General features: G+C 32.0%; 6 protein-coding genes across 11 annotated transcripts; 4 read left to right on the forward strand and 2 right to left on the reverse strand.

Moving 5' to 3' along the window:
- Positions 1-11,150: 11,150 nt before the first annotated feature.
- LOC11444230 (transcription elongation factor SPT4 homolog 2) lies at positions 11,151-16,698 on the forward strand. Its single transcript, XM_003602338.4, has 5 exons — positions 11,151-11,549; positions 11,886-11,977; positions 12,068-12,123; positions 15,664-15,725; positions 16,356-16,698. Exons 1-5 carry the CDS (start codon positions 11,460-11,462, stop codon positions 16,404-16,406), a joined length of 351 nt encoding a protein of 116 aa, XP_003602386.1. The 5' UTR covers positions 11,151-11,459; the 3' UTR covers positions 16,407-16,698.
- A 2,615-nt stretch (positions 16,699-19,313) lies between these two features.
- LOC11437345 (two-component response regulator-like APRR9) lies at positions 19,314-23,431 on the forward strand. 3 transcript variants are annotated; one of them, XM_013606002.3, is made up of 8 exons: positions 19,376-19,695; positions 20,640-20,801; positions 20,898-21,028; positions 21,142-21,472; positions 21,559-21,684; positions 21,808-21,931; positions 22,139-22,847; positions 22,950-23,431. In XM_013606002.3, exons 1-8 carry the CDS (start codon positions 19,452-19,454, stop codon positions 23,055-23,057), a joined length of 1,935 nt encoding a protein of 644 aa, XP_013461456.1. In that variant the 5' UTR covers positions 19,376-19,451; the 3' UTR covers positions 23,058-23,431. The 3 variants fall into 3 exon arrangements, with proteins under 3 accessions (XP_013461454.1, XP_003602387.1, XP_013461456.1); XM_013606000.3 differs by having other exon boundaries at positions 19,314-19,695; positions 21,145-21,472; positions 21,559-21,931; XM_003602339.4 differs by having other exon boundaries at positions 19,315-19,695; positions 21,559-21,931.
- Positions 23,432-29,159: 5,728 nt separating this feature from the next.
- On the forward strand, positions 29,160-30,030 carry LOC11444231 (NDR1/HIN1-like protein 26). Its single transcript, XM_003602340.4, has one exon. The coding sequence runs from the start codon at positions 29,219-29,221 to the stop codon at positions 29,852-29,854; it is 636 nt and encodes a 211-aa protein (XP_003602388.1). The 5' UTR covers positions 29,160-29,218; the 3' UTR covers positions 29,855-30,030.
- Positions 30,031-34,578: 4,548 nt separating this feature from the next.
- Positions 34,579-40,101, reverse strand: LOC11440451 (uncharacterized). Of its 3 annotated transcripts, XR_005645288.1 has the most exons (3): positions 38,913-40,101; positions 35,593-35,755; positions 34,579-34,909 (listed from the first exon to the last, which is right to left on the reverse strand). XR_005645288.1 is itself a non-coding variant. In XM_003602342.4 (2 exons), the coding sequence occupies exons 1-2, from the start codon at positions 39,765-39,767 to the stop codon at positions 34,826-34,828; spliced, it is 939 nt and encodes a 312-aa protein (XP_003602390.2). In that variant the 5' UTR covers positions 39,768-40,100; the 3' UTR covers positions 34,691-34,825. The 3 variants fall into 3 exon arrangements, 2 of the variants coding, with proteins under 2 accessions (XP_003602390.2, XP_039687623.1); XM_003602342.4 differs by lacking the exon at positions 35,593-35,755 and having other exon boundaries at positions 34,691-34,909; positions 38,913-40,100; XM_039831689.1 differs by lacking the exons at positions 34,579-34,909; positions 35,593-35,755 and adding an exon at positions 36,333-36,353 and having other exon boundaries at positions 38,913-40,096.
- A 698-nt stretch (positions 40,102-40,799) lies between these two features.
- On the forward strand, positions 40,800-45,078 carry LOC112420393 (uncharacterized). Of its 2 annotated transcripts, none has more exons than XR_003010425.2 (2): positions 40,800-43,531; positions 44,178-45,078. XR_003010425.2 is itself a non-coding variant. In XM_024779456.2 (2 exons), exons 1-2 carry the CDS (start codon positions 43,507-43,509, stop codon positions 44,600-44,602), a joined length of 864 nt encoding a protein of 287 aa, XP_024635224.1. In that variant the 5' UTR covers positions 40,800-43,506; the 3' UTR covers positions 44,603-45,078. The 2 variants fall into 2 exon arrangements, 1 of the variants encoding a protein (XP_024635224.1); XM_024779456.2 differs by having other exon boundaries at positions 40,800-43,945.
- A 4,265-nt stretch (positions 45,079-49,343) lies between these two features.
- On the reverse strand, positions 49,344-50,906 carry LOC11440452 (protein TRANSPARENT TESTA GLABRA 1). The gene has a single exon (XM_003602344.4). The coding sequence runs from the start codon at positions 50,662-50,664 to the stop codon at positions 49,636-49,638; it is 1,029 nt and encodes a 342-aa protein (XP_003602392.1). The 5' UTR covers positions 50,665-50,906; the 3' UTR covers positions 49,344-49,635.
- Between the last annotated feature and the right edge of the window lie 21,183 nt (positions 50,907-72,089).

The following is a 72,089-nucleotide window of genomic DNA, read 5'->3' on the forward strand; positions in this document are numbered from 1 at the left end:
TAATGTAAAAATTCTATGGACTGAAAATCAAATTTAAAATTTATTGTTTTGTTATTGAATCATTTTTGTATTGATACGTCTTATTTTTTATTTTTAATTGGAACTTCAAATTTTACTTTTACTAAAAATCAAAGAAAAAAATTAGAATGCATCATCTTTGTACTCTAAAAGATATTTGATTCACGTCATTTGAACAGATTCTTTCAATAATATATTAACATGTGTCGATATTTTTTTTTTTGGTCTTAGATGAAGTGGTAAACCACTGAAATTAAACTCACACACAATTGTGAGGTCCCGGGTTCGAGCCCGGATCATGACGTCCGACCTTGCAATTTCGGCATTTGCCAGTTGAGCTAGGACTTCTAGACTGTGTCGATATTATTTTGTTGAACCAATCATATTGCATCAATTATAAAAATAATTGTAATTATAATGTATATCATATAAATATTTATCTTGCATAGAATCAATAGTCATTTTATCTATATTAAAAATAATTTACACTTAAAAAGGAATTATTTTATGGTGTGTAAATGTAATTAACTTGCACTAACTTTTTTGATTTGTTTAAAATTAAACCTCACAAATGAACATATTTCTTTTGTCAGGAAAAAAAAAAAAAAGTTAACATATTTCTTTTCCTCCCTCTTTTCTATATGTTTCAATCATGTCATGAAACCAATTAGATCATAACACGTGTCAATGAGATTTCTAAGCCAATTGAATTCTAATATGTGACATTTTTTCATCATCATATTATTTAATGACGGTTTGGGATTCAAAAGTAATTTGTTGGTTTCCCCCCTATATATAGTTGATGAAACTTGCATCATTTTCATCTTCTCACTTCTTTCATGCAATTTCTGATAACATGTTTGAAATCAATTCAGTAAAAGAATCATGGTTCTAATGAATTGTATGTATTTGGTTCGTTTGTGATGTAAACGATAACTCAGTTATCTATTCAATGAATACGGTTCTAATGTATGAATATATATCTTAATCGCGAAAAAAAAAACATGTTTCATATTGATATCATGACTATTTACTTCAATGTGGTCGTTTTAGTTATATTCATTTTATTTATTTTTGTTTTAATATATATTATTGTATATTCAAACTTAAAAACATGAATAGTAATTTGATCAACTCTTCTCACATCCTTCTCTTTTATTTTTATTATTGTGGAATACACATAAGTTCACGATTCTGATTCCATTTTAACAAAGCACTATAACTAATAATTGTTAAAGAAATCAATACATGAATAATATATCATGTACATGTTCTATTTCCGGTGTTTTTAAAAATGAATCAACTTTCGTGTTTGACTTCTCTTGCTTGAAAGAGAAATATTATATTGTCAAATAAAACATATAATTAAATTAAAGAAATGATTAAATATCAATGAAAATTCATGAATGAATATAAATGAGAAAAAAACTGTTCAAATAAGGCTTATAAAGTCTTCAAGAACATGTATATTAGAAAATTTCTTTTAATTAGTATTTAATTTAATATCAACAAGAGCAACCCTATGATTCCATGTAAATTGTCTCCCATGTTAATTTCCTCTAGGATAAAAAATTGTTATAGTTAAAAAAACCAAACATATGGTTCATTAAAAAAAATTAACTTAATACCTATCAAAGACTTATTTCGTAAAAAAGACCCGTTTGTTACAACATTTTTTGTAAAAACAAAATGTTTACATGTTAGGTTTTATTTGTTAGGTTTGAAAAAAGAAAATCTAAAAATAAAGAGTGATGATACATGTACCACCCCATGTGGCAATACACCCTTTACACCCATACAAAATTTTGACACGTGGCAATCTGGACCCCACACAAATAGAAGATAAAGTGTGGTTGTGAGATGAACTTACCAAAATATCCCTAATACATAGGGTGTACAATGGAATGTAGGAATAAAGGGTGTTCATGTAACATTTTCTAAAAAGAAATGACTTAAAATGTGTATATACAAAGGTAAGGGGTGTCTAATAATATGGAACAAGTGTAAAAGTTACTCTTATTATTTTTAGCAAACATGTCGTATAAGTTAAGAGTAAAAATTGACTCCTAAAATTCTATTGGATTTGAATAATTATATTTTCAATAATAATCACAACTTTTAGATCAATTCAAACATTTGATTTTATCTTAATCACATTCAAAGTCACAAAGATGATTGATTTTGATGAGCTGATACTATAAAATTTCTACACTAACATTCAAAATAAACATGTTTACATTATATGCCCCAAAATATAAAGTTGTTTTGAGTAATTTATCTTAAAACTCATTTGAGTATTATGTTGTATTCACTATAGCAAACAAATAAAAAATAACTTATGTTTGTAAACTAAAAGGTATTTAAGTTTTTTCAATAATATCTATAAATCAAACGAGGAAAGTGTTTAAAATGGTTTTTTTTTAAACTCTATATTCAGTTCAAGGACCGATTAATTCAATGAGATCAATCTCACGAGCATATACTATCAGACTAACAAAAGTGTCTGGAAGGATATTTATAAAGGAATATACTGGAACATGTCATTATTAGAAAAGTTAAAAAAAATTAGCAAAATAAGAACGTAAACAATCCTTAACTGATAATTACATAATGAATGTCATTAAATTTCTATTTGATGAACATTAATAATCATTTCAAAGTCAAATAAATTTCCGCAGAGAAAAAACCTTCACATATATATATATATATATATATATATATATATATATGGTGAACTTTCAAAATTATAATAAACATTTCAATTGCATTGCAACTTTAATAATTAATTATACGTCATAAATTATAAGTTATATGCCATAAAATTTTCATTCACAATCATTGTTCATGTGGTAGCACATTAAAAAAAATGAATGTCATTAAATTTCTACTTGATAAACATTAATAATCATTTAAGAGTCAAATAAATTTCCGCATTGAAAAAATTTCACATATATATGGTGAACATTCAAAATTATAATGAAGATTTCAATTGTATTTCAAATTTTTTTTTTGAGGGATTAAAATTGAATATTTCAATTTTAATTGTTAATTATATGTCATAAATTATAAGTTATATGCCACACAATCATTTTTCCCCTGGTAGCACATTAAAAAAAGGTTATAAAATGACATTTGTTTGTGAAAGAACTTTAAATTGATTGTTAAAGAAAAACTTCAAGAGCATTAAGCACTCAAATATATATAAAAAGTTAACGTGTCTAATATGGAACAAGTGTAAAGTTGACTCTTATTATTTTTAGCAAACTTTAATAAAACATTGCATTTTCCTTAAAAGAAAAATATTGCATCGGGATTTCTTTTAGATCATTTTCTAGATGTCCATATTATATTGATCCAAACATACGACTCAAATAACAGATATTTTTCAATCAAGTAAAAAACAAGGGGGGTTTTCGATCACGAAAACGTGACGTATAAGCTAAGAGTAAAAATAGAGTCCTATTAATTCTATTGGATTTGATTAATTATATTCTCATTAACAATCACAACTTTTAGATCAATTCAAACATTTGATTTTATCTTAACCATATTCAAAGTCACAAACATGATTAATTATGATGAGCTGATACTATAAAACTTTATACACTAACATTCAAAATAAACATTGTTACATTAAAATGATCTACACATATGATTCACATTGATATAAGTTCTTTCACGTCATTATGAATAGGCACATCATAACAAATTAGCCTAAAATGTGATGAGGATGAAACTTTAGAAAAAAGTACAAATAGGGGACAAATAATGGTGGTAAAAATAGATGGACTAAAAAACCATTTTCTTTTAAAACAAATAGGGAGATTAAAAGTGGATTTAAGCCTTATTTTATTTTATTTTATTTTTAGTGCCTACAAAGTGTGTATGCTTTGTCTGTGGCTGTTTAGATAATAGAGTGAGTTATTGATAATTTTATGGGTTAATTGAAGGAGTTAGAAATTTTTGTTTAAATGTTTTGCAAAAAAATTAGAGTAAATAAAAAAATGCCACATTATTTTTGAATTTGTAATAATCATATATGTTTTCAACTCAACATAACACATGTAATTTTCCATAAATCCCATCAAAAACAAAAAATGAAGGAATTTGAAGTAATATAGATTGTATAAAAAATATATAATGAAAGAAAATGACATCCAATAACTAAATTTTAAGATAAAAAATTAAACAAATGACATTCAAAAATAAAAAAAAGTTTATCATAACGTTGGGACTTGCGAGTGAGCCTGCACTGAGTTAGATCATCGTATTAGGCCAATACCAACCATATAAGTGAGATTGACACCACATCTCTACACAGAATCTAAAGACCTTGGTTATATGAGTCATCACACTTATTTTCTATTCAAAATCTACTATTCAATTCAATGTAGAACGTAAACTCACACTTGACTCATTAACATCGCTTTAAGGTGTTTTCTCTCTATAAAATCAAAAAATAAAAATATTAATAGCATCTAAACTAGGCACAAGATATGCAAATAAGAGATAAAAAAACAAATATAACATGTACCAACATTTTTTTTTAAATGATAACACATAGCTGTTATAATTTAATAAGGAAGCAAAAATTAGTAGAATCGATGTCTATATTCAAGATAGGAAACAACATTTAAAGGTCAAAGGCAAAGCAAAACCTTTTCGTTTTTCTCTATAAGGAATGATGTGGTGGTGTATAAAAAACATTGATTAAGTTCATATTATTTGTTTCTATAAAAAAGGTTCATATTATTTATAGAAGCAAAAAAATAAAAAACAATGGTGATAAGAAAGGTCAAAGAAAAAGGTTTTTATTTATATATAAGGAATGATTGAATTAATAGTACATAAAAAAACATTATTTAAGTTCATATTATTTGTGAAAAAAAATAAAAATATTTGTGATAAGTATAAAATAAATTACTCATATGTTTTTTATTTACTCATGTGTTTTTAAAAACAACTTTATACTTTTTTTTTTTATTTTCACATGATGTAATTTTTTTATAATTATAATATATATTATAAATTATTTTTGCAGCAAATTTTGGATCTATACGTTAATGTGGTGATTCTATAGATATTGATTCTAATTTCACCATTCTTCTTACAATTCTGATATTGAATTAAAGATTTCAAAATTCTTTTCAATTTTATTTATTTTTGGGTTTTCAACAATACTCACTATTTGTAAAAAAAAAAAAAAAAACTTACTACTCTAATTTTTTCAGTGTCTCCAAAACCAATTATCTTATTCGATTAGTACACATGTTTGTGTACATTTTCCGTTATTGGTGTCAAACAAGCACATAATAAGAAATAGTATGAAAAACATTGGGAAGAAGAATATAACAAATAGTACGATAAAATATTGAGAGGAAGAGATAAATAGAGAAAAAAAATCAATGAAGTGCAGAATCCGGACCTTGCATATATTATGCATTGTCAATACCAACTGAACTTTGCTCACGAGGACATTAACTAAAAAGTTTATATACATAGTAAAATTTTCCAAATCCTCTATAAATAATCCAAACAAAATGATATATATAGATATATAAATCAACAAACCCTGTTGTTTGTCAGATCATTTTCTATCTCATTTTCATTTATTTTAGATTAAATTATTTAAATCACTTTCGTGTTTTTTTTATTATATATTTTCAAAAATTAATTTTTTTACTCAAAGTTAAAATTATTAATCTTCTAAACAGACTTTACAAATATTAATTAGTCGATAATTCATAACAACCTATTTTGAGAGAAAGTTTTGTTCCACTTATTTATTTCGTCTTTGTGTTGGGTTCTTTCTTTTTTTTAAGCAAATATTAGTTGGTTGTAAATTTATAGACGGAAGGGAAAAATGTTAGTTTATGGGGTCAATTTATGGTCAATTTTGCCCTTAAATCACCCCTTCAAAAAAAATATTCTTTCCCTTTTAGTTAAATAAGACCTTTCCTTATATTTTAATTTTTCTTTCGTTTGTTTTTGTGATTTCATCATCATAGCATGACTCAGTTTGTTTTGATTTTCTGTTTATATAAATCAATTCTTACTACTTTTTGAAACACTGTTGAATATTAATTTATTACATGATTGATTTTATTTCTCATGATGATCTTATAAATAATAGCATGAAATAATTATTTTCTCACTCAAGGGTGGTTAAGACCATCTACAATAGGATCTTTCTTCTATTTAGAATCGTATTTTTATAGACACCCTCGCTCTCCTATTATTTGTGTGTTACACATGATCACTTCGTTGTAAATTCCGTCATTGTCAATCAAAGTACATTTTTGTTTCTTTACTATGATTTCGACCATATGCAAAGTTGTTACTTATACCGTGTAATTTCCAATCATTTTTTTTTATCTTTTCGAATTTTAGTTATTTTTTTGAATTATTAACAGGATTGAAAAAATATACTTTTTTTTTTTAAATTTATAATTGAACTGATTTAATATTTCAAATATTAGATAATTATGAATGAATAAATACACTACTGTTACATATTTATTACTAAGGCCCATCTGATATATTTTTGAAGGGTTGAGTTTGAGAGATATTTTATTTTTTTTAGTCAAATGGGGTTCAATTATGAACCAGTTGTATCACGCTCTAAACGTATGAATAAAAGGAAACAATAACAAAAGAAGATGAGGAAAAGAAAAGAAACAAACTCAGAGAAAGTCCTTAAGTTAATCTGGTAAAATACCTCTAGAGTTTGAGAGATTAAATCTTATTAAATATTAATTATATAACAACAAGTGACATTTACATACGAGACTCATTTAAGCAATCAAACGGAGAGGACCGTTATGGATGCTCTAACAATTGATTAACTTATCAATGAAAAATATCGGTTGAAAGTAATACAAAATAAATGCTTGCTGAAATTATCAACTTTCAAATATTATTGTTATTTTTTTTTTGAAGGGAAATATTATTGTTATTATTATTATCATTATTAATAAATATTGATTTTTAATGTTTTTTTAGATATACTAATTAAATGTATCAATTAAGTTTACTAACTAACTTTATATTTGATATTTTATCGAGTTATTATGAAATTGGTAGGAGTTTACACCACTGTTTAACAATGACTAATCTTGGTTCGAAAACCTGCAGGACACATAAGGTGAGTTCTCTCATCTCATCTAAATATTTTCAATACGCATGAGACAGAAATTGAACTACTATCCACATGCTTAAGAGGCTCTAATCTATTATCACTTTGACAAAAAAAAATTCTAGGGTCATAGTATACATGTTACTTCTATGTGTTCGTAGAAGAGATGAAATTGGATCTGCCAATGAGAGTGGAGAAATTAAATTATGTATTACTGATAAACTTTCTGGTGTATTCGTGAGAGTATAGGAAACATAATGAATTGATGGCGATTTTATGAATTTGTTGAAGAAGTTTGCTACCAAAATATTAGACTTATTAAAATATGTACATCTATTTAAAATGCCCAATAAATATGTATTTTGTCAACTCATCAAAATACATCTACATTTTCTATTGCAAGATCCCATGAAATAACAAAAATGAAGGAATTTTAAATGATAAAGGTTGAATTTTTTTTCTTCTTCATGAAAGCAAATGACGTTCAAAAACTAAAATTTAAGATAAAAATTAAACAAATGACACTCAAAAACTAACGAAACAACTCATCACATTAGGCAAAGATCTTACATTGGATTATATTATCACATTAGACTAAGAACAATCACATAAGTGAGATTCACATCACATATTCTTTCAAAGTCTGAAAGCATTATGTATGTGAGTCATCTCACTTAAATGTTTCTCATATCTACTATTGCATACAATATAAAATTTTAACTCACACGTGACACATTAACATCTCTCCATTAAGTGTCAGGATCTTTGTGTTCACTCTCGCTCCCTCAAAATGTCTAACGGAGATGTGATACCACAGCTGAGCTTTCTGTGGAAACTTAAACTGATGTAGATCGACAATTTGGGGAAAGAGGAAACCACACAAGTGATAATAATACCACCACAACTTCATCCAAAATTTTAAGACTTAAAGTATATGATTTTTGTTAGTATATATAATATATTCGACGACATTCTAGCCCGTGCTTGGCACGGGTGTCCATGCTAGTTGGACATAAAATAGAAACATAATTCAAATAAATATAATAGAGTTAAAATTGAAAACATCTTTGTATTTCTAACATTATAATGTTTATTTTAGCACAAAATGCATGACTCAGAGTCTTATTTAATACATGAATATATTTGTTGTTCATGGATGTATTGGTGGTGTTGTTTGTTTGTAATTGAAATACAAGACCACAAAAGCCATATTTAATACATGAAGAATGTAATTGAATATGTATTATTTATAAAATATATTGGTTGTTCATGCATTTGGCGATTAAAATGCATTATTCAAAAGTCATGTTTTGTTCACGAGCATAAGATCAAATCAATTGTGTGTGATTTATCTAATATTTAATTTGTTTTAAAATTTAAAGTTAATTTTATATTAATTTTAACATTTTCATTTAATTAACAAAACATGCGCATTAATTAAAGTTCGGTAGATTTCTAAAATGATTATCTTTAAAAAGCGATACAAGCAAGTTGTTTATCAACTCACAATATTAATTAAAAAATTACACAACAATATTAAGTGTGTGTTTGGTTTGGCGACGACGAGAATTATGAACGATATTCTTTTTATTGTGCTAAAGTTTGAAAATTATGAACAGTGTTTTTTTTTTTTATGAAATTTTAATTTTAATTAAAAGTAGAAATATAAATGTCCGTTGTTTTCAAGTTATAACAAACCAAACTAACCATGTCTTCGTGAGTTTAACTCAGTTGGTAGGGACAATGCATAGTATATGCAAGGTCTGCGGTTCAAACCGCGACAACCATAACAAAAAATCAAACTAACCATGATTATCTATTTCAATGACATCGACAATATAACAAAAAAAATATAATATAAATTCTTTTTTTTAACGACACCAACAACAATCATTATTATAGAAAACATTGTTTAAGGATATAATTTCAATAATGAAAAAGTATAATACTGATTTTTAAAATTTTTAAGTTATTTTTTCACTTATATTATGATTAAAAAATGTAGCATGCATCTAATCCTACTAACTATATATATAAAAATCGAAGTCCATCAAAATAAATAAATAAATTACATAGTTATTAGCGGAAATTAGTTACACTTGTGATGATCGTTGTCCGTAATTAGTTTTTTTTTTAAAAAATAAATTAAACTTTGAAAAATGCAATTATGCACATTAAATTAAGAAGATAACGAGTTTTAATAAGGATTATTATGAAATTTTGGCGGACTTTGATTTTTATACATTGTTATTGTTGTTAGAAGAAGTAGATGTTAGTAGATTTGTATCACTAATTACTTCGCCCGTGTATAAAAATAATTATTAGTAGAAGTATATGTTAGTAGATTTGTATCAGTAACGACTTCGTCCGTGTATAATAATAATTTTTAAAGTTAACAGTGACAACTTGTTTCGTGTATAATAAATCTTTTAAAGTTAACACATGAAATTAAGAAGATAGTGAATTTTAATAAGGACAGTTATGAAATTTTGAAGGACTTCGATTATATATATATATATTGTTAGTAGAAGTAGATGTTAGTAAATTTGTATCGGTCCCCCTAAAAAAAGTAGATATTAGCGACGACTTCGCCCATGTATAATAATAATTTTTAAAGTTAACAATGACAACTTATTTCGTGTATAATAAATATTTTACAATATAATCCCTACAAAAATATTTTATAATATATATAAGTGATGACATGTCACATGGTTAATAATTATTTTGAAATTTATATGAGCGACAACTTGTTTATTATGTACTAATTTTTTTAAAAAAATTAATTACAGACAATGGTCGTGTATAACTAATTTCCACTGATAACTATAGATTAATTTATTTATTTTGCTGGACTTCGTTTTTTAGATATTGTTAGAAGAAGTAGATGTTAGTAGATTTGTATCAGTGACAATTTCGCCTTAATAATAATTATTAAAGTTTTTTTTAAGTTAACAATAACAACTTGTTTCATGTATAATAAATATTTTATAATATATATATATATATATATATATATATATATATCTATCTATCAGTGATGACATGTGACATGGTTAATAATTATCTTAAAATTCATATCGGCTAAAACTTGTCTCTTTGTGTTATAATTATTTTGAATTTATACTCAATGATAACAAATGCTGCGTATAATTCTATTATTTTTTTAAGTTAGTTTTTCACTTACGTTATGGTTTGAAAAAAAAGGAGAATAATGTTTTTTTGAAGGAAGAAGAATAATGTTTAATAATATATATCAATGTATCTCTTGTCTCGTGTATAATAATTATTTTATAATATATATCAGTGATGAGATGACAAATCATATGTTCAATACTTATGTCCTCGTGAGCTTAACTTGGTTGGTTTGGATAATGCATAATATATCCAAAGGTCCGGGGTTCAAACTCCGACCACTACCAAAATATGTTCAATACTTATTTTAAAATTTATATCAGTATGTCTTGTTTATAATAATTTTTTAAAAATTTTGCGAAGTGACAACTTGTCTCGTTTACAACAATTATTTTAAAATTCTGAAGTGATGAGTTGACCCTTGTATAATATATTTTATCAATCTTTTTTAAAACTTGTCTCTTAACTATTTATACCTCGTCTATTACTGCCTCACTTCAAATCTATACACATCACTCTTTTTCTACGACTCTCTTTGATATGTTGTACGTATCAAACGATCAATGTTTTACCGTTATTTTTATGTAACAATGAAATATATTTATCTTATGTTTTTATGAATATAAAAAATAAATAAATTTTAATATTCATTAATTAATGTAACAACACGTTTTTATATCTTGTAAAAAAACACGTCGTTATATATATATATATATATATATATATATTTAAAAAAATAAAACCAAACTGATACTAAACCATATTCTCAATTCTCTCACTCTCAGAATCAGCTGCTCATCCCTCTATCTCTTCTTATTTGCTTTTTTGTATAACTAATGAATATATTTTGTATAACTAATCGGATTTATTTAGTTGGCATCAAATGGAAATGACTTTATGAAGAGCAAATGAACTAAACTATTAGTTATTTGTAGTTATATGACATCATCTTAGTTAATTGTGGTAATTTGGTTGAATAAAGTAAGTTAAAGACAGATTTTACCCTTACTTTGGTGATTTGTCAATTAACCAGGCTGGGGCATTAATAGGATTTCCACAACATCTTCTCTTCTTATATTAATTAAGAGAGATTATTGGAATTTCGCTTCTTATTATAATTTTTGTTTTTTTTCTTATCTAACAATCAGTTCAAACAGTGTGTTGAAAAACAATGGCAAGTGCACCTGCTCAAATCCCTACAAGCTTTGGACATGAATTGAGGGCTTGTCTTCGTTGCCGCCTTGTCAAAACCTACGATCAGGTCTTACTGTCCTTCCTTTTCTCTCACTAGTCTTAGTATATGTTTGGTTCTCCTCTCAGGGTGCCCAATTTATTCTAGAGGTCTATAATTGATTCTGACATTTTTGGTTGCGGTCAAGTAGAATCAATTCTACTTGAAGCTATAATTTGTAGCGTTTGATCATAGAATTGATTTTTATACAAATTTTTTGTTCAATTACTTTTACCTTCAACTCGCTTTTAACAATCAATTTTACAGAATCAATACACTCAAATTCAATTTTAGTCACCGCATAGCCAAACATACACTGATTTTGTTTTACATAAATAAAAATAATCCCTGTTTTCTGATTTGCAGTTTAGGGAGTCAGGATGTGAGAACTGCCCATTTTTACAGATGGAAGAAGATCAAGAGCGTGCTGTTGAATGCACCACCCCCAATTTTAATGGGTATGTCCGTGTCATATCTATTTACATCAAAACCCTAATCACCTTTGAAGCTTCTGAATGTCATGTTTTCTTCTTCATTTTGATTTTCAGGATCATTTCTGTAATGGATCCAACTCGAAGCTGGGCCGCCCGTTGGTTGCGCATTGGTATGTCCATTTATCTATTGTAATGCTTATTATAATATGTCTTGCCCATTGCCTTTTAGTTCTCTTTCCCTTTACAGTATTATGATGATAGCATTACTTTGCAATATACAACTAGTCATACACCCGTGCAAATGGATGGGTGATACTCTACGATTACTAACATAGTAACAATAAAAAACTGAACAATTATTTAAAATTACATGAATAAGTCTAAACAAATTCATGAGATAACATCAAATAGCGATATAAATTTAAGTTTCTCACAGTTAATACCAAATTAGAATTCATTATTTTACATTATAGAAAAATTGCAACAACAATAGGTAAAGAAAACGATATTGTAAAACACAATATGGTCTTTAGTTTTTTGATACTACTATATGGTCTTTAGTTAGTATAGTAGTTTTTGCAAGACATTTACAAAACATATTGGATGTGGTTAATCTCGACAATACATATTGATATTAAGAATAGCATGATCAAACTTTTTATGTAGAGATCAGAATACACACTTTTTCTAGGTTTAACTTAGTACATAGAGATCAACATACACACCTTTTCTAGATCGATGCAGACATAACCTTCATTACAAAAAGCTAAAGCAAATGTTGTGCTACCAATTCCATGTTTTCCATTCATAGTAGTTATTTAACAAAATTAATTTTATATTTTTTTAAATCAATTGTTTGGGTTGCTTATGAGATACCAAAAACCTCATAAATTAACACCACAAGAGTAGAGAACATACTATTAACCTAAACATTAAATAATACTTAATTTTTGTCAATAACAATTACAAATTTCATTATTAAATTTCGTATTCTTCCTCCTTCCAGGCCCTTACTCGATCTTTTAGCCAAAATGTAGAAACTACAAAACATTACCATAACTCCAACACATGTAATCCATAACTTTGATTGTGGTTGAGTTGCAATTTGATATCCATAGTAGATGCACTACTTTAGAAGCAGATACGAATGGGAGACAGCATTATGTGGAATGCCGTTGTACGAATTGGCAATCACAAAGTCATTATTCAAAAACATTCTACATATCGTTGTCTCTCATTCACGTCTACTATGGATACCAAATTGCAACTCAACCACAACCAAATTTATGGATTACATGTGTTGAGTTGTGGTAATGCCTTGCAGTTTCAACCTTTTGGTTAAAGGGTTCAAGTAAGGTCCTAGAAAGAGGAATGCAAGATTTAATTATGAAATTTATTTGTAACTAACAAAAATTAAGTTACGTGGAATGTTTAAGTGAGTAGAATGTTCTTTAACTCCTTTTAAACACCATGAGTGTAAACAACATACTATTCACCTAAACATTGAATAATACTTATATATGGTAATAAGTTTCATAATTAAATTTTGCACTCTTCCTCCTTCTTGGACCTTACTTGACCATTTAACTAAAAGGTAGAAACTACAAAACATTAACTTTGATTGTGGTTGAGTTGCAATTTGATATCCTTATAAGAAGCATATATGAGAAACAACATTATGTCGAATGCCGTTGAACGAATTGGTAATCACAAAGTGATTATTCAAAAGCATTCCACTTACTGCTGTCTCGCATTCACATCTTCTTGTTATGGTGCATATACTATGAGTATCAAATTGCAACTCAACCACAACCAAATCAATGTATTACATGTGTTGAGTTATGGTAATGCTTTGCAGTTTCAACCTTTTGGTTAAAGGGTTCAAGTAAGGTCCTAGAAAGAGGAATACAAAATTTAATTATGAAATTTATTCTAGCTGACGAAGATTAAAGTACTGTTTAATGTTTAGGTGAATAGTACGTTATATACTCTCGTGGTGTTAATTTATGAGATTTCTGATACTCATAAGCAATTCATTCAAGATCGTATTCAAAGCTTGGTCACGCTAGTTATACTTTTTAATTTTCTTTTAAAGTCTGGTCTGCCACCCACTACACTAGACACACGTGGTGGCTTTGTCACTATAAGGCTCTGATCTGTCACCCTCTGAAGTTTCGTCGCCGAAGAAGTTCCCACTCGCCATAACAATCCGTCAGACTTTTCGGCACGTATTGGCCACTTGCCGTCGTAAATCGTTTTGATCAAGAAGCTGTCGGTTCAGGTCATCTCGTGGGCGCCTCTTCAACCTGTTTTCGAGGTCGTTTGTCTGATGCAGAGTCTTTATCAATTCTATCCAGCAAACCCTTGCTCTTCACTCATTGTCTGAAGCTACCGTCTCTGTTTTTCTATTCGTGCACCCTTGCAGTCTTAAGATCCTCTGGTTTTTAAGTCCAGTAATTTTCCATATTATTCTCATCGTTCTTGATGGCAGAAATCTCTAGTACTTATTATGGTATTAGAGCTATCCTAGATCATTAGTATATAGACTGACACCCCTCACCTTACAAGCCAGTTTTGTAAGCTCTGCCCAAATTCTAACATGAAATCACATTCAAAGATTTTGCCAATAATGTCTAATAAGGAAGGAGTATATAAACATTTAGTGGTTGTATCTGACAAACTCCTTAAACATGTCTATACATTCAAAGGAAAAAAAAAGCATAAACAATATAAAAGCATATCATTTGAAAGCTTCATGCTTGGCTGTTTACATTTTCCCTCCATTTCCTGTTGTAAGACATTTTCAAAAACACCCTGTGAGTGCACATTTTGAGTATCAAATTAAATCCAAATCAAATGAACTTACATACAATCTCACAATTAGCACTAAAATGAGAAGAAAAAGACTAAAGAGTTAGTCATTCGCCGTCAATCTCACAATTTCATCATTTCAGGAAAGTTGAGATGAGAATGTGGAGACAGCGATTTGTTCATATGTTAAGACAAGGATAGAGTACATGCCATCTAAGCCCGGCTACAATAAAGCTCACACAATGTCTACAGCTGCAGAAAATCACAAAGTCACAATTGAAATCTATATAGAAATAAAGAGTCACAGTCAAAATCATAAACCTTAGTTGCTGTTAAGATTTTCCATTTACAGTCAAGAACCCCATTTTCTTAGTCTGTTTTGAAGAAGAGGCTACGTTTTAGATGTAGGTTATACAATGTTTTGATTATGGAAGATGGGCACTGAGCAGAGGAGTGAGAGATGGGCGGAGAGCAAAGAGATGGATAGAAGAGGAATGTGATATAAATTGTACCAGTTAAATTTGAATTTTGAAAAAAAAAAACGAGCAAGTGAGAAGCTTTTCCTTTTTTGTTATAAAGAATGGTGCCAGAGAAAGAGATTGGGGTTGATTCAAAACATGTAAATTAGTACCTCTGAATTAAAAACTGGTGATGTAATTTAGTGAGTGGCACCTGGAGAGAATTTTCATTTGTGTGAGCTAAATGTGTATATTATTATAGAGATAGAGAAATTGTTGTGGTGTTTTTTTCATTTGAAGTTTATCTTCTTTGTTTATTTTTTTCTTTCAACTGTGAAGTGCCGTTTAATTTTTCTTTTTTAGAATCTCTATCTAGATTGAAGTTTGAAATCTTGCACACAACTGAGATGTGGAAATTAAAGTTTTTCTTATATGTTGCAGGAAAATTTGTTCCTGGTGTTTACACTCTTGCTGTCTCAGAGGCTCTTCCAGACGATATGCAGGTTTGTATTTTTCTATTTGTGTAATATAGATTCAGCATACATTACTATTATTTTTGATAAGGGACTTTGTTTTTGTTATTACATAGTTGTCTCTTTTCAAGTATAAGATTGTGCACCTCTTTTTTTATGCCACTCTCTCAAAAACCATAATTTAACTTTAAGTATTTTTTTTTGGGGATTTCCCCCTAGGCTGTGCTTTTATCCATTAATTTACCTGGTCGGATATAAAATAGTTGGCAGTTTATTCTTTGTCTTTTGCAAAGGTGTTAAAAATTTAGGGAAGCTCTAAACACACAGGATGTGTTATGTGAAACACCGTTGCCTTCTGAGTTGAGATTTTCATTAAATGCTCAAGTGGTTATAATGTTTGGCCATGGCAACTAAGATTAGGTTATTTTTGCAATCAGTTGTTTGTTCTATTATGAAGTATGAAGAAGTCAGTGTTGCTCAACTTGTATAACAAAATAAAAGTTTTGCTCACATTTGTGCAAAGCTGCCTGATACACAAAAAACATTTTTTTTTGCCTTTCTCTTGTATCAGCCTATCGAACAGTTTACACTGAATTACTGTTGTATGTTGAACTTTGTTTATTTATTTATTTATTTATTTTCTTATATGCCCATTTTCAGGCTATTTGTGAGGATAAGCATGTGCCATATACACTTCCCAAACGTTCGTGAAACAAGTAAATATAGGCCTTGTGACATCTCTAACATGGTTGGAATCGAGTACGTATTGATGTGGACTTTAGTGCTAGTTATGTTTGAATGCATTATTGAAATGCGTTGTTAAAATTATCTAAACAGAAGTTAGTTAGTGTGTACGTGAGAAGAGCTCATGAAACTAAATGTAATATAGGCTTCCTTTTGACTGATATGTTGTTGGCCAAAGTAATTTATCAAACTACTATCATGCAAGCGAATTACCAATTTGCGTTCTTTTGGTCATGCTGGAAATTTTCACTTTGGTTTATACTCCATCCGTCCCTATATGTAAGCACCCTTTGCCTCTAATAAAAGGGTTTTTAGATATAGGGACGGAGGGAGTACATGATAGCACCGACAAGTTTTTTTATTTTTATTTTACATCAATTACGATACTAGCAGTGAGTTTGAACTCATAATCATAATATTTCTTATGTATTAATGTATCCGTTCCTATATGTAAGCATCCTTTGCCTCTAATAAAAGGGTTATTAGATATAGGGACAGAGGGAGTACATGATAGCACCGGCAAGTTTTTTTATTTTTATTTTACATCAATTACGAGAGTTTGAACTCATAATCATAATATTTCTTATGTATTAATGTCAATGGTGCAAGTGGTGTCACCGTTCTCGTCCCAGTTTCTTGTTCGAAATTTTTAATCAATAATTTGTTTCTATCATATTGAAATGGTTTGAGAAAATAAAACAGAACAATAGGTGTGAAACATGGCATCATATCAATTGAAAAAATGTTGTCACATACATGACAAAAAAAAGTAATTATGATGTGTACAAATCTATTTTACAAGGGATTATTAGCATTAACACGAAGTTCGGGTCTATGTAATCCATTTGTATACTGAGAGATCGCCTCCCTTAGGGCCGGTTTGGATTTAGCTTATTTTGTGTTTATGAAAAATGATTTATGTAAATAATTAAGTTTTTATTTTAATTTATAAGCTCTTACTAACGAGAATTTTATCTTCATAAACTGTTTTTTTTTTTCACAAAATACCTTAACAAACTTGTAAATAATATATAAAAGCTTATTTTTGTATAAGCTGTTTTGTATAAGCTCAAAATAAGCTTATCCAAACAGGCTCCTCGCTGCTTAACTAAAGCATTTTATATATATGCTAGTCAACTACTCATTTGAGTTTTTTTCCACCTGTATCGAGCATCTTTTTTATGGTATCCATAAATTGATGCTGTCACAAAAATATGTATGAGTCTCTGAACAGATTAACCTGATGAAACTTCATACAAGATGTACCAATTGTGCTCATTTGAGTACTCAATTTATTTCAATTTGAATCTGAATTAAATCAAATGGCCGGTTCTCAATTTGAACTTATTTGATCACCGAATCTTCTTTTAAGCTTTTGTAGTCAATTATACGTTTCAATCATCTCAGACAATTCTTGCAAACTCCACATTACTATTATAATTGAAAGGAGTGGCACTTGTATATAAAAAAGCCTTTACTAACTGTTGATGAACTTCTTATTTGAGATCCTTTACCATCATTTGATACATTGTTTTTTAAACCTCAACAAATCAACTAACTTTTCCCTTTGATAGTATCCATTTCCATTTCCATTTCCATCTCTCAACTAACATAACATAAAAACTTGCTTTCGTTTGAAAAGTATCCATTTCCATCTCTTGGGTTTCCTCAGCATGTTTCTCATTGTTTTTCAATTGTTTTTTTTTTTCCTTTCACACATGCTTCTATAATTTTGGCAACAATCTTAAATATTTAACTTCGTTTGGGACAAAAGCATAAGAAAATTTTGAGTTAAGTTCGATTTCCAATAACATTATTTATTGGGAAAAAATAAATTACAACTTTTTAAAAGATAAATAGACACAATTTCTAAAATGAAATTTTCACTTCAAATTTCTTATCATGAGTTTTTTTGTTGGATGATCTGATGACTAAAAAATAAATGAGTCTAACATTCAAATTCTGACCCTTCCATACATACATAGGTAATGTTAATCGGTGCCTCCGACACACTGGTTAAGAAGTGAAATGTAGTAAGTATTGCATTGGAACTTGCGTTGTCAAGTTTTCAAAAACATAAAAAATGTTATTTTTATCTTAAAACTTACTTTTTTCGGTTTCCTTAACCCGGACACTGGTTAACATGACTTTACGTATATTATGCATTGTCTTTATCAAGTATGTGATATATGACGAGAATTAATAACACATGTTATCACTTCTTTTACTATTTTGCAAGTCAAATTTTGATAGATGATATATATTGACCTATAAAAGAGCGAGTAGCCAACATCTGCCCGCAGCATGTGATTTGTGAAGACATAGATAGAGTTCGACGACTTCAAAGCCACAAAACAAGACATCCTCAACTAAATTGCCACGTGTATCACTATTGTCCATGGGATTCTTGGACAGCCTCAAAGCACTCAAAAATATCTTCATTTTTTTGGATTAAAAAAATTAATATCTTTCTCCAAATGGGTCCATGTGCATTCCGAATTGTCCCTCATACAAAAATATCCCCTTGATATTTTCCATTTGGACACAACTTGGAATTCAAGAGAAAGTTATAACCAAACAATTAAAGCACAAAAATAGTTTGAATAAATTGAATAAATGAGTGATTGAAATGATATCCACCACTAATACAGCAGCACCAACCACGGGTTTATTTCTTTATAGATCTAGTTGATGACGTGGACCATGTGGGCCAGTGTCTGCATGGTTTCTAGATATTTTGTGCTAAAAGAATATATTTTATAACCGTTGGATTAGAACCTTGTTACCTTTGGTGTCACAATCTGTACCATTAGATCAAACTCTATTACCTTAAAAAATCTTGTACAATATCCATATATATACAATATATTGCTTTTTTTCTTTCTTCTTACTTTCTTTTATTTTTCACCTTCCAAATTGGATATTTTTGTTGTGTGCTAAGGTTTTGTTTTCTTGAACAAAGATTCTGATGCTATACGCTGATTCTTGTCTTTGGATCCAATAAACAACAACATGGGTGAGGTTGTAATGAGTGGTGAGAAAATAGTGAGAGTGGAAGAAGAAGAAGAGAAGGTGAGGGAAGAAGAAGGGAGCGGAGGAACTGAGAGTAGAGGTGCTGGTGGTGGTGGTGAAATGAAAGGGCTTATGAGGTGGGAGAAATTCTTGCCAAAAATGGTTTTGAGGGTGCTTTTGGTTGAAGCTGATGATTGTACAAGACAGATTATAACAGCACTTCTTAGAAAATGCAACTATAAAGGTACTATTTCTATTATTATTATTATTATTTTATTGTACAAGCTGATGTTTTTGTAATATTGTTTTGTGTTTAATTGGTTATTTAATTTTCTGTAAGTATTCTCAATTTTCAATTTTTCTTGTGTGCAAATTCATATTTTTTTAGTGTAAACTTTGATTTAATTAATTGTGAATATTGGGTTATATTGAGGCTGAGTTGTTGTTAATTAAGAGTATATATTTGACACATGACAAAAACAGGGGGAAAAAGCTTACTAGTAATTATAAATTTAGAAGTTTTTGGACTGCAAATTTTGGAAAGGATCAAGGCTCAAGGGTGTACTGATAGATTTGTAGATTTTGCTGATTTAATAAATAAAGATAAAAATTAAGGGGATGGAAAACAAAATTTGTGTGCACTAATTAATTGAAGACATTTTGTTTTTAATATGGTTTGATAAATTTTAACTCATGAGAAAAAATGTAAAAAATCATGTAGATTTTTTTACAGAGAAGTGACATGGATTTTTTTTTTGGCTTTTGCACCGGTTTCCGACCCACTGGTGAGCGACTAATCCGGCTCATGCGTAGAGGCATGGGCACTTGCCAAGCGTTGTTCCCCCCGGGAATCGAACCCGGTATTCCCCGGATACGTCCTTGGAAGGAGCTCCTTGCCATTGGAGCCCAAGCAACTTGGTTTAAAGTGACATGGATTTTGTTAGCTGAAAATCTTAGGAATTTATGGCACCTTGAAATAGAGTCTTATAGCAGTATGGAAATTACTAGGCTAAGCCATAAACTTGGTACAATTATTCAATTTATTTTCAATTTTTATCTGCCATTATGATTTTATATTATTGAGTTTTTTTATCTTGGTTGTGTTGTAATTTGAAAAACAAAATTAGTGTACTTGAAAGTAAATCTAAGCTCTAGAACTTCAAAATAACTTTGATCTGTTTTGAGCAGTTGCTGCTGTTGCTGATGGCTTGAAGGCATGGGAAATACTCAAAGGAAGACCGCGCAGTATTGATCTAATACTTACAGAAGTCGATTTGCCAGCCATATCCGGCTATGCACTTCTCACATTAATTATGGAGCATGATATTTGCAAAAGCATCCCTGTCATAAGTATGATATTAAAGATAAATTTTCTTTCTGCTTGTCAATTTTTTTCCTTATTAATACTTATATTAATTGTTTTGTATTTTTTTCATGCTTTTCCAGTGATGTCGTCGCAAGATTCAGTTAGCACAGTATACAAATGCATGTTGAGAGGTGCAGCTGACTATCTTGTTAAGCCAATTCGAATAAATGAACTAAGGAATTTGTGGCAACATGTTTGGAGAAGACAAACAGTAGGACTTCTGCTCTCTCAATTTTCAGTTCGTTTTCAGTTTTTCCCTAAAATACTAAGAATTTATTAACAAAATTGGTTGAACTTATGTTTATTATTTGTTTACTCTATCAGCAGTCAGCCGCAACCGCTGGCATAAATGGCCCTCAAGATGAAAGTGATACACAACAGAAGTTTGAAGCCACTGCTGAAAACAACGCTGCTAGTAATCGTTCTGGTGGTGATGCTGCTTGCATTCAAAGGAATAAGGACTTAATTGAGAAAGGAAGTGACGCACAGAGCTCTTGTACAAGGCCAAACATGGAAGCTGAGAGTGGCCTGGTTGATAACATGCATGAATTTTCTCAGCTGAAATGTGCGGAAGCATATCCAAGTGAAATAAAGACACGAGAACTTGACATTCATTTAGGCCAGGCTGTGATCGCGCAGGACAGTCACGCCGGAGGTAAATTTCTTTCTTTCACAGCAATATCATTTTGTTCGACTCACAAGGAAGAACTATCTAAAATTTGAACAAACTTTTATTTTTAGGATTAAGCGTGGCTAACTGCAATAATGGAGTGGCAAGCACAAATAACTGTAAAAATGGAGAGACAGGTGCAAATAATTGCAAGGACGGAGATGATCAAGAGCATTTTAGGAATGCTAGCATCAGTGGTGAGGTTCATGACAATCACTATGTTCAAATTTACTCTACTACTAAGGAAGCTATTGACTTGATTGGAGCATTTCGTACTGATCCGAATTGCAGTCTCAAAAATTCATCAATTGATTGCACAGGCAAGTTTGACCATTCTCCACAGTTGGATCTTTCTCTCAGAAGCTCTCATCCCAGCAACTTTGAGAAGGATCTCACCGAAGAAAGGCACACCCTTATGCATTCTAATGCTTCAGCTTTCAAGCGGTAATTGCTAAATCCCTTTTTATTCTAATTTTTTCCTTTCCGTGTAGTTAAAAATTGTTGTAATCTTAGTGATGAGTCTGAAGAACTTCAGAACATTATAAGGATGAAGATAGAAAGTGTATGAATTTTGTACTTGTGGTCTCTATGACTTCTCCACTCTGTTGAATTCTGCATGCTTATCACTGAAACGGTGTTCCATTCATGCAGGTATACTAATAGGCAATTGCAAGCATCACCTGCCGTAGTAATTAACTTCTCTGATCAACCAAGAGAACAAAAAACAAATAATGAGAACCATAACTCAGATAGTTCAATACCAAGTATGCAAAAAGAATCTGAACTTGCAACTTCACATTCCCAGCAAAGGCATTCTCTCCCAATTCCTGTGAAAGGTGTAAGGTTCAATGATCTTTGTATGGCCTATGGTTCAACACTTCCACCAGGGTTTCGTACACAATCAGGTCCACCATCAATGCCCGGTTCAGTTGTGTTTCTCGAACAAAACTTTCAAGCAGATGCATTTTATCAGTCAAATGTTAAACAAAATAATTCAGAGCAGCTTTACGAACCTCGCGGTCCAAATGGAAACAGTACTCCAAACCAAATTATGTATACACAGGAACACAAGTCAGAACATCCAGAGGATCAAAGACTTATCTCCCCTACAACTGATCAAAGTGTATCCAGTAGTTTTTGTAATAATGGAAATGCCAGCAATTTTAACAGCATTGGTTATGGAAGTAATTGTGGAAGTAGTGGCAATGTTGAACAAGTTGCCACTTTCAGAACAGCAGCAGTTTCAGAGGGAAAGAATGAAGAACTCACAAACAGTGGATATTCACATCGAGCTATGCTACGAGAAGCAGCTCTAAACAAGTTCCGTTTGAAACGAAAAGAGAGATGTTATGAGAAGAAGGTATATCAATATCAACATCAATATGAGCTTGTAATTATACAAGTAAGATCAATGATCATCATTGTTTTCATATTATGCTAACTTATTTATACTTTTTAACAGGTTCGATATGAGAGCAGAAAGAAACTAGCAGAGCAGCGTCCTCGAGTTAAAGGACAATTTGTTCGCCAACCGAATCCTGATTCTCTTTCTGGAGAAAAAGATTGCTAAGAATACTGATTATTACATTAGCAGATATGTGACTTAGTGGAGAGGATAGTGTGCTTTGTTAGCATTAGTTGCTTCAAAATTTTGTTTCCTTGACTTCTTAAGTACCAAAACCACTTGATCTGTATATGCTGTGTAAAACCATTTTTCTTTTTTTGCCTTTCCTCTAGATCCTGATATATATTTAATAATAACCTGATATACAGTTGTAATTTTATATAGTTTTATAGAGATTGTCGTGTCTCATTATTTAATTTTTTTTTTAAGGATTTGTGTACTTATTAGGTCTCGCTGATTTATCATGTAATGTTGGAGCTTCTTGTACAATATCATATTAGTATGACTCTGTTTGTGTTTACAGCAACCGGTTAATTGTATTTTGTTTATTGGTGATAAAATATTATACAACATCAATTATCCAACAAGTTTCTTACAAAATGGTTCAAGTGTTCAACACAATATATTCTCATTCAAAGTTTTGTACAACTCTTATACCAATTTTTGTTTTGTTTTGTATAACAAGTTCCAAATTATGCGAAACAAGTTTCAAATTCTCCAATATCTCAAGTCTCAAATACTTGTTAGGCTTGTTGATCTATGTGCCCCTGGTAGTCGATCTGTGCTCATAACTATTAAAATCGAGACTAGATATTCTAATTTACTATCTGAGTGCCATACCCGTTTGTTCATCAATCTATCCGATATTTTGATTATAGAACGCTGGTGCTACATTTCAAAACAACTAGATATTCAAAGAACCGGATAGATTGATGAACAAACAAGTTGGGAAGTCTTGGTAAATTCACAATCATACTCTTTTGGAACATAATTTGGTGCATCGGAAGTTATTTTCCGATCCCCCTGAAGTTACAGAGGCATTTTCAAAATTTTGGGGGCCTGTGAGGAGTGTGGGGGCGCATAGAATAACTTTCTTATTTATAAGGGCTGCATCAAATTCAGAATGAGCTTAATTGGATGGTGTAGTTGTTTTATATACAGAGAAGAATGCACTACTTGATCACAAGAAACAATTATGAAAAAGAGTTATACTCTTTCATAAACGAATTCGAACAAAGTGAATAGAGGTTGGTCTAGTAAGTAAGAAGTAAATTCATGTTCAACAGAAACAGAGTTCAACTTCCTCTAATCTTTGAAACTTTATATCATGCCCCAATGAAAACTTTGAGTGAGACTATTCACCTAAATTTTTATTGGCACATGACTAAATACATTCAATCATGTAACAACACACTCTTCAACTTGAATTTCAAATTCAGGAAGAAAAAAATATATTTTGGAACAAATCCTTCCTCTTTTTCTTGATGTTTTAGGACTTCAATTATTTTTAAAAATATGTGCATGTCTTTTTAAGGCTTTGCCAATTTATTTTGAAGTTCCCCTAAAAAAAGAAGTCATTTTAAAGTTCATGATGAAGATGTCACACTAGTATTATTTAAAGAGTAAATTCAATTTGATCTTATCAGTATCACTCTTAACTTAGTTTAAAGATGTATCTTTTCAAATTAAAGATATTTTTTTTGATGTAAAAAGATATTTGCGTTGATCAATATTCTGGAAGTCTTTGGAATGTTCTATTGCTTGATTGATTCTTTGATATACATTAATATAATAGTATGGAAAATATGAGAAGTTTTTTTTTTTTTTTTTTACTTCTAAAATAAACCAAAATCCTCACCTGCAGAAAGTAATTTTCATATATTTTTTTCTTAAAAAAATTTAGAATATGTAACTTTGTGAATTTAAAACAATTATTGAGCCACCCCATTTTTAAATAGAGTGCTAGCATAAGAAAAGCCAGGAGATAAAAATCAATTCCTTTTTCATAAAATAAAAAAAATCTCCTTCACTTGCTAATATCTTGAATGATCTTATCCCCTGAAATTTTGAAATGCGCAGTTCAAAATTATGGACTCAATCTCACGTTCAAAGAATTGCTGCACTTTAAGTTTGTGGATAAAATTAAAGAAGAAATTAGAAAGAATACGTACTTTAGAAAATGGACAAATGCAAGGAGCCAAATATTACATACACTCAATCAGGGGACCCCTTGGAAAAAACAGTGCCAAAAGTTGTTTGAAGTGTAAGTAAGTGCTTTTCAATTTCATTGCTTGTACTTCTTAACAATCATATTTCAAGTTTGTTTACTTTGCTTGTGTTTTCACAATACACTTAATCTATTTTATTGATCTCTATAGTATGTTTGATTACTAGGAACCTTAACCCAGGGATGGCCCTGAGGGTGGACGGAAATGGCAGCAATCTAAGGCACCATTTGTTTAGGGCATTATAATTATTATTTTTACTTAGTAGTTAATACTATATAAATATATTTGTTTTGATTATAAATAAATATTTTGTAACAAAAAATGTAATAACAAAAATATTGGAATGATTAAAAATATTATTTCGCCCTAGTCATAAAAAAAGTCTTAGGACCGATCCTGCTTCAACCAAATGTACATATAGACAAAACCGACATAACAAGAATTTCAGAAGTTTTATATTATCTCCCAATTAAACTAAACAATATATGTCGTTTACCCCTTTTATATATTTTGAGCAAATTGAGAGTCTTAAGATAACAAAGGTGAGAAGAGGAGAAACCACAAAGTTATGGGGTCTTCAACTCTCTCTTAATTGAATTGAAGGGGTTGGTACTCAATAATAACTGACAAAAAAAGGAACTTTTAATGTCAAACGTCTCTACCACAAGTGCTATTTGAAGTTAACTACTCACTAGAAGGGTCCAAAATTAAAGCAATTAAATGGTCCACCATCACCATGTATGCATGATGAACATCCCATGCTAATCTCTTCTTAATTATTTATTTATTTTGCTATTAAACTATTTTAAGACTTTGATGATTAATCATATCGATTAAACCATGGAAACTGACTCTGGCCCCGCAGCTGAAAAATCATGTTGAAAGTGGACAATTATCTCAACTCAAAAAGCGAAATTAAAACACATTTAAGGACAAGAAATCATCAAATAACAATAATTTCGTTTGTTTCCAAAAAGTCATTTCATTTTTATTTTTATTTTTTTGACTCACCAAAAAGCCATTTCATATATTCTACATGTTCCCTCCTTTTCATGTTCACTCAATTAATTTGAGCTAAGAAAATTATAGAGTTAAAAAGTAAGAGTTTAAATAGCAATGAATGAGAAAATTATAACATACCATCTAATCGTTTTTTAGTGGTAGCCCGAATTTGAATCATGAATCTTACATATATTATACATTATCCCTATTAACAGGGCTAAGCTTAAGAGGACACATAACATCTAATCTAATCTAATATATACTAATTTTTATTCATCCAAAAAATAAATAAAATGACAATATGAGATTGGGCATGCATGCATGCCACTAGGCCATTTCCAATTCCAATCATGAAGAAAGGCTATTTACGCTACCTCCTCTAACTCTCTTTTAAAAAGCGTTACTTTTGCTTTTTTTTCTTCCCTAATCACCCTTTCTTATTATAGCTTAAAGAGTTATCACCCCCATGTCCCCATCCTCTTCCTTCAATAATCGTGGCAGTATCATAATGTATGTATATACTACTATATAGTATCATTTTAAATTTAGCAAAATCGTTATCTTAAGGTATCACAAGACATCCGATACATATTGTGACATTGTTTTGTTTTTATGGGGAGTCCTAGGGTAGGGCCCACTTATTATGGGAGAACCTTCTTCACTTCTTGTGTACCATGCCATGTGTTTTATTACTATGATGACAAATTATAAATACCACTAGTGACATGCACTTCTTGCGGCTGATTAATTTGGCTTGTTCCTTAGTCTTAATGCAAACATTTTAATTGATAGTGTTACACTAAGTAACACCAAATTTATTGAATACTTGAAAGTTATTAAATACATGAAAGCATGCATGCATGTATATTGTGGTTCAATTCGATTTGCACACACTTATGTTTTGTTTGGTTATTCTCCATTCGAATTTTTCTTAAAATACTCAAACAAAGTTGTCTGAAGTAGATTTTGTTTTTCATTTTGAGAAAGCCTTAGCGCACCCATTTGTGCACCAAAAAGAAAAAGTTGTATTGGGGACAGTTATGGCCCCAACTTTGGTTGCTTGTGTTACATGGAAGTCTCAATCAACCTAATTAACCAAACATTTGAAAACGACCAAAGCTATTTACAACCTAAAGAAAAGAAAGGATGTACTGTGAAAACAACAAGATATACATACATGTAACATTTTATTAACATTAACATAGCTAACTTATATCCTAGATTTTCTACAGTTCATCTCTGGGAACTTTTTGTTGTTGTTAGCTTTTGAAATGTATGAACGTGCCATTTTATTTTTCAGGTGAAGAGTTAGAAAGCTTTGTCCCACTAAAACTTTGCTCCGTAATTACTTGCAAAAGGAGATAACATTTTGTGTTATTAAAGTGGAGAATGGTGTAGGGTCAACTAGTTTAGATGCACCATCCTTAAAAAAAAAACTAGTTTAGATGCACCTAATTAGCGTAGATTGAATTAGATGTATAAAATATAGGTCATTATGTGTCTCATTGTGCACGGATCTTTAAAGGTCCTTTTCTTTTTCTTTTATGAACTTTATAATTTTCATAATATAGTTTTATACACCAAATTTACACTTTTCTTGATGGAAATAGAAATTAAGTATAAAAAATGTATTTAAATACAATTTCACGTTGTTCTTATCATCTAAAAAATAGTATAAGAATTTTGCAAAGTAAATTAAATGACAAAATTGAACTTTTGGCCTTTTATTTTCATTTGTTATTTTTTTTTGTTAAGCTAATCATTTATGTTTGTAAATATTTACACCCTTGAACCTAACTGATACAATTGCTAAATTCAATCAATACAATTTCTAAGCCTATACTGCAACATGAACAAATAATAATCCTAATCATAAATATCAAACGCTTTGGATTACCAAAATATGCATATGGCAATGAGTCCATGACAATCTCCCATTTTGATCTTCTCCAAGGTTTTCCTTTGTGTGTGGAGAGAAAACTATCTCTATTACACTCTAGGTTTAGTGTGTAGACTCCACTACAAAGTGGCTCCAAATTGGGGTCTCTTCCTTTGTGAAACTCATAGTCTACCTATTTGTGTTTGTGCCCAAATGATGTTTACGTTAAATAGTCCCACAACGAACAAAAGATGGTATGAACATGTGTTTATAAGTGGGAGCAATCTTCACCTTACAAACCAGTTTTGTAGGGTTGTGTCAGGCCTATCCACGATTTCTAAGACGGAGCGTATCGATCGGGTCACCCACCATTTATATACACGCACCGACACTCATCACCTTACAAACCAGTTTTTGTAAGGAGGCGTTAGGCCCCAATTTCAACATGGTTTCAGAGCATCCGTTAAGATCCATTGAGCCACATGTTATAAAGTTTTCGCTATCGGACCGCCCACCATTTATGTCGGCAAAGTTTGACCACACAAGACTTTCTCGATAACTAAACTCATAGTAGATTTTAAAAAATAAATAGCAAAATAAAGTGGGAGTAAATCAAACTACTATATAAACATTTACAAGTAAAAGTAACAAATCTATTTATAATTATCTCACACGGAAGTACTCCAGATTACTAAGGTTTTCTTTCCCTAGAAATCGAAAAGTTAATACAAAAAAAAAGTAACTAAAATATTTCAAATAAATAAATATAAAAAGTGAAAAAATAAATTAACATAAAACACAAGAAAATGAAAATTTTCCAGATTATATCCAAATAACTTTATTATTCTTGCGAAAAGTAGGAGAAAATGTATACATGATTCATTGAGGAGTCTGAATTTTTGCAACATTTCAATGAGTTTACTACATAAATAAATTACTTATGAGACGTGTACGTTGCGACATGCTAGAATTTCCCTCCACATCAAGCAATTTTCCAGTTTACCACTTTAATCTCTCAGAGTTATTTCATTTCATATACTAATCACCACAGCTTTAGAACTGCTAGTTAAAAGCATTATATAGGACATAATAATTGTTGCTTTTTGCTCTCTTTATAAACCCACCCCACCCTCTCTTCCTTAACGTTGTAAACATCCTTCCTTTCAAGTTTGTAACTCTCTCTCTCTCTCTCACTCCTCTCTTCCTTGTTTTACAAAATGTCTCAAATCACAATAAAATCTCCAAAACACTGTGCCACAAAACAAGTAAGAATAGAGAGAAACTACAAGAAAATCTTCTTTGCTTTCTCAACATTTTTCACCACAATCCTATTGCTCATACTTCTCATCTATTTCATCCTTAAACCCTCCAAACCTCAATTCTCCCTCCAAGAACTTGACATCTATCAACTAAACCTCTCAGGACCAATCCTCAACTCCTCAATCCAACTCACTCTTCTCTCCAAAAATCCAAACCAAAAAGTTAGCATTTACTACGACGAGTTTCAAGTTTATGCAACTTACAAGAATCAACAAATAACTAGTGATTCATTTGTGCCACCTTTTTACCAAGGAACACAAGAGAGTAATTTTTTATCATCTTCTTTGATTGGAAATGGTTTACCTGTTGCTCCTTCCATTGGTTATGAATTGAGTCGTGATCAAGTTTCTGGAAGATTGGGCTTGAGTCTTAAAGCTAATGGAAAACTTCGTTGGAAAATTGGTACTTGGGTTTCTGGTCGTTACAGGTTTAATGTTAATTGTGATTCTATCGTGGCTTTTGGAATTGGACCCACTTTGAATGTGCCTCCTCTAAATTCAAAACTGGGTGCTTTGTGTTCTACCACAATTTAAACATAGATTAAGCATGATAATATTGCTAAGTACTCTTCATATATCTCATAGAGTTATATAAGTTCTTTAAAGTTTTTTTTTTTTTTTTTTATTGGTTGGTTTTTGTATTTTGTGGCCACTATATGTGATTTTGTAAATAAAATATATGAATGATAATATATAGGACCAAAAGTTACAACTTTGGGAGTGAAAATGAAAAAAGAAAAGAATGCTTATTAGATATTTTTTTATAATGATAAAGAAAGAATATTTTTATAGATGGTTGGTTAATCTTATCACTTTGGTTTTTAGTGTCATCTTGTGTGTCTAAATTGGTTTGGTTTTGTGTATGATAAACGGGGTAAAAAGAAAAGAAGGTGATGGATGGATTTCATGGTCTCGTACCTTTTATGAGTGGATGAATGAGTAGATTTTGGGTCACATTTGTTTCTTTGTTGGTGCATACAAAGGAAAAAAACTATTTTGGTCGAAAAATATGTAGATAGATTCTAAGAAGAGGAAATAAATTAAAGGGAGGAAAGTTTGTTGCTTTGTTTGGAGAATCTGCAGAATTTACATGTCAATTTCTCAACTTTAAGAATTATATATGGTATACTTTAATTAAACTTTTACTTTTTATGAGAAATAATCTCCAAGATATATGATATAATTGTCCATGCATGTCTCAATTGAATATACTATGGGATGCTAACAGTGGGAACTGGCAAGTGTGTAGTTAACACTTCCCATTTTGATTTTCAGAAATTTGACCAAAATAGAAGTTTTATTGCCTATGCATGTACTTTATTTAATCTGATGGTTAAAAATAACTTTCCCATGGTGGGAAGATTTTCAAGTGTCTCATGTGAAATGCCACCTCATATTTTTGATAAAAATATTATTTATATCATCATTTTTGGTTGCTTGGATATCATGAAGCTGCTGGTTGAAGAACTTGTACTTGAACTCTCTTAAGATTGACCCATAATTAGTTGATAGTACTTACTATATTAAGTACAAATTAGTTAGTTGAAAAGGTTTTGATGGTTGTTATAATCTAGTACATCCCCCAATAGAGCTACTATATATGGAAAAGATGGATATTGCACGTTATAACACGACACCCAACATATCAAATGTCTCTGCGGTCTTTTACGCGTCAAACTACATATGCATTATTTTTAATGACTTGAATCCAAACAATTTAACTCATCCAACTTTGACGATTAATTTAAGACTACATGTCTCCGCTAACATATATCCTATATTACTCCTCTTACATAAAATGAAAATGAAAATGGAACATTATTATAAAGTCAAGTTACTTTTTAAAGATTAAAAGAGAAAGGTCAAAAATCACTACCTACTGGTCCCTACATTAGGAACTGATATATAGTAGAACATTGGTAAGCAATCCCATTGTCACTCACCATCACAACCAAGTCTCAATGGGATCTGTAAGTAAAGCAAAGTAAACCGTTTCAATTTCATTAATCAGGCCTAATCACGGTTTTATTGTTACTATTATACCCTATTATACCAATATATACAAATGCTGGCCTTCAAAGTTCAAACAGAGAAAGCCCTGTTCCCAATTTCCATTGAGAAGAAACAGACTTTATTGTGGCAGATATTTGTCCCACATATCTTTGTTAAACAAAGTCACTCTTTCGAAAACCAACCACAATAGAAAATCTTAACAAAAAGTAACTTTAACTCGTCTAGACCTTGAATATGGTACATAATGTGCCACACATTCACACAAGCTACCCCCCTTGCAGGCTTCTGATTTTTATTCAATCATTTTCTTTAGAGAATTGATATTTGTACGACCACTTTATTATAACTTTTTGACAACTTTATCTCTTATACTCACATTATATTCTTATCTTCTCTCTTCCTTTTTTTTTTTTTTTTTCCTCTCTCTCTCTCTCTATAGTTTTGGAGCAATGAGAAGAGAATAAATGAAAGTTGTCATCAAAGTTGTACCAAATGGATGTACATATATCACTACTCTTTTCTTTATACCACTTTTTCATGTGTGAATGGTAAAATATTGTTTAGGGCCAAAGTATAAGAAATATCTTTGAGTCAAAAAAGAAAAAGAAATATGTTATGAAGGTAACCTATTGTCTGGCTGATTGTTAAAATTTGTTTGAAACACTAACGACGAATGATGATGCTTTTCATAAGTAGAAACTCGTGAAATTACGTGTACTCACAACCGAGATAATGACTCAATTAATATTGGTTCGTCAAAGAATAAGAAAAATGTTTATTAGTGCCGCAAGACGAAAATATATATGTCTTCTCTTGTTTATGTTGAATCAAATCCCATCATTTTCTTAGGCGTAAGAACTTATGTCGTACATCGTCAAAATTTTGAGCAATTTTCAAACATTGATCATCCTAGACCATGTATTACACTTATATGCCCTACCAATTGCTCTTTCTAAATAACATTAATTTTGGCATCCAACTTCTATTTAATTTGAACTAAAAAAACACATATACTTATTTAATGAGTCTCTGAAAAATGAAAAATATAAGGTTAGTCCTTCTAAATCTCAAATGTCAATCAAAATAGTTGCTAGCAAGGACTAAAATGTTCCTATATATGAAATGAAAAATGATTGTTAAAGTTTGTCACTAACAATTATATTGTCATCATTATTAATGGAAGTAATTTTATGAAACTTAAGGACTAAATGGAGATTAACAAAAAACAATCTAACTTAGGTTTAAATAACCCTAAATAAAGCTAAAGTTCTATCAAACTTTATTTGAGGAAAAAATGTTTAACAAACTTGACTAAAAGTGTCTTGTGATGTTGAGAGAAAGGGTGACCAAATAATTGGTTGTTGATTTCTTGGCTAAGAACAAGCAATTTCTTTGTGTTTGAAAAGAACGAGCAATTTCAAAGTGCTGCTGGGCAAATTAGTTTAATACTTCACGTTTGAAATACTTTTTTTTAATGTACATGAAAGTCGCTTCCCACCATGTTAGGCAATGGAAACTGAAATTTCAACTTCATTTGCTCCAATGCCGTGTAACTTTTTGAAGGTATCAAACAAATTTGTCAAAAAGTTGTGTGCATATTATTACACATGTACAGCTTGCTTCTACCATCTCCAACTACAAACCCCTACTTCTCATTCATTATTACTATATATACGCAACTAAGTTGAGTGCTCACGATCATTACTTGGTAAGCAGAGACTTAGTTGTTAAGCATTGAGCACTAAAACCTCTTCAAAAAAATTGTGCAATCTAGAAATGGTGCTAGTTTAATTATATTGATGCGATATTATTCTAATTAAATAAATATGTGGATTGAATATTTAAAAACACTGTTTCATAGGCTAAACATTTTTTTTTACTAACTGCTCAACTAATGTATACTAGTATGCTAATTTGATTTAGAATGTAATTTGTATACGGTAATACACATATATCCCAAATGCATTTTTTCCCTCCGTAGTCATCTACATTTAAGATAATAATCTTATTTTAGACAATGTTAAACACTAAATGTGAACAACTCTTTTAAATGATATTTGAATATTAGTTTTTTATGTTTGTGAAAACTAACTCATTTCGTTAGACCAAGCACTAATTGGTATAATATCCGAATACATTTTATTATTTTGACATTTGTATAGATATTTTTAAAAATAATAGGAGTATTATAACATATAGGAGAATGCTTGTATAACTTATTAGCTACCCTCAGTGAAGAAGAAATAAGTAGTGCTATTGCCTATTTGTACCAGCATTGTCTCTCTTGCTTTAATGAGGGCCCTTGAGACATTGATTAAAGTGTTAAAATAAGTTTGCATAAAAAAGTGGTGTAATTATTGTTAAGACAAAAATAAAAACTTATATTTCCAAGACAATTTTTATTAATGGATTTCTTAACCAATTACCTTGGAGCATTAGTTAACAAGACCGTAATATCTAAGGAAACATTTAACAAGATACTAAAACTTATTGAATATTTATCTAATTTTTTAAACTTTTTCATAATCCATAAAACTTTTTGAAATGGAATCCACTGTTGTACTACTATTAATGGTTATCAAGACACTTAAACTTATTGAACATTTAACTAATTTTTTATTAAACTTTTTCTCATAATAATATTCAAAATCACCTACATGACCTAATATACAATCATTTAATCCGGGGCACCATGTAACATCCCCTACCACAGACGATACATTGAGCTTGCATTGGGCAAATAGTTAAGGAAGGGGGAATTGGAATCAATGAACAAAGAAAGCTTATTTTTCTATTCCTATGATTCTTAAAAACTCTCATGTCCAGATTTACCCATCCGAACGGAAAACACAAATAAAAAATAGATTTACCAATCTAGATGCAAGAAAGAAAGAAAAAAAAAAAAAAGTGATTTTATCAACCCAAAGAGTGCAGTTTTCAGGAAATGAGTGGGGCACAGGTGTTTAAAAGTAGCACTCATGAATAAAGTGTGAAATTATTATACAATGAATGTTTGCAGGTGATTTAGGATCTTAACAGAAAATAGGGGGAGGAAAAAAGGGGATGTAGGATGATTTAGGATCTTAACAGAAAACAGGGGGAGGAAGAAAGGGGGTGTAAGGTTAGCAACAAGTTGAGTCCATAAAAATTAGGTCAACTCAAAACTTGATTAAAGTAGAAGAATATTTTTTTTTAGCTCGAACTCAGTTCGAACCACATCACTCAAAAAAAAATTTCCCTGCACATGGAAGACAAGTGGCTCAACACTAGGTCTCTCACCAATTGCTGAGATTCTTCCATTTTCATTAATCTTAATCCATATAGGGGAACAACAATGAAAATAAAAACAACAAGTCAAAAAAAAAAAATCCATGATATAAAAATGGAACAAAGAATAAAGGATCCCCTGCTAAAGGGTGCATTGGTCTTCAACGACATGAAGGAAACTCAATCTCTTGCCTATAGTTCTATAACTCTTCAGCCAAATCTCAGTCATTGTATTAATCTAACAATTAAGACATTAATGCTATCAATTAAGTTAATTTGGCGGTGGCAATTGATAGCAGAGGATAATTCCTGTAGTAGAAAACACAATGAATTAAAACACACATTGCAGAAAGCAGAAAGGAACAAGTTCAGTGCAGCCCTATTGTTCTCTTCAATCAAATGATAGTTGGATTAATATAAGATTGAGAAATTATGCTCTCAGTCATTAAATTAATTTAATGGTTGACATAATTTTAGTTGCAGAAAGCACACAAGGTACAGAAAGCGAGTAAGAATATGTCAAAAAAATTCAACTAAACTCGTTTTCTCAAAACACAATGTTTCCATTAATCTGGGGTAAGTCTCTGGCTATCACAAATAAAGTAATTTTGGAAGTTGGGAAATGAATAAAATAAGTTTCACCAAAGTCAATTGATAACTCGTTTTCTCAAAGTTTATACACTACCATTAAGGTTTAGAAAAACCTACCCCTTTCAATGGCAGTGACCCTCCTAACTTACGCAAAGGAACAATGGCTCCTAAAACAGTAGAAGAGGTGAATGGATTGACTCAAGTAGTGGACGTTATGTTGCATGATTTTCGATCTAACTTGGTCAAAAACATAGAATGAGATGAAAGTTCAGGCAAACAAACATAGGAAGGATGTCACCTATGCTGTTAGGAATTGGGTCAACCTCAAATTGTGGTATAAGCCGAAATCACTGGCAAAGAAAATTAATGAAAAACTCAGTCCTAGGTTCTATGGACCTTACCAAATCACAAAGGTTGGAGTTTCAGGTGGAGCCACAAGAAGTCAAGGCAGTTCACAATCGCAGCAATTCAGCTTCAATGATTTACCTGATTTATCAGCCGTTTCCCGGATTTCACCTTGAGGACAAGGTAAGACTTTAGGGAGGAGTATTGGTAGTAGACCTCCTATTACAAAAGTCTATGTTAGATGCAGGCCAGAGCCCAGTTTATTTTTAATTGCATGTTTTAAATAGAACAGTGGTAGGAATTTGGCTGGCATTCAGTGGCTTGTGGTTTATTGGGAGAGACTAGGCTCTCTAATTCCTAGAGGTTGTTAGTTTCCGGCAATTATTTCCTTTATCCCAAGTAGATTGCAATTTTCTGTATTTCCTTGTAACCAACTCTGCAGAAGTTCATTCTCAGAGTATGGTTCACTGTAATACAACTGTTATTCACTACAACCTGTCAATTATCAACTATATCTACCTGTTCCTATCAGATTAACTGAAACAGTCGATCCTTGGATTTATTTATGTTAAGGGCAGATGAAACAAAAAATATGATAAGAAAATAACAAAACTGTGTGCGGGGCAGTCAACAACAAAGTTTCCTTTACTCATGAATTTTTTTTGTACATTAGCAGTCCAGCATAGCATTCTATTCTTTTTCATGCTTTGCATTTTCATTCTATTCCATTATAAGTTTATAACCATCCTCTCTCACTCTCCCTTCATCTTAATATCAATCCGTACCACCAGAGCCATTCATCCTGTTTCCTTCAGTCCTATTCAGATATGATCTACAAACTGTTAATAATACCTACAAACTGCTATTCAGATATGATCTGGGCGAAAAGGATTCATATCCCTGGCTTATCTTCTTTTAATCAAAGTTCCAGTCAATAATGAATAGAGTATCAAAGTTCCAGTCAATAATGAATAGAGTAATTTGTAGTCCAGACAGGAGTAGAAGTAACAGGCAAAAAGCATATTATTCAGTCCTATTTTCATCTAACAGGCTAAAGGCATTTGAAAGTGCTTATGAAAAAACTAGACAGCAAAACAAAAGCTATATGCACAACAAATTACTCTCTATATGCAAGAAATTAAGAATCATCATATTAAGTAAGCTCATGTGATTTTTATTAGGTACTGCCACACTAGATCTCACCTCCATCCACTTTCTTTCACTTTCTAGGCCAATTTTTTTTCTCTCTTTTGTCTCTCCCTAACACAACCATGGGAGCCTCCTTTGTCTTATTTTACAACCATATCCGACCTCTTACAAAAGATCTAAACCGAACAAAGTGTCCCATGCCTCTACCATAAGCCTAAGAAATTGTTAAGATAATAGCAACTTTGAAAGGCCTAACTGTCTCAGCCTTATTTTCTGGAAAAATTTGGTCTCAATCAGAAAAAGTAAATTAATTGTGTTATCTGCAGTTTTTTTTTTTTTTTTTTTCTAGAATAGTAAATTATAATAGTGAACAAGATTAAAGAATCATGTATCCAATTTGAAATTTTAACGAAATGGTTAATGCAATTTCTAATTGACTTTGAAATTAACCCCTAAAACTCCAACGTTTATCATATTAAAGAAGAAGAAAGATTTGCTTTCAGAATTCTTTGGGTATGGGGAGAAAAAGATTCGGTAAAAGGGTACATCATAGGATCTAGTAGAACTATTGAATCTAATTACTTAGTCATGGTTCACCATGAGCCACTTTGTAGGCAGTTCACCTTAGACATAAGCAAAATTGAATATTGAAATATTTCATCAAAGCAACTCCTTATCATACAACAAAGAATGTTCGATATCTCCTTAAAGAGAGATGAGAATTTTTGAACAAAACATTTATAGCAGTTCTGTATAGGAGGCATATATGGACTCCAAGAGTAATTTAAAAGAGTTACTCCAAATCTCTACCAGTGATTTTGTTTTAATCCAATGGCTCAATATTAATTTTAATCAAAATCACGATACACACTTTCTTAGGTCCTCTTCCTAATTCTACCATTCTATTGACGGCAGCCTCTTTGACGTGTTCTAAACTGAAATCCATGTCCTTGCCGCTGGTTCCTAAATTGACCTCTGCAATTTCTAGTTTCTTCTCCCTAATTGCAAATTAACATGTGGAATTATACACAATAGCTTGAAAACATTGGATATTGGCTGACCCAAGTATCCATTTTCTCTTAAACATAACCCACTTGGGTTGGCTGGTGGTATTGACTTGGGATCTTGGAGTGTGCTCCTCTCAAGGTCTTAGTTCGATTCTCCCCAATGCCAATTTCGGGGGGCTAGTTTGACTTAAAAAAAAATCTGAAACATGTTTTAAAAGGATCTATCAATCATGAGTTACTTATTTTGAAACTATTGTCGACGCCTCTAGTTTTCTTTGTGCATGAACCTTTCTTCTTTCATAAATGCATTACCACCACCAACGAAGCAGTACAAAGATGAGGCAGTCAGTGATAAGCAAACGGTTTCTACGGTAATTGATTTAGCCAAAGATACAATATGGTGGACTCACGTGAATGAGTATAATTAAATTTTGTTTTGGACCAGTGGATTAAAACAAAATCAATGGTGGAGGTTTGGAGTAACTTCTTAAGTTACTCTTGGAGTCAATATATCCCTCCTCTTATTATATTGGATTAGAATTTTTTATGCCAACTGCTTTACAGTTAGGTATAGAGTTTTCAATTAACTTGTCACAAAATTTTCTAATATACATCTCAACAGATTGGGTTTTTGCCATATAAAAAAATAAACCTAGATACTACCATGTCAAAGTTTTTCAAAGTATTTTCACACTCACAACTCACATTCATATTCCAGAATTGAAAATAATGAACTATATAAAAACATGAAATGTCATGTATACAACCAAAGCAAGTAGCTAATGCAATTTATTATTTCAGAGAAAATACCAAAAATTTATTCCAGTACAAAATGATATACAGGTACAAAAACTGTTGGCACTACCATTATTCGTATATGTATACAGACATAAATAAGCATCCACCCCACCCCAAAAATAAATGTCACTTAAATCTTTGAAAAAAAACCTATGTAGCACAAAACATTTCACATTGAAGGCTAGTCTGGCTAGTATCTAGTGTTCAGCATGTGTTGGACACCAATGCTTCAGATTGCAGACGTTTCAGGTGTCCAACACCATTACAACACTGATACATATGGCTACATTTAATCACTTATATTTTCTCAAAGTATCATCCATATCTATCTATGTATATGCGTCAGTGTTGTGTCCGGTGTCCGTGTTGTTGATCCAAACAATGAAAAAAACACATCAAGGTTGAATAGAATCAGCACTAACCCATTTCCAAAAATGTTTCTTAACAGAAACAGCTTGATGTGCAACTTTCTTATCATCAGAATCATCATACTCGTCCACCTCATACGTGCAAAAATCACCCTCCGGCAAACCCTCCACTGTAGCACTCAAAATATGCAAAACATAACAACCAGGTAAACCAGGATAAGACCCTGAATTCCTCTCCTCCACTCTCATCTCATACGAATTCGGATCAATCATCACAATATCACAAATCTCTGTTTCCCCGTTAATCACAGACCCAAGCTCTTCCTTAATCCCTCTAACAGCAGCAGATTCCGGATCCTCATTCGGCTTCATCTTCTCCGACAACGGCCTACCCCGTTCCCTCACTTTCCCATCAGACAATTCCTGATGCGATTCCACAAGAATTTTACCGTCTTTCCCCACAACCCGAACCGTAACAACCTGAACGGTTCGAACTGGAGGTTCGGAATCATCAAGCGAGGTTTCTCCCTGAGATAGTTCAAGCCAAAGATTGTGAACGTTCTTCGTTCCGGGCTTAACACCCCACGTGGCGAAGGAATCTGAAGGTAAACGAGGTTTAAGCCATTCAGAAAGAGATTGCGGAGATACGAAATTGCGACGGTTATTTCTGTTAGGGTTTGAGGAGGAGGATGATGATAACGATGAGGTGGATATGTTGTTGGACATGGCGGGGATTTTGAGGAAACGACGTGGTTTGAGAGGGAAAGAGAGGAAAGGACAGTTTGTTGTTGTGGGGGTGTTGTGAGATCTTGAGGAGGTGAAAAGGAAGCAAACGGAGAGTGCAGTTAGTAAAAGATCAGGTAAGGAAGGGAGATTGAGATTTGTTAGTGGTTGTAACGGTGGGGACATTTCAATTTCAAACGAGGTGGTTTTTTTCTGTGTTTGAGTTGTTGTAGTTGTGGTTTTGAATGTTTTGATGATAGGTTTGAATTTGAATTGGGGTTATGGTTAAATCCATTATGAATTGGGAAGGAGAAAATGGAGGGTGGAAGGGGGTGTATTATGAAAGAGGTCAAAAGGAACAAGTGTTGTGATTTTGATGTGTTTGTTTGGGATGAGGAATTGAGGATGTTAATATTCGGGTTCGGTTTGGATTTGGATTCTTCTTTGATTTCTTTTCAGCTTCACAGTGGTTTTGTTTTTGTGTGTGACTTCTCTTTCTAAATAACGTGGACTCTCTCTGCTTCATTCACTCACATGCCTCTCTGTGGTTACCAATGGTTGGATGGATCGATGCAATCTCAAATAATTCTCTTTGTGGTAATTTGTTTATTTTAAAATTAAATTAAATCTGTTAGATACCTCTTTAATCAAAACCGTTAAATTAGATATGTTATGCAACATCATGTGACTCAAGCAATTCAATGTCACACCGAGTCAAACCCTAAAATAGCATTTAGACTCAAGAGTTCACTAAAGATTGAACACGGAATCTGGCTCAGCCACTTCTTTATAGCCGTAATATTTATTTTATTTTATTTGAAGTTGATAAACGAAATGACAAGAGTCGTTAGAAACTAACACATATATACAAGTGAATATGATGATGTCTAATCTAACAATTTTAATATTTTTATCGGTTGAGTTAGGACTTTTAAACATGTATTTACCAAGGAAAACAATTACACGTTTCACCTTTTAATTATTGTCCGATGAAAATAATTGTGCAGAATCATGATTTTTTTGTTTTTAGGCAAGAAAAGATATTAAATAAAAATGAAGAGATATAGAGACTGGGGGTATTAGGCCTGACCCAGCTACAACCCAAAAGGGAATAACACAATACAATACAACCCAGGTAGCCCTGCCTTAAATAATCCTAACAGAAAGATCACTCCTCACGAACGCAACCCAGCATGCTCACGTACGAGCACGAAACCAGATTACAAAAAAATATGAAGAGTGAACATCCATAGAATTAAAAAAAGGTTTATAATTGACGAATGGATCCACCGCCAACACGGTATCGAGATCCACGTACCAGCAACCCCTGAACAAAGCAGCAGGTATAATAGCTCTTTCGAACTTAACAGTCCGATAACAGCCACATTGACTAAGATGGATAAGAGGTCAGAATCAGAGAGGAGAGGAGGTAACCTTGAAGACTTGAGGCCTGCAGATCTCAACAGACCTGAAACTTCAGGGAGTCAAACACACAAGAACACCAACTCAACCGATTGCAAAGAATCCTAACAACCCTTTCGGGTTTATGAAACCAAATCACCACAAAAAGTCCATAACTACCACCACCCGAAGTCTCTTATATGAAACACAGAAGCAAACAATACGAACAAGCAAAAATACGATACGAACAAACAAATAGTAACCAGAAGAACAAACCACCGCCGAACCAGCCAAAACATAACAAGAGGTGACAGCGCTGCCACCCACCTCACCACCGCAGCGGTGCCACGAACACAGCCAGTAGTCCAACCAAACAAAAGAAAGCACAAAAACACAATCCAACCTTTCCAACGCAGAGGAGACGAGCTGAAAAACCTTGAACCAGCCAGCCAAGGAATCCACGCGACCCACCTACCCAAAGAACGGAACTAGAACAAACCGCATCAACCAAAGAACCACAACACGCCGACGAATCACCAGATCAAACAGAAAGCTACAGCAATCAGGAAAGAAACCAGCAAAATGATGGCGAGAAGGTGCCGGAAGAGCAGAACGAAAGGTCGCCGGAAAGGAGGAAGAAACGGAGGTGCGGAGGACGATAGTCGCTCATCACACCTCCAATGGAAAATTTTACATCGCTAAATCTTGGATTTGGATCAGTAGGTAAAGTGTAAGGCAGCTAAGGCTTTGTGTTCGCTAGCAGAGAGAGAGAGGTTTCCAAGCTCCCGTCAGAATCAGTAAATTTAATTTCTTGAGAACTTTGTTATCACTACTAGGATATATGCAGGAAAGGAACACACGAGCTTAAGTAAGTAGGGGCTTTTGAATATATATGTTTATAAGTTTTTGCCTCTAAAATGGTAAATGCATTGAGCAAGCTAATTTATGTGTTTATAAACCATACAGCCAATCCTCAAATTGTTGTAAAACATCGACATAAAATTATCTTCAAATAATAATCAACATGTAAAAATGAACAACAATTAAATATTACATTGCATTGATTCCTAAAGGTAATGAGCAGAAATCCATGAAGGACTGGAGGCTGATTGCCTTGTGCAATGTATTGTATAAATTAGTGGCAAAGGTACTTGCTCATCGACTAAAAAAAAATTCTGCATAAATGTATCTCTGAAAATCAGTCAGCCTTTGTTCAAGAGCGTTCTATGCTTGACAACGCCATGATTGCTATGGAAGTGGTACATCATATGAAAGTTAGCAAGAGAGTAAGAGATAAAAATGTTGCACTTAAATTATACATCAACAAGGCCTATGATAGAATTGACTGGCTTTATCTCAAGGAAGTGATGCTTCAAATGGGGTTTGATAGTCAATGGGTTCGATGGATTATGATGTGTGTTGAAACTCTTGACTATTCTGTCATTGTTAATAATGAGGTGGTGGGTCCGATTATACCATGCAGGGGCTTGAGACAAGGTGACCCGTTGTCGCCCTATTTATTTATCTTGTGTGCCGAAGGTTTGTCCGCTCTTATCCGTAAAGCTGAACGTTGCAGAGATCTCCATGGAATTTCTATATGTACTCATGCACCTATTATTTCTCACCTCTTGTTTGCAGATGACTGTTTTTTACATTAGCCTTCCAAAATCTGAAGTTTTCTTTAGCAGTGTTGTTCCAACGCCCTTGAAGAAAATCATTACAAACATATTAGGTGTAAGAGCGGTGATGGGAACAAGTAAATATATGGTATTTCCATCCATGGTGGGTAGAAGTAAAGAAGCAACCTTCAGATTTATCAAGGACCGTATTTAGCACAAAATCAATAGTTGGAGCCGCAAGTGTTTATTCAAAGCTAGCAGAGAGGTCATGATTAAGTCAGTACTACAACCTATCCCATCTTATATTATGAGTGTCCTTTTACTGCCAAATAAATTAGTTGATGCAATTGAAAAAATGATAAATGCCTTTTGGTGGGGTAATGATGGTAATATGCGCAGAGAGTTACATTGGATGTCTTGGGAAAGATTATTTGTTCATAAGAATTTTGGATGCATGGGGTTTAAGGATCTGACATCTTTTAATGTGGCTATGTTAGGAAAACAAGGTTGGAGGTTCCAAACTGATTCTTCTAGTCTTGTTTCTCCTTTATTTAAGGCTGGATATTTTCCTAATTCCGATTTCATTGGGTCTAATATTGGGCATAATTCAAGCTATGTTTGGAAGAGTGTTTTTAGTGCCAAAATTGTTGTAAAACAGGGTGCGCGTTGGTGGATAGGTTCTGCTGATAATATACCTTTTCTAGGCGCTCCTTGGCTAAAGGATGATATGTCTTTATCCACAACTAACCCAATTTTTGAGCCTTTGATGCAGGTGAAATTTTGCGATTTTATTGACCAAGAATCATAGATGTGGAAAGTGCCTCTCATTCATAATTTATTTGATGCGCACACTGTGCGGTTAATTCTTAAACACACCGTTTTAGCCACCTGTAACAGAAGATAAAATGATTTCGAAAGGGGAAAAGAGTGGTAAGTATTCAGTTAAAAGTGCATATAGAATTTGTGTGATTGAAATTGCAGATAACTCTCACATGCATGTTCATGGTCGTTGGAATCTCATTTGGAAGTTAAAAGTGCCTCCTAAAATCAAGAATTTTCTTTGGCGTGTGCATCGTGGTTGTTTTTCAACACGCGCTCGTCCTAATGGTAGAGGAGTCTCTTGTCCACTTGATTGTGTTCAGTGTAATAACAACTATGAAGATAACATCTATATTCTCATTGAGTGCCCTAAAGTTGTTCGAGTATGGCGGAATGCGAATTTATGGGACACAATTGACAGGGTGATTCGTCAAGATTATAATATTCATGCTCTCATATTCACTCTTTTGCAGAATCTCTCTTCAGGGCAAGATTTGAGAGAGAAAAATCTTTTGCTTTTAGAATGTAATTACTATGTATTGATGTTGTAGAATGTCTTACGCATAAATTCAATCATATTCATATCATGTAGATATTTGTGCAGATCTTTTAAGAAAAAATACATGATGAAATATAATTCGATGCGTGTGGAAAACAAATTACACTTTCAAGTGTCAATACATTGTTATTTATCTGATAAAAATCCTCAATTTCTTTCCTAACTTGGAACTTCATGGTTTGGCATGGTTGGTTGCAGGTGGTTGTGGTACTTGTGTAGTTTTAATATCAAAATATGATCCACTGCTCAACAGAGTCGAAGATTTTACAGCAAGCTCTTGTCTCACACTACTTTGTAGCATAAATGGATGTTCAATAACGACAAGTGATGGCATTGGAAATAGCAAACAAGGATTCCATCCAAGTCATGAAAGATTTTCTGGATTCCATGCTTCTCAATGTGGCTTTTGTACTCCTGGAATGTGTGGCTTTCCCTCTTTGGTGCTCTTGTCAATGCCGAAAAGAACAATTCTCCAGAGCCACCAGCTGGTTTCTCAAAAATCTCTGTTTTCAAGGCTGAAAAATCTATTGCATGTAACCTTTGTCGATGCACTGGTTACCGATAGGTTGCTGATGCCTGCAAAAGTTTTGCAGAGGATGTTGACATGGAGGATCTCGGTTTGAACTCTTTCTGGAGAAAAGGAAGAAAGCAAGGACCCAATAATTGTGCAACTCATGCTTCTTTGTGGCGGCAACGGTTACCTCTATTGGTTTTGTTTGCTGAGTTTAGCTGATCAAGTTTCTTTCAATTTAAGCATAAGAATGTGTTTTGCAAACATAAGAACATGTGATACAGCTGCACTGGAAGAATGAGTATAACCTTCTGATGGGAAGTTTCATGGTTATTTGACCTACTCATGTAAACCATTCAAATTCCATTTGCAGACAAGTCAAAGTGTAAGGTTGAAAACCATAGCTAGTATAAAAACTACCAAAACATCAAACCTGAAAATCAATGCTAAAGAAAGGGGAAGAAAGCAGAAGGTGGGAAGTGATATAGAAAGTATAAGGCAGGGGAAATGATAAGTGATGTGATACCTATAAGAAGTCATTGTTCAGGAGGGTAGCAAATTACAACAATCAGGAACTTGTCAATAAAATTGATCCAGACAGAAGCATGAGTTATTTTTCAAAAATAACAAAGGGTCTTGATAACCAGTGCCCTCAGGGCAATGGTTAAGGATTCTACAAATAGAAATTTTATCTTGGAATTATAAGATGTTACTTTTGATCGTAATGATTACATAACTTTTTCATAAAATTTTGCGTGTTTTGGATGCTTAACCAATGCCCTTGGGGCACTGGTTAGCATTCTCCAATAACAAAATATCAAAATCGGTAAACTTTTTTTTTTTTCATTTGAAATACAGAATTGCATGCTAAAAAGCAAATACCAGAGGGACCTCAACAAGTGGGAAATTCTCAATGAAGAGAAGAGTTTTTGGGAAGAGCTTCAAGTTAACATGCAATTGTTGTAGCAGGTTTTCATCACCCTTTATCTCTAAATCTCTCATAATGTTTAGCCTGTAGTTTTTCTTGGCGGGATGGCCTTCTTTCGACTCTAACTACTGAACTATTCTCCATTTATTTAAACTACTTTAGCTCTACAGAACTTCTCCACACATGCTCAAATCACCTAAAACAATAGTCTACCATGTTTTCTATACGGGGCTACCACAATTTCCTCTTTTCTGCAGTGCCAATTATACTTTTTAATTCTTTACCAACATTCAATCATATATGAAACTGCAGCTCTGATAACAGGGGAATAAAATTTTCTTTAAGCTTGACTGCTACTGAACTTCTTTAACTAAATATCTACATATATGGCAAGGATGACCCCAAACCACATCAAGGCTTTAGCAAAAATATAACAAATAAGTTATTTATTAGATTGCAACCACTCTGGCATATAAACCATCTTTCTCAAAAACTAATGAGGCGTCAAAGCAGATGATCACAACTACTACTGAGACATGCATACATACAAGGAGGCGGAGTGTTTAATTGGCCAACTCCATCTTCAATTGAACAAGCAAATGCAACATCAATTTCTGCTATAAGTAAAGCAGGAAGGTAAAACAGTTTGTCCCACCCAACTATCAGAGTACCATTTCACTCTGAATGAGATACATCACTAGTTTAAAACCACCAAAAGAATCCATGCCATGTCATAACTCTGAAATTGATACATGATCAAGTTAAACTAAACTACTCATCAATCACAATTCACAACAACACAACACAATGAGTAATTTGTTTTCCATAACTACAAGTAAGTTATTCCCTCACCTGAAATTCAAACTCGAACCCTCAAAAGCTGCATCTTATTAGCAAAAGCAATAGCAATCCAATCAGGCTGAGCAGCACACCACTGAAGTTGATTAATTTCACAACCCGCAGAATTCATAGTCATTGGATCAATCCCATTCGGACCAGCCACAGCCGGCAACTCCCAAATAAGAGCATGCGCATCATCCCCACCCGAACAAATATGCTTCAAACATCTTGGAGCCCAAACAATCACATTGACATCAGCGTGATGTCTCTCCAATTCCACCACAGGCGTAGTTTTAGATCTCATTCCGTTGATGTGATTTCGTGTTCTCTCAACTTCATGATCGATTTCTCAACGATTTGTTTCTTCGGAATGTCTAGATCAGATCGGCTAAGCACCACGTCATTGTAATGAGAATCTTGTCATCTACTATTGATTAATCCATTGTTCAAAAAAAAAATACTATTGATTAATCCAAATTGAAAATTTCAAGATCGTTGAGCATTTAGGTTCTGCTCAAGAGATTTATGCGGTCGGTCTTGGTGCCATTTTCACAATCTCCTTCCTCGTATGTGGTCAACAATGGTTATGTTGTTGTGCGGTAAGGTTTGGCGCAACAAATTTTGTAGAGATTCATATATTGTTGAAGGTTATGCTGTTTATTTTGAAAGTTTGATGGTCGGTTTCAACTCTTGAGGTTTTGCTTGAGTTTTAGATTGAAATTATGTTTGAAAGAAATGGTTTGCCAATAGTATAATTTATTGGTTTAGGGGTGCTGTATAATTTTGATTACTGGTTTAGACAATAATACAAGTACTCTACACTATACCAGAACCTCAGCAAAAACAGTTACATTTTCCTGAACATTACTTATCAGTAAATAGGTAAACTTTTAACCATTCTTGACGTGGAGGAAACAAAGATTAGTAGTCATTCTTTAAAAATGCAAGCATCCTTCGAAATACATTTCTATGAAGGGAATGTTATCCTTTAGTAGTACAAAGGGAGGTGGTTCAAGCAAAGTATTTAAGAACTTTCTGACCAATACCAGGATGTCTCCAGAAAAGGAACGAATGAGCAAGTAGGTAAGGCATTTATGAATGAGCGTTGCTAAATAGCCCGACAGATTCAAGCACGAAATTGCACGACATGTTCAGTCATAGGCTATATACTTTATCAATGACTTCCTTATAGCTTATGTTATGCATATATATATGCTTTTGAGTTATTTTGTATGTAGTATATATTAAAAAAAATACTGCCACCAAAGAAATACATGGATAATCCACCCATTCTAGTTATAAAACACATGCAGAAGTGATTTGGATAAAGACCACCGCATAAGAAAGTATTTTGTTGTGATTTCTCACAAGTAAAATTTAGGAAATGCAATATTTATCATTTTGGATCAAATCAAAGTTAAGAGAAAAAGCTAAATGACGACTATAGAACCATTCACTTGTCAAAAAAAACTATAGAACCATTCGTGCATATTCCACGACAAATATTGTCGTGCTTTTGATCATTTTCCTTTATGAATATGTTTATATTGCTTCTAAAATGCTAACAGAGAATAAAGGCCAACTTATACGTGTATAAACCATATATCAAATCCTAGAATTGATCCACAAAATTTTAACTGAATTCAAGCAATGAGCTTCGCAAAAATTTAACTCAAACATCAATATAGTAGACCAATTCAAAAGGGGTGGTAAAGTGTAGGTATATAGCTACTTAAAGCGCCAAGAATTGAGTATATCCTTCTGATGGAAAGTTTCATGGTTATGTGACTTATTCATGTAAATTATTCAACTCATGGACAAGTCAACTGTGAATGTTGAAAACCATAGCTAGTATAAAGACTACCAGAACATCAAACCAGAAAATCAATGTTGAAGACGGGTAGTGATATAGAAAAGGAAATATTGTTATAAATGATAAGTGATACCTAAAGAAGCAATTGTTCATGAGGGTAACAAATTACAATAATCTGGACCATGTCAATAAAATTGATCCAGACAGAAGCATAAGTTTCTTTTTAAAAATAACAAAATATCAAAACCACAAAACTTTTTTTTTTTTCATTCGAAATACAGAACAGCACGCTGAAAAGCAAATACCAAATGGACCTCAACAAGTACACAACTGTAGTAGTCTAGGAATGTCATGTTTTTATACTTCAGAACTAAGATTAATACTAAGGATGAAGGACTATGCTTCTTTGAGTAAATACAGCAACAACAACAAACAAGCTTTGAGTAAAAAGGCATGTCATGTAACCTTTATCTCTAAATCTCTCATAATGTTTAGCCAGTAGTTTTCCTTAGCAGAGTGACCTTCTTTCAACTCTAACTACTGAAATATTCTCCATCTATTTAACCATCTTTAGCTCTACAGTAATTCTCCACAGTACTAAAATCACCTAAAACAATACTTTACCATGTTTCCCATACTAGGGGCTACCACAATTTCCGCTTATTTTCAATCTTGTATTCTATAACCACTCACGCACTGTTCTCATTTCTGCAGTATCAATTATACTTTTTAAATCTTTACCAACATTCAATCATATACGAAACTCCAGCTCTAATAACAAGGGGTTAAGTTTTCTTTAAGCTTAACTGCTACTGAACTTCTTTGACTAAATATCTACATAAGTGCCAAAGATAACCCCAAACCACATCAAGGCTTTAGCAACATTTAACAAATAAGCATTCTTTAGATTGCAACCACTTGGGCATATAAACCATCTTTCTCAAAAACTAATGAGGTGTCAAAGTGCATGATCAAAACTACTACTGAGACATGCATACAAGGAGGCAGGTTGTTCAATAACACAAGAAAAAGAATAAACTTTGACATTTAACAAGGATGATCTATCTAGATGTCAGTGTTGTCAATCGCGGATTGCGGAAAACAGCATTTCGTTGAAATTCTGCTATGCTATCGCGCCGCCACAATAGCAGCTATTTGATAACTAAATAGTGGATCGCAAAACAATAGCAATTTGTTTAAATTCCGCTGTCCGCTATTTGACATTACTGCTAGATATGCAGTAACTAAACTATTCAATTGGCCAGTTCCATCTTCAATTGAACAAGCAAATGTAACCTCAATTTATGCTATAAGTAAAACATGAAACTAAAATAGTTCGCCCTACCCAACAATTACAGTAACCAACCCACTCTCACATATGAGATACAGCAATACTTTAAGACCACCAAAAGAATCCATGTCATGGCATACTTCTATAATTTAATAGATGATCAAGTTAAACTAAACTACTCATCAGTCACAACTTACAACAACAACAACAACACAATGAGTAATTGGTTTTCCAGAACTACAAGTAAATTATTCCCTCACCTGAAATTCAAACTCAAACCCTCAAAAGCTGCATTTTATTAGCAAAAGCAATAGCAATCCAATCAGGCTGAGCAGCAGACCACTGAAGCTGATTAATTTCACAACCAGCAGAATACGTAGTCATCGGATCAATCCCATTCGGACCAGCTACAGCCGGCAACTCCCAAATAAGAGCCTGTGCATCATCCCCACCGGAACAAATATGCTTTGAACTTCTTGGAGCCCAAGCAATAGCATTAACACCAGCGCGATGTCTCTCCAATTCCGCGACCGGTGTAGTTGGTGATCTAATATCCAAAATCACAACTTTATTACTATCCATCAAAATCGTGGCCATATACCTCAAATCCTTCTTGTTCCAAGCTAAACGAAGCAAAGGGGTATCAGGTTGCGGACTTTCATAGATAATTGTTGAATGCTCTTTATCCCTTAAATCAAAAATCCTAACAGACCCATCAGCAGAAACCGAAGCAAAAACCCTTGATTCCCCCCAAGCAATATCATAAACCTCTTTATCATGCGCAATTAACTGCGTTTCAACAACGCCTCTTTCAATGTCCCAGATAGTACAAGTAGTGTCAATACTTGAAGTTCCAATTCGTTTGGGCTCAATTTCATTCCAATCAAATGATGTTAAAGGAGCACAAAACTCACTGGTTTTGCTATTGTTGAAAAGAGAAAGAGCTTCAACGGAATTTTCACGAACTTCCCAGAGACGGAGATAGTCACCGGAGGTAGCAAGGAGGTCGGAGGAGGTTTTCTGGAGAGAAGAATGTGTGGCGGGATGGAACATGAGTTTGGTTGGTGGGTAAGGGTGATCGAAGGAGAGTGAAGGTTGAGGTTTGAGTGAGAGGGTATCGGGGTTGAAATTGAGAATATCGATGCGGTTTGTGTATTCTTCGATGAAGCTTCCGACGGCGATACGTTGTTGTGGGGAATTTGTGTTGGGAGAGATGGACATGGCGTAGAGTGGGTATGGGGAATCGTATGTTACGGAGTTGTTATCGGATCGGAGATGGGATTCTTGTGTTGAATTATCCATTTTTGGTGGATGGTGGAAGAAGGGGAAGGGGAAGAGAGACAGGGAAAAGTTAGGTGGGAAGTGAAAATGAGAAGATGGGGTGACTGAAGGAAGGGCACGAGCCTTAAAATCTCAACTGCCTTATTCTTCTTCACTTGACATTCTTCGTTCCTCCTACTAGCATAATATATGGTATGCGCCAAAATTGACGAGAAGGTACCTCCACGTCCCCAATTTGTGTTGTGTTAGCCACCAAGAGCATGTCCAATGCATCTACATTATGTTATGGTAGATCAACTCTTGTGTTGTGTTTAGTTTCCGAAATTATAACTACCACGATAGTTTGAATGTATCGAAATTTTAAAATAATTTTTAATTATTCATTTCGTTAGTTAAAATAGTCTCTCATAAAAGTAGAATAGGTTAAGTCAAGCTACATTCTAATAAACTCAAGACTGGCCTGTCTAAAATTTTAAGACTTAAGTCTAGTTTGCGGTTTATCATAGAGTTTTTAAAGTGAAGATTACAAACTCAATTATATCATTACTCACTTTATTGAAATATACAACCTTCTTAGCATCCAATTCAAAATCCACATTTGTTACTTGTAGAGCATGCATTCATCGGTAGAGCTGTCGAAAATGGGCCGGTCCATTGACCCATGTTTTTGGACCGGGTCGGGCCTAAAAAACTACCCCAAAAATGCACTCGGGCTTTTTTGGCCCAAGCACATTTGGGCCATACAAAAGTTGGGCTGGGTTGGGCCACCGGGATTTGGGCCGTCCCATATTTCATTTGATTTTTGTTAAAAAAACAATATATTTTTTAAAGGTTAAAATATGTTTTTGGTCCCTGCAAATATGGCAAGTTTGGGTTTGGGTTTTGGTCCCTAGTAATTTTTTTTTTAAATTCATCCGTGCAAAATTTTTTGTTTTAAAAAATAGTCCTTGTCCCCACTTTACTGATGATTTGGCACATTTTTACCTACGTGGCATTCGCTGACTGTGCATAAGTTATACATGTGGCAATTAAAAATTATATTAACATTTATAAAATAAATAGGTAAAACATAAAATAATTTTTTTATTTTTAATTAACAACATAAATACATAAAGGGGATAAAATTTTCTTCTTCATAACTACCATTCTTCTTCGTGAATCTTCTTCTTCATTGCAAATCATTTTTTGCATCACTTTCTCTTCCATCTATTAATTTGTTTTCCTTCTTTGCCTCGTATGAAATCGGAAATCTCACTCATTCCTTGTCAAAATTTCACCTCACATATTCAATCTATCTTTCATATTGTTTTCAGATGAGTGGTTTCTCCTCATTCTTAACCCAAATATGAACCCATTCATCCCCACTATTCACAGAAAGGAGAAAATGCTCTAATTTTCACAAAGAGGCTCCACTCATCTCCCACCGTCGTGAACAACAACAACAACCTTCATACTTAAATCTGGCCTTTAAACACTTATCTAACGTTCAAACTCAAATTCAAATTATCATACAAAAGAGATGACTCTGTTGGAACCTGAAGCATGAATTTGTTGCTTTCTCAAAATTTGGATATGATTGAAATGGGTTTGATTTGGTTGAGGGGTTTAAATGGGTTGGATTGAAAGGGGAGAGGGGAAATATTGCAGAGAAGAAAAAGAAATAGTGGTTTTGTTACGGAAAAATTGGGGACCGAGAGAGTGATTTTTTTTTGGAGAACAAGTTTTTTGTTGGATGATAAATTAAGTTCTTCCGTCTTTCCCTGGCCTCCCCAACACACTCTTGATACGAAAGAAACCTCCCGCCATAGAATAGAGAAGAAAGAGATCTAAAGTCTGGGTCCCCTCGATCACCCTTCCCTTGAACCTGAACTGGTCGAGAGAGATGAACCCGCACCACATTTGATAACCTTCGAACTGAAACCCCCAACTAGAGATGGAATTCCAGAACCTAAACAACTCAATGGAGAGCTCCGTGACCGGTTCAATTCAAGGGAAGGTCCACCAATAATGGAAAGGCCATTCCCCTCCCTATCTGTTTCTTCTTTTTGTTCATGTGGATCTTGATTTGAATTAAGTTTAAGTTTATTGTTGGGTTTTGTTCATATTCGATGATGAACTAAGTTCTTCCCTTTTTCCCATTGAAATCTTTCATTATTTTTGATTGGATTATGAATAATTAGATGAATATATGTGATAAGTTTTGGATGAACATTTGGGTTGAAGATGATGATATGCGTTACTGATAAATGTTTTGGATGAAGATCTTGATTAAAAAAAAATTGGGTTGATGATGAATGTTTAATGTTTTTCTTTTGATTTTGGTGGGTTTAATGGTGAATATGATGAAGGGGAAGAGAAGGAATTTTTAAAAACAATTATTTTTTATTTTATTTAATTATATTTTGTAAAAATAACATATTAAATTATTAAAATGATATATAAATAATTAAAATATGTTAAATGACAGATGTTTGACACGTGTGCATGATTACACAGTCAACGAATGTCATGTAGGCAAAAATGCGCCAAATCATCAGTAAAGTGGGACCAATGACTATTTTAAAAAACAAAAAATTTTACATGGATGAATTTCAAAGTTTTTTTTACCAGAGACCAAAAGCATATTTTAGCTTTTTTTAAAAATTATCAACTAAATTAAATTTTATTAATAAAAAATATTAAATAAATAAACTTAATAAATATGAATAAATTTAGCTTAAAGTATTAAAATTTTAAAGTTTATAAATTATCAATTTGATTTAATTGAAGGAAAAATCTATAGTTTAACTATTATTCAACGTTAATGTAAAAATTATTTACATTTTTATGTCCATCCAAATCATATTTTAGCAAAAAAATAGTGGTGTGTAACTAATACATAAAAAATACATATAAAAGAGTGATTAAATTTAAAAAATAAAACTAAAACGGGCCGGACTGACCCATGGCCCACACGGGCCGAGCTTGCCCATTTATGTAGTTGGCCCACGCGGGTCAGACCGGGCCGGGCCAGCCCATTTGACACCTCTATCCATCGGATAGCATGTGAGAGTCTCAAAGCTTCTCATCTGTTTCAATGTATGATTTGTTGATTGCATTATCTTATTTTTAGTCCTTAAATAAATGGGTCTTATGTTATCGTCAAAAAGGAAAGAAAATGTATGATTGTATTATCTTATTTTCAGTCATTAAATAAATGAATATTAATCCATATGTTCTAGCTCAACCGGTAAAAATGCTGAAATTGTTAGACCGGAGTTCGAACCCCGGTACCTCCACTTGTGTGTGAGTTTATAATAGTTTTATCATTCCGTCTAGGCTAAAATATGCTTTTGGTCCCTGCAAATATGGCGAGTTTGGGTTTTGGTCGATAGTAAAAGAAATTTTTGAAATTCATCCCTGCAAAAAATTTTGTTTTTTAAAATAGTCCTTTGACCCAATTTCTTGTTGATTTGTCTTATTTCAGCCTATGTGGCAGATGCTGACTGTGTCAACTCGCATATGTCGCATTAAAGTATTTTATAAATATTTTATAAATCATTTACTAAAATAAAATTAAAATTCATAAAAAAAAAACATTGGTTTTAGTCAATATGTTTCATCTTCTTCTTCGCGTGTTTGTTCTTCCGGTACCACCACCATCAAGCCCTTCCTCACAAAATGAAAGAACACACAGATCTACATTTTCTTCACATGAATCTTCAACCAAAAGAATCTTATCATCTTCAAACCAACACTCCATTCCAAACTCATAAACTAATCTAATTTCAACCCAAATCCAACAACTCGTTAATTCTTTATCCAACCTTAGAATACAAAAAACTCAAAGACCCATATTATTCTTCCGTCGTCATCTTCCTTCCAACCCTCAAAGTTACAAGATCCTTCTCTAACCTGTCTCTGAAACCAAGTTTTTACTCTTTTGCCACTGCTCTATTCTTAAACCCATAAGCTTTTTCTAGTATCTTATTCTTTCCGGATCTTGTTATTCTTGAATTTGGGTTGAAGATTTTTCCAAGATCTTCTCAAACCGGATCTAGAGAAAGCAGTGATGTCACTGTGTATTGTGGCAAACATGAATGGTTTCGTTTCAGATCCAATTTTATAGTGTTGAGAGGGAAAATTTGAGATATGGAAATTAGGTAATTTGAAATTAGCTGTTTAAAATTGAAGCAATTATAACCTTGTGATGCTTCAGTTTAATTGTTGTTGTGCCTGTTGGGATTGTTGTTGTGCTTGTTTGGTTTTATCTGTTTTTGGGAAGCTTCTGTTTGACTGACTGGTATGAGGAAGAAGAAGATGAAAGTAACATGAACTCTAATTTCAATTCTCCTCCCTTTATATTTTAATAAATTTAAAATATAGAAGATTAATACAATAAATAAAATAAATAAAAACATTTTCTGATTTATTAATTTATTTAATTCCTTTTAAATTCCACGTATTTGCCATGTGGCTAACTTTACACAGTCAGCATCTGTCACATAGGCAAAAATGGGACAAATCAGCAAGAAAGTGGGTCCAAGGACTATTTTAAAAAACAAAAAATTTTGCAGGGATGAATTTCAAAATTTTATTTTACCAGGGACCAAAACCCAAACTAACCGTATTTGCAGGAATCAAAAGCATATTTTAGCCTTCCGTCTATCTAAAAAAAAAATATATGAATAATATTTTATCGTCAACTAAGAAAGAAAATATAATGCAATAATACAAGCTTGCTGTAAAAGTAAATATTTTTTTACAGCTAAACTAAATTAAACAATGTTTTTATACACACAAATGATCTTTCAACATCTTCATACCTTCTACTTAAGTTATAAGTTTGCGTTGCTAAACTCAACAATCAATAAAATTAAAATTAAACACTTTATAACTAACATTTTCTATAATAAATGGCAACTGTATTTGTTTTTAGAGGTGTGAACCGTAATATTTTTATTTCATTCGTATTTTTCACGGCAAAAATCACTTTTAAAAAGACTTTTCATTTAATAAACTTTTAAAAAACTTGTATAGTCAATTTATCATTATAAAAGTCACTTTTAATGTTCGTATTTTTCTGTTCAAAAAGTTATTTCAACTTTTTTTTTTTGGTTGTATTTTTTCTGCTGTAAAAGTTATTTCAAATTTTATTTTTTTTTGAAAAACAATTGTTTTAGCTAATACTTGTGGTAAGTGGTGACCGATGTAAATATAATTTTTATAGTAAGTCAATTTTAATTAAGTGCAGTTATTATGAATTAGGATTCCATGTGGGTTCTCTAAAAAAATACGACTCAATGTGGGCCAAGTCAGATATAAGAATTGAGCCCAAAAATAGAGAATATCCTCTATCCACACCTTTAGACTACTAAGAATATATATTGCTAAATAATCCAATTTTTTTCAAAGTTATTATTATTTTTAAATATTTTCAAAGGTTTTTTTGAGGCAATTATTTTTCGAATTCTGCTCTTCTCAAAACTGATTTTGCTCGCTCGCAGCTGAAATACCAAAATTGTCTTTGCGTGAGTTAACTCACGTAGGTTTCGTGACTTAAGTTACGCATGGGTATTTTTGGAAGTTTGGTTGGGAGCGAGCAATTTTTTATGGGAGACGAGCAGAATTCTTATTTTGCAGGATAATATATCGTTTGATTATTTATTTACTTAGAGGTAGGGATGTACAAAACATGATCCACTACGTTAATCAATCCTATAAGGTTTGAGTCACGTCTGACCTAAACATCAGAATAGAAAAGTATAAGCCAAAAAAGGAGACAAGACTGAAATTGCACTGAGCTCGAGTTGACCCTTAAATTACTTCTCACTTCCCAAATACTAAGATGACATTTTCTTGTATATATAATTTCATCATCACTCATAGTCTCTCGAGTCACACTTACTTACTACACCCTATGGTCACTAATATAAGCAAAAATCCACTTTTTAGATACATTCAATTAATGATGTATGTGATCTTTATTATATGTCACATTCATCATTAATTGAATGTATTTAAAAAATATATTTTTGTTTATATTAGTGGCCGGATGGTGTATCTCTTTTCAAAAATATAAATCATCACACTTGTTGACACGAGGGAAGAAGAAAAGAAAAGCAGCATCACGAGGGAGAGTAGTTAAGATCCTATCACTTGTATCACTTACTCCTCCTATCACATTTGCATTTATTTACTCACTAGAGTGTCGTCGACAAATTGTAAATGAGAAATCTTCATCCCCTCCCTCGTAAACTTGAACCCCTTAAACATATTAAGGTTCACTACATTCTTCATCAACCCACTAAATCATTTCACCACTTGAAGAAACAAGAAAGAAGCAAGGGGGTCCCCTTGCTTCAATCCTCTTTGTATGTTAATCTCTTCCGTTGGACTTCAATTTACCAAACTCGACATACTACCACCACACACACACACGTCTTCGTCCATGCCACCCATTTTTTACGCAACCCCACCCTCCATATACTCTAAAAATCACCAATCCACCGAGTCATAAGCCTTTTCAAAAATCTACCTTAAGAATAAAACATTTTCTTTTACCTTTCTTTGAAAAATCCAGCACTTCATTAATTACCATGACACCATCCACCAAGCTATGACCTTTAGGAAAAGCCAATTGAAAATGAGATATAATAGAATTCATCACCCCAGATAATCTCAACGCATGCGCTTTTGAAAGAAGTTTTTACAAACTCCCTAAATGAGAAATAGGACGGAAATATTTCTAAGAGAACATAATTTCAACCTTGGGGATCAATGCCACAAAATAAGATAAGAGACTCCTTGAAATATCTTCATTGCCATGAAATTGATCAAACATAACTCTCACGTCACTTTCAACAAATACCAAAATTCTTGAAAAAAACAAAATTTAATCTGTCTAGAACCCGACTCTTATTCCCATCACTTAACCACTCACTCAAACTCCTCCACTGAGAACGGTTTAATAAGTCTCATATTATCGTCTATAGAAAGCATCTTGAATTGAACCTCATTCAACATCCCCAAGTTGACGGGAAATGATTTTTGAAATAATCCTATATCACCCTAGGCACCTTCGTTGGAGATCGCAACCACACATTACCCACCTTGATGCTCTAATGGAAATTTATGGATGTATGATGTTAAATTATAAGGTACAATGACCGTATTTTGAGATATATGTAGGTTAACAATTCACAACTTTTCATGCGAACAAAATGTTGCCCAGGCCGTAGGATTTTCTCTCACTCACTATGGTATGAAAATTGCTCTTCTCCCGTCACGTTTTGCTCGCTCCAACCAAACTTCAGAAAATACCACGCGTGAGTTAACTTACGCAGGTGTTAACACCACGTGACTTAAGTCACGTTGAAATACAACTTACGTGACTTAAATCACGCTGAAAATTCACACTGAACCCCCAACATGAGTTAACTCACGCTAGTTTTCTTTCACCCAAATTCCAATTTTTTTGTTCGGTGTATTGCAGCTTGTGTCTGACTCTTCTTGCATCTACTCACGGTGTTTGGGTGTTTTGCATAAAACATTATAAGGTCTGATTTCTGAATATTGTTTGATGAATTCTTGAGATTTCTACTTTTGCTTGAGTTTTAGATTCGTTCAAATTTTGTTTTTGCGTGTTCTACCTCTATTTGTGAGTTATTCAGATTTTTTGATTCAACTGAAATTCTTTCATTTGACAGTGCTCTAGTTTTATTTAGGTTTCTTTGGATTTGGAAATTCACAAAGAGAAAGTGAATTTGGCATATACGATTTTCATGTTCACATAAAGATTTTTTTTTTTCTTTCTATTGGCTTATTGGCAATTTCCAAGGATTTATCAAATTTGGATGGATTTAAGAGAATTGACATACTGGGTGCAACCATTGATCTTGTGTTTTCACTTTTGGATGATACGATATGTCTCACGGAGTAGGATACCACATGTTTGTTTTGATAAATTTGTTGTTCCATCAATGATCAATTCTATTCGGTGAAGACAATTGTTGTGGTTCTTTGCTTACTTATGGTTTATCCAAAACTGTGAAGGTTTAAAAATTGGAATATGGGTGAATGAAACCAGCATGACTTTAGAGTGATTTAAATTTCGTATTGTCTTTCAGCGTGACTTAAATCATATGGTATTAACACTTATAAGTTAACTTAGCAGATGTATTTTCGAAAGTTTGATTCGGAGCGAGCAAATCGTGAGGGAAGAAAAGCAATTTTCCTATAGTATTATCTCTTATGATTTCAAAGGGTCAGCTTGTGGCTATTTAATTGTATTGATAAATTCAGTTCGCGCATTTAAAGACGTAACAGTATGACGTCATATGTTGACGCAAAATCATTGACATAATGCAATGCGTACATTTTTTTTTTCTGAACTAGTTAGTAATCTTTTTTTTTTTTTAGCAAATAATTTATTTATTTTTAGATCTCCGGCTTTTGTTCTTGCACAAAACAATCTTTAAAATGCGACTTCTCAACTTATGTTTTTTTTTTAGAAAAAACATCAAAGATGTCACACTTAAGAATAAAAACATCAATTTTATTTATTGCAGTTTGGTGTACACCAGTACTAAAAAATCTGGTTAAAAAAAATAGTGTATAGTATAAGCTTAGTTGGCACTGGTATTCAAAAAATATGTTCATACATATAACACTTGTATTATAATTCAACATTGTTAAATCCATTTGAGTTTGTCGTTTGATGGTGTTAACTTGAAACTTTAAAGTGTATTTCTCTTCTTCAAAATTTCAGGTTCAATTGTTTTAATTTGGATGAATTGATTTAATTTATTCAAAAATTAAAACAATTCAACATAGTTATTGCCTTAACAAAAATAAATTAACATAGTAAGAATTTTGTATCGGGACCTTTTGTGTTTTTTTTTTCTTTTTTTTTTCAGAATATATTATATAAAAAAGCAAACTAAGAAAACAAGAGAAAGGAGGGGGACCATACCAAAACCGCCTTAGTAATTTACAAATCTATAGTTAGACATTCGTAATTTGTATTGGACATAACTAGCTCTAATGCAATCATGGATATTAAGCTAAATTGTTAGATGATTAGAATTTAAACCTAACTTTGCCAAGATACCTGCATTGTTTCCCTTCTCTAAACACATGGGATGCTATAAAATTCATTGACCTAGTTTTGATAATGCAATTGTTCCATCTGTTTCTTAACTTCCAAGGAACAACATAATTGTTTTTGAAAGCTTGTACCGCCAAAGTAGACTTGAGAATGAAACAACCTATAGTTAGGACCTTTTGTGATTTATGTTGCAATCAAACTTGAGAATAAAAAAAAAAGTGTCGGAGAACAAGAAACCGGTAAAAATGAGTTTTTCTAAAAAAACTAATTGAGTGTTCCTAAAAGATTGTAACATATATCTTTCAGTCACTGTTATAAACAAAATTTCATTTTTTAGATGTATTGAATAAATGATATATGCTGTATATAATATAGATCACATACATATGATCGGAGGGTGTAGTAGTGAATACGAAGAAGAAAACATGATAGATAAAAAAGCTGAATTTTGTATCTCATAACTGAGGAAGGAGGATACAAATAAAATTTATTTTGCAAAAGAATTATATAAATCGGCCGATAGGAAGTCGATTTAAAAAAGATGATATTTTAAGTCTTTGGTACATTTTAATTTTCCCAAAGTCGGTTATTTTTTAAACCGATCTAAACAGAGTTGCTTCATTTTCAAAATTGTACGGTTGTTTTTTTAAATTGGTTCTTTTTTTTTAATTAATTTAAAATCCTGTTTTAAAATGTATTTTTTTTTTTTGTACTAGTGTACAACAAACTACAATAGATTAAAGGAGATTAGTCACTTTAATCCTTGAATAGAAAATGAGTCGTCACTTTAGTCTATGAATGCAAATAAATTGCAAAATAGTCCCTAAATGTAGACTCTGTTAGTCAATTTAGTGCAAAGAGCTCAATAGAGCTAGACCTCCCAAGGTATGGGCCTAAAAACAATTTATAATTTAGCAGAACTACTAAGTACTATCCCACTAAAAAAAATCATTTATTCTCATACCACGCGTTCCATCACCATCACTCTATCAGACTTTCCTTTTCTTCTTCCCCGATTTGATTTCCTTTTCTTCTTCTGTTGTCTTGTTTTAGGCCTATTAGAATTGAGTCCTCTTACTTTTGGTGTTAGATAGATGGTTTTTTTTAGGGTGGTTTGAGGTTCCTCATGTATACGCTATCACCTTTAGGTGTATCGCATATATATGACACCTTGTATTTATCTTTTAAAAAATTTAAATTGAACATTGTTCTTTTAAAAAAAAATATGTTTTTTATTTCATTACAAACATTTTTTCACTTACAGAGTCGAGCTTCTCATTCGTAGGAACGACCATGTACACACATTCAATTCTATAAAATTTGATATCGGATAAGAGAAGAGATTTGGCCAAAACTCAACCACACTTGGACCCTTCCTTATATGCTTATAGTCGTATGAGGCACGAAATTCAAACGATAAGAGTGTAATTTAAGTTCAACTGAGTCACCTGGTCGGTTTAGACAAAATGCAAAAAAACACGTTTGGAATGAAGTGAAGATGGAATTGTTTCACCGGCTACTTGAAAAGACATTGAGGAAGATTATAACCAAATATTCTGAAGGGCTTATTGGTTGATCATATTTAAGACCAAGTCAAGCTTAAGCTAAAGGAAAATGATAACAAACCAAAACAATCAAAAAGGACCCCACAAATTCTAAGTGGCACATGGTAGTGACATTTCTATTCAAGTTCAATGCAAGTAGCCGTCTAATAAATGTGAACCAAGTAGCCAGGTAACCATTGACAAAATCTACACATGGTGTGGGCGGATTCTACTGATCAAATTGAAGTGTCTGCAAGTCTTCAAACCGAACTATACGCCATGTATAGTGCATACTACATGAACCTGACCTAAAATATAACTGTTAAGGTAAACTAATGTATCATCGTGTTCAACTACAAAAACTAATCTTTCAACTTAACTAAAATATATATGAGAAATTGACATCTTACACATATATGTAAGAAATTGACATTTTCCATCGATTGTCAATCAAATTTTGCACCAAATAATTAAGAGATTTAAATATCTATGACTACTCACATTCCTATTGGTATTATAGGGGTATAACTAAGTACCTTAACATTTTAATTACCGACATAATTTTATTGTTCTAATCAGACAAGTATATTTTTGTTAGATTTTTTATCACCACAATACATGTATGAAACTTTAAGACCGTGTCCCTCACTCCAGGGCAAGTAACTGACAAACTCTGGAAATATAAATCTACGTAGTACTATACTACAGAGTATGCATATACTATGATGTCTTGCTCATTTATACTATTTTAGTATTTTATGGGACACAAATTGACGGTGATGATAAGCATGTGCTTGGCTGTGAATAATGCTTAGGGCACGGTACACATCATGGCTTGTAATCATACCCTCACCTCACTATATACGTGATGAGCCTTCCTTTTCCATTTATTTTGAACGACGTTTTAGTATATAGTTTAAGAGACTTTGATGTTATATTTTTCTTGTCCATAAAAATTAGTCACATGAACGAATTTCCAAGTAAAGTGGAAGTTAGATTGTGTAAACACTTGTAGATTTATTCATTTGGCTAATTTTGATTGGTTGATGGATAAGTTATCTACAATTCTTCAAAAGTTAGTATAGACCTCATATATTCTACACATGCGTTGTCACATCACATCATTTAATAAATATATCAGCTCATGTATTTTCACATTCATTAATTGATTTATTCAAAAAAAAAAAAATTTCATTAATTGACTTATAATAAATTATTAATTTCCGTCAAAAAAAATTATAATAAATTATTAAATATATGTGTAAAATAATGTTACATTATCGGTATATAATAATTAAACTCTTATTATTATTTGTTCACGTTTTTTTCTTCTCAAATTAATCACAAAATTAATAAATATAAATAATAAGTCAATACTAAAAATGAAAATAAAATCCCATAGATGGTTGGATAGCTCAACTAAATTGAGATCCCGCATTCAAATTCATACAAAGAAACAAAACTAATCTAACAACTAATTTCTATCTTTTGCCATTAAAAAAAAAATGTATTCCCGTATTAAAAATACATTGTCTGTTATTATATATTGATAAAATATATAGTAGAATTCCCCTAAAAGTAAAAAAGATATACAGTATAGTAGAATTATTGAGGCAAATTTTTTATATAGTTTAGAAGCCGATAAGGGATTCCTTTGAAAACTAGCTGATGCTAATTAAACAAACTCTTGACAAAAGAGGATAGATTTGTTAAGAATCCGACTTTTGATGAAACTTGTTTAGGGTTTTAAATTGTTCCTTTTTTTTTTTTACAAAAATAAAATGATATTTTTCATTCAAATTGATAGAGTATAGCAGATACAAACATCATTACAAACGTAAATGGTAAATCTGCGAACAAACTCACAACATCGAAGTTAATAGCATACAACGACAAAATGACTACAACTAATATGATTAAATCTAAGAAAATGGGGAAAAAAGATTAGGCTTAATTGCACTTTTCCCCCCTATAGTTTGTCAATTGTGCGATTTTGCCCCCTATAGTTTTATAGTTTTCCCCCTTTCTGATTTTATGGTCCCCATGACGTTTAGTGATGATATATCTGTTTTTTATCAATTAATGTGTGTCACGTGTGTAATTTCATTCTTTAAAAAAAAATGTATTTTTCAGATTTGAGAGAAGGAGGCACGTGATATTTCTTAAAATCTGAAAAATCACCTACCCCTTTCTCTCAAAATCTGAAAAATACCATTTTTTATTTTTTAAAAAATGGAATTACACACGTGGCACACATTAATTTATAAAAAAAAACCATCACTAAATGTCATGGGGACCATAAAATCAGAAAGGGGGAAACTATAGGGGGCAAAATCGCTCGTTTAAAACTATGGGGTGCAAAATCGCACAATTGGGGAACTTTAGGGGGAAAGTGCAATTAAGCCAAAAGATTAATAGAAATGATTCTAGGTCAAAAAAGACCTAAAACCACCCTTTCTAAAACCATCCCTCCTCGATGAATGAATGAGAAAGAAAATTTAGAAAAAAATTGGAGTATCTCATTAAAAAATTAGTGCCGGCTAATTGCTCCAAAATTTATTGTGCACTATCTAAGGATTGCGAAGAAATTAGAGATTTTTGGATTCCACTAATTCATATGAATAACTAGCCTACAGTAAATTTTTAGATCATCGTAGTTGGTTAAGGATGGAGCTATAAGGGGGACAAAGGCAACGGTCCCCAAAGATATTTAACTTTTATTTTTATTTTTATAGTGGTATGCTATATTGTTTTTTATCTCATATTTATATCTTGTGAATCTTATACGATGTTGTATAGTCAGCATTTTTTTAGTCTTAAACACTTAATTTTCTATGACTCTTTTTTGTGAACAAAAGTAGCTAAAAAGTTCTGACGTAAATTAAAAATCTTTAGGAAAAGAAATATAAGTTTAATCCTTCGAGATGAGCAAAGACATGAAATATGAAATTAAGCTCTCAAAAAAAATGAAATATGAAATTAAATTAGACATCTTTAATGGAATAGACCGACTAAGATCATATTTGATAGGGTCAACCACTTGAATAAATTAATAATAAACGGGTTGACAACAATCAGACGACAGAGAACATAACATCTGAATTTGAGACAACAAACAATGAAAAATATATAAAACATTTGCACCATCTTCAATCATTCTAAAACAGAGAGAATCTCTCTTTGTACAATGACTGAATGAAATCCAAGTTAATATCCCACAAAAGCCGTTTAACTAACCAGAACAAAAAACAAGCATGGATATGAATTTATTAGAAGAAAATGTTAGTTTTTTTTTTTTTTTTATATTTGTTTTACAATATTAACTTCGGATATATCTTATAATTTATTATTTTTTTCTTATAAGTTTATTATTTTTTCTTATAAGTTTGTGCATTTGAAAATTTAGTTTTCTTAATCTAATTATACTTTTAAGTTTGGTCTCCCTAAACTTAGTTTATGGCTCCATCCTTAGTTGATTTGATTGGAACCTTCCTCGAGATGATAAGAGCTTGGATTCTATTGATTGGAATTTGTTTTTTGGAAATGCGGCGAACGAGATTTGGAAGAAGTGTTAGTTTTCTCGAATCATATCAACACATCTAGGGACCTTTATCTCTAATATTAATCATCAAACCATTTGTATTGCTCAATGTTTTCCTGAGAATGAAAACCTTTTGAAACCACAAACGTCTTTATTGGTTGATTTTGGATGGTTAGGTATCACTTTCGCGTCGCATGGTGAATTACAGGCTCATTGTATTCAGTTTGATGGTCTAGAATGATTCTCTAAAAAATTCCATACAACTTTTAATATTGTTTGGGCTTTCGTACTCTTCATTATTTAGAAGGATCACAATAATTTTTTTTTTTAACAATAGAACATCTTCTCTTTTAGCTTTTTTAGAAAAACAAAAAATCCAAGCTTTTGGTGGTTAAATCCAAGCTTTCTCTTATTTGTTTAAATTATTTGTAGTCTATATTTTAAAAATAAAACACATAAAGTGATAGAACATACATTAATTTTATCTAATATAAAAATAAGTGTTAAAGGATGTTCAAATGTAAGTGTTGGTAACCTTCGTCAATTTATTAACCATATCATCCATGTCCATTGTATTGCATTCTACCGACAGCAGCTATACTGAGACAATTTCTTCACGTAAAAAAACTACTTGGACAATGTATTGACAACATTATGTCACACATTAAACATGCGCTAATTTGTTTTTCAATTTATTTATATGATGATATGCAAATATTTTCTTAACGATAGGTGGTTGATAATAAACAAAAGGACCTAAAGTCTTTAAATATTTCCGGATGTAGCCTTCACCGGTAGCAAAGTAAAACAGCATTGATCTTGGCACAAAAACCAATGAATCTTTTTCTAGAATGGGAAATAAAATACTCCATCCGTATATACAAACTATTTTTGTCTTTTTTACATTTGTTAAAAAAATTGTTAATAATATTCGTGTATTTTTTATGTATGAATGAGAAAAACTAACTTGTGTCGATACAAGTTAATTAATCAAAGAAAGAGTTAATTTGTGCCTTCAAGATACAAGTTAATTGATGAAATATATTAACTTTTTGTTAGAATGTGTGTATTTAATTTAATTTATGAATTTGTAGGTTGATAGGATACGTAGGCGGTTATCACGGTGGAAGTGCAAAAATTTATCTTTGGGTGGTCGGTTGATTTTGCTTAAGTCCATTCTGTCGTCAATTCCAGTTTATTTCCTTTCTTTCTTCAAAGCTCCCTCAGTTATTATTTCTACCCTTGAATCTATTTTTATTAATTTTTTTTTGGGAGGTGGTGAGAATGTTAGGAAACTTTCTTTGATCAAATGGGATACTATTTGTTTGAAAAAGGAGAATGGAGGGTTGGGGTGAAAAGGTTGAGGGAGTTTAATACCTCTTTATCGGGGAAATAGGTGTGGAGGGTGTTGGAGGAGAGGGAGAGTTTGTGGAATGTGGTGTTGCGAGCAAAGTATGGGGAGGTAGGAGGGAGGGTGCGGTTTAGTGAGGGTGTCGAGTCGATTTGGTGGCGTCATTTAAACCAAATTCGATCTGGTGTGGGTGTGGCGGGTGCTAGGTGGTTGGTTGATAACTTTGTTATGAAGGTAGGAGACGGGAGCACCACCATATGTTTTGGGAGGATCCGTGGTTGTTTGATGTTCCGTTAGCGGTGTTTTTTCCAAGACTTTTTCAGTTGTCGGCAAATAAAGAGGCCACGGTGAGGGAGATGTTTTTGTTAGGATGGGGGCCGGATGGGGGAGTGTGGAGGTGGAGGAGGAGATTATTTGCGTGGGAGGAAGAGTTGGTGGGGGAGTGTGTCGAGCGGTTGGCTAATATTGTTTTGCAGGTAGACATGTCGGATAGGTGGGTGTGGAGACTTCATCTACTCAAAGATATACGGTGCATTCAGCTTACTCTTATTTAACAGCGGTGGACAACAACATCACTGAAGATTTTAACCAATTCTTATGGCTTAAGGAGGTTCCGTTAAAGGTTAACATTTTTGTTTGACGTCTTTTTCTGAATAGAATTGCTACAAAGGACAACTTGCACAAAAGGAATGTCCTTGAGGCTAACAAAGTATCTTGTGCGACCTTGTGTGGTAAGAGACCATTTATTTTTTCAATGTGACCATTATGGACGGTTATGGCTCTTGGTATCGCAGTGGCTTGGTATTGTTACGGTTTTACATGGTAATTTACATTCTCATGCTAATCAGTTTTGTGCTCTCGGTGGCTTCTCAAGGAGTTATATGTTAGCGTTTACTATTATTTGGATTTCGGTCTTATATGTTATATGGAAAGATCGCAACAGGAGAATTTTCAAAATCATTTTGATCATCTTGAAGCTCTTATGGTAAGGGTTAAACTTCAAACGTATTGGTGGTTGAAAGCAAACTTTATCACGTTCGTTTTTGACTGTCCTTTTTGGAGACAAAATCCTTTTTGTTGTTTACAGACCGTCATGTAATATCTGTTTATTTTTGCTTTATGGCTGCTTTTAGCCTTTTTGTGTTGTAATTAACATTTTCAGCTACCTTCGGCACACCTTGTGCTTGAGGGACTGATTGTTTGTTTAATTAATATTTTGTTTAGTTTCTTCAAAAAAAAAAATTTGAATTTGTAATGAATTGAATGCACAAAACTTTAAAATATTTTTACTTTTGAGTTCTTTAACATGTGTGCCAAAGACACAAGTTAGTATGACCCAGTGTTATGCTAACAAGTGTCATTAAGGTACTTGTTAAGGAAACCAAAAATAGTAGGTTGACAATAAAATCAACAATTTTTTGACTTTAAAAAGTTTAACTCACAACTTTTCACCATTTTCTACTACATTTTTTCTATTTTAATTCTCTTAACCAATGTTTTAAGGACATTATTTAACATTTCGCTTTAAATTATCTTTTGTTTGTATGATTAAATTAAACTTTTTTTACTACATCGGAATGAGTTAGTGGTATTAATTAGATGCATGTTTAGGAAAAATAATAAATGTATGAATAAGTTAGTATTATTAATTAGATGTATGTTTAGGATAAATAATAAATATATTTAATTCTCCATTTGTATAAGAACTTATGATTAAAGACAAAACTTTTTTTGAAAAAGAACTTATGATTAAAGATGAAGAGAGTAAATCTTTTGATAGTCGGTCCTAATTTTTTAGTGAGAGAAATTATGTCTTCTCTTTAAATTAATTTTTTTCTCTTTCACTTATCGAGGAGGGATGATTTTAGGTCAGTTTTTGACCTAAAATCATCAATCTGCATCTTTTTTCCCCTTTTCTTTCAATCTAAATAAGTGATTTCCACATACATCAAGTTTTTCTTTCGTGTTTTTCGTGATTTCGTCGTCTTAGTGCGTTGTGTTGTTCATCGTCTTGTGCGGCGTTGTTTGATTTCACATCTTTTGTTGTGCGGTGTTCGTTTGGTTCGTATTCAAATATCAACTTCAGACATCACAAATTCAATCAATGATTTGGGCGTCAACGTTGCAGATACAGAAGCATGAACATTCTGGTGATTTAGATTTTATCATATTATTTGTAGGCATTTTGTTGTTGTATGCTATTAACTTGGGTACTGTGAGTTTGTTCGCAGATTCACCCTTTACATTTATAGCGATATTGATCATGTTATTGTCTCTGATGTATTCTGTCAATTTGAATGAATGAATGAATATCCTTTGTTTTTGTCAACAAAAAAAAAAGATGGAGAGAGTAATTTATAGTAAAAATGATTTTGGTAACAAGTGCTCTTTTGTAAGGCCACTTGTTATGGATTCGGATCATGTTAAAAATAGAATTTTTTCATTAGAAAACAACAATTTTTTTACCTTCATGAAGTTGAACATTCTACTTTCACCACTTTTTAATGCAAAGTTTCTATATTAGTTTTTTTTAACTAGTGCTCTGTGACACTAGTTAACATTTTTCTATGTATTCAAAAATTGGAAACAATTGATAACTTTTATGTAAAAAAAATTACTTTTATATGTTTCAATGTGTTGAATATACAAATCTTAAGATAAATTTTTCACTTTAAACTTTTTATCACGTGTTCTAAGACATTTGTTAGCATTTTCCATAAGAAAACCCCTTAAAAAAAGTGATTGAGAAAGGATTTATTGTATTTTTTTAAAAGAATAATTTATTGTATTTAAAACGAGGAGTAATTGTCAAGTTGAATTAACGTGACAAATCCGGCAAAATAAAACAGTTATATTTTATTTAGATAACAAACTATTTTTTATTCAATTTGGATGATATTTTTTTTCTTGACAAATTTGGATAATACTTTTTTTGAAAGAAAATTTGGATAAAAATTTCTTTTAAAGGAAATTTGGATAATATGTTAGAATCATCAATTACTCCATTTCATATTTGATTTGGCACGAGAGTCTAGTGCTGAATGCTTTGGTGTTTGGAGTGCAGTGTGTCTGAAAGTATTTTTGAAAATATCAAATTTGATTTTCATACATAAAAGAATATTCGATTAAAGAAACTAAAATATCTTTAGATGCGGACGTTGAAAACAATCTTAAATATTAAAGCAAAATATTAAATCAAACAGTTGGGTTTAAGAAATTAATCAAATTTTCAGGCTTGTCTCCTAACTAAACTCTGAATTATCTCAGTAAACTTTCTTCTAAAAACTAGACACGCAAAAAAAAAAAAAAAACGATGATAGATCAAAGTTAGATGGATAGAAAAAAAAAAGATTGAGTAAAATAAATTAAATTTATTCTAGCAATATAAATGAATAGACATATTTTTTTTTCTTGACCCAAACACACAAAAGATCTTGAAATTCAGAAGGTTGACAAAAAAAATATATATTATAAGAGGGTACAGGAGGTTCCTTAAAAAAAAGAAAAAAAGGTACAAGAGGTTTACATTTTTTTTTAAGAAACTAAAAGAAATATATTAAAGAGAGATACAGTCCCTCAAGCATAAGGTGTGCCAACGGAAGTTGAAAAGAGTTAATTACAATACAGTAAGGTTAAAATAGCCATAAATCAAAAACAAAAACAGACATTACAAGACAGTCTATAAACAACATAAGAGATTTTGTCTCCAAATGGGATAATCAAAAGCGAACATGATGAAGTTAGCTTTCAACCACCAAAAAGTTTGAAGTTTAACCCTTTCAAGAAGAGCTTCAAGATGATTCGTATGGTTTTGGAAAATCCTCATGTTGCGATCTTTTCAAATAACAAATAAGACCGAAATCCAAATAATAGTAAAACCTTTCATATAATTCTTTGAAAAGCCTCCAAGAGCACAAAACTGATTAGCATGTGTATATAAATTGCCATGAAACATCGTAACAAAACCAAGTCAATTTGATATCAAAAGCCATAACCGACCATAATAATCACATTGAAAAAACAAATGATCTCTTTCCTCCTCCTTATCATACAAGGTCGCACAAGATGCATTTGTAGCCTGAAGGACATTCCTCTTGCGAAGATTGTCCTTTGTAGCAAGTCTATTCAGAAAGAAACGCCAAACAAAAATGTTAACTTTTAAGGGAGCCGTTTTAAGCCATAAAAATTGATCAAACTCTGCAGTAATGTTGATGTCCACCGTTGTTAAATAAGAATAGACTTTTAAGGTTTACATTGAACAATTTTCTCAAGGCATTTCTCTATTAAAATAATACTGAAAGCTTGGTTTTTTTTTTTTCCTTCTCAAGGCATTTCTCTATTAAAATAAAGACAGAATTATATCTGAGACTTTTTTAAGTTTAATTTTTATTTATATTGATTTTTTTTAAATTGGTCTTTTATATTATATTTACACCATTAGTCTTTTTTTTTTTTTTTTGGAGTAATTACACCATTGGTCTTTAAATTGTCCATCTTACATTGTGATCATTTATGATATATTTTGTTATTGTATATAATTATATTTTTTCAACAAGTAGAGATAAACTACATTTATATGTAAATTCATATGCTTCTTGTTAAAGATGAATGATTTATTGCTTTGAGTTTTTAAACAAAGGCTCTGTTTGGTAAAAATAGCGGATGATTGATAAGCTACCTGATAGCTTATAGCTTACAGCTGATTGATTATAGCTGATGCCTAGTAGCTGCTAAGCTACTTGAAGTGTTTGGTAAAATTAACGGTTCAATTAACTGATAGATGTAAAATTACATAAAAGAACATTTTTAATTCATAATAAAGTTTATATCGATTAATGTTTAAAGTATTTAAAAATTAAAAATTGTTAATTTAATATTATTATTAAATTAATTTTTAATTCCTAAATGTTAATTTATATTTATTTTCATTTGGCTAAAAAAATTAGATATAAAGTGTAAAAAAATTTAAACGTAACAATAAATAAAATATAGTTTGTGCAAAAATATATGTATATATAGTGAAGGTAAACGTAACGTTCTAATTTTTTTTTGTTGGAGAAAATTATTGTCCTTGTTCTTATTCTCTACAATTCTGATAGTATATCACACAAAAATAACGTGTCATTTCGTAAAAAAAAAAAGGTTACATTAAATATTGAAATAGTCCCACAAAAAAATGTAACAATTGTAACGGAAAAAAACTTAAACGTAACGGTAAAAAAAATATATTTTTCTATTGAGAAAAAAAGGATCTTTCATTCATAAAAAAAAATAGCATTCATATTTAAAACATATGTATTTTAATTTATAATATAATAAATGATTAAGGGTAAAAAAATGGAATTTATTTAGAATAATAAGGGTAAAACTAGAATTAAAAGTGAGAAGCTATAAGCTGCGAAGCCCGGATACGAGATACGATACTGCACCGATACGGAAAAATTTCAAAAATCAAGATACGATACGGATGGGATACGTTAATAAAAAAAATTATATAATTAAATGTACAATATAATTATAACCATTTTTTTTAATATGCAAGGATATTAACAAACACAAGAAACCAGGCTCGTAGCACATTAACATAAATATAAATAATATTGACGATTAAGAGAGTGGTCATTAGTCAATTACATACGCAATATATACCAAAAAGAGCATCATCAGTGTTATACAACAATGCTACACTATCAAGCGGTTCATGCGCATCTCCACTAATGTCCTACATTCTTGATTGTCCTTTCTTATATCCATCTTCTTTCCTTGACAATAGTCGAAGATTAGTATGCACATAAACCAAATCTTCTACCCTTTTTGGATCCATTTTGTTTCTTTTCAAAGAATGGATAAAAGAGAAAGTACTCAAATTTCTCTCACAACAGGAGGAAGAACAAGGTTGCACAAGAAGCTTTAAAGCAAACT

Source organism: Medicago truncatula, chromosome 3 (genome assembly GCF_003473485.1).
Source record: "Medicago truncatula cultivar Jemalong A17 chromosome 3, MtrunA17r5.0-ANR, whole genome shotgun sequence".
Lineage (NCBI taxonomy): Eukaryota > Viridiplantae > Streptophyta > Magnoliopsida > Fabales > Fabaceae > Medicago > Medicago truncatula.

Excerpts from the sequence above, each read along its gene's own strand:
- LOC11444230 (XM_003602338.4), top strand. The coding sequence starts at position 11,460 with ATGGCAAGTGCACCTGCTCAAATCCCTACAAGCTTTGGACATGAATTG. Across the intron at positions 11,978-12,067 it reads ACCACCCCCAATTTTAATGG|GATCATTTCTGTAATGGATC; the intron begins GTATGTCCGTGT and ends TTTGATTTTCAG. Across the intron at positions 15,726-16,355 it reads CTCTTCCAGACGATATGCAG|GCTATTTGTGAGGATAAGCA; the intron begins GTTTGTATTTTT and ends GCCCATTTTCAG.
- LOC11437345 (XM_003602339.4), top strand. The coding sequence starts at position 19,452 with ATGGGTGAGGTTGTAATGAGTGGTGAGAAAATAGTGAGAGTGGAAGAA. Across the intron at positions 21,473-21,558 it reads GCAGGACAGTCACGCCGGAG|GATTAAGCGTGGCTAACTGC; the intron begins GTAAATTTCTTT and ends TTTTATTTTTAG. Across the intron at positions 22,848-22,949 it reads AGAGATGTTATGAGAAGAAG|GTTCGATATGAGAGCAGAAA; the intron begins GTATATCAATAT and ends ACTTTTTAACAG.
- LOC11444231 (XM_003602340.4), top strand. The coding sequence starts at position 29,219 with ATGTCTCAAATCACAATAAAATCTCCAAAACACTGTGCCACAAAACAA.
- LOC11440451 (XM_003602342.4), bottom strand. The coding sequence starts at position 39,767 with ATGTCCCCACCGTTACAACCACTAACAAATCTCAATCTCCCTTCCTTA. Across the intron at positions 34,910-38,912 it reads AGAAACATTTTTGGAAATGG|GAATTATCCTCTGCTATCAA; the intron begins GTTAGTGCTGAT and ends TTTCTACTACAG.
- LOC112420393 (XM_024779456.2), top strand. The coding sequence starts at position 43,507 with ATGATTTCGAAAGGGGAAAAGAGTGGTAAGTATTCAGTTAAAAGTGCA. Across the intron at positions 43,946-44,177 it reads AAATCTTTTGCTTTTAGAAT|GTGGTTGTGGTACTTGTGTA; the intron begins GTAATTACTATG and ends GGTTGGTTGCAG.
- LOC11440452 (XM_003602344.4), bottom strand. The coding sequence starts at position 50,664 with ATGGATAATTCAACACAAGAATCCCATCTCCGATCCGATAACAACTCC.